Below are 72,089 nucleotides of genomic sequence, written 5' to 3' on the forward strand. Positions count from 1 at the left end.
TGTCTAAGTCCACTGCTGTCCTACGGCTGAAGCTTCAAACTATGAAGATAAGTCATTATATTTTACCTTTAAACTTATATCATCAAGTATATTTTGTTCATTATTATTATACCACTCAACTAATGTCATGATATTGCTGGAATCTTATTAGCTCATTAGCACTATAAGGCTAGAGCCACAAACTATGAACCTCATCAACATTATACGACTAGAGCCACAAATCACATGAAGAACAAAGTGATGCTACACGGCTGGAGTCAGAAATATAAAAGATAAGTCAATGTTTTCTCCATCTTTAAAATTACATCATTGAGTATATGTTAACTCATTATCATTTTACCATTATCTCACCATTTAATAAACATGGTCTCACTAATAATAAACATACATATTAATAAATTGATATACCACCAATGGACATATATTACTTGGACATAAATCATTGTTGGACTTGTATCATTTGGACATATACCACCAATGGACATATATTACTTGGACATAAACCATTGTTGAACTTGTATCATTTGGACATATACCACCAATGGACATATATTACATGAACCGTGAACCGCAACTAGACATGGACTATTGGACTTATCTCTTTGTTGGACATTTGACACCTAATTAATTATTTTCTAATATTGGACATCACTCAATATACATAATAATAACGTATCAACTCACCATTTAATCAAAGTTATCATGCTAAGCATATTATTTATTTATTTCAACCATTATCATGATTCTAAGACTTTGGGTTTTATCTATTTTGTAGGCTTAAAAATACACCGGTAGCCATTGGTCTATGCGGCCCAATGTCGAGTTCCGGGTTGACCTCCCCAAAACAAATACGGGCCTAGCAAAGCCACAGCTCCAAAGGCACGTGGCTACGCGCACAAAAAACACCCCCGACAAGGTCAAATCACACAAAAATCTTAATTCGATAAATCTTGTTGCACACAATTTTAACGATTTCACAATTTTACTGTTTGTGTGCAATAAGCGATGTGCAACTATTACACTCCATCATTACCCACCGCGCCACTAGTGACAAATGATACGGACGCTCATTTTTCTTGTCAATATGCCCTTCGTTCAGGTCTAGATAAAGTCATTTTGTATAATTGTATTGTTGGTAACTGGGTTTAAATGCTTACAAAATTGTTTTGCAAGATGTGACATTGTATCTGTATCAGACTAATCTGTATATATTTCTGGTTTTGGCTTCCAAATGAAGATTGGCTAAGTCAGGGTCCATTTGGTAATGTTGTTCTAGTAACGTTGTTTGTATTTTTTGGAGATACGTGTGGGTGAAAAGTGTGTGAAAATGCGTGTAATATTGTTTAAATACTGAAAACTATTATTTAAACAACGATAACAATCTCTCATGACTTGTGTTTGGGTGCTTCATGGAAGAACATAGGCTATATAAGTGGCTCTACAAAATGATGAACCATGAAAATTAAAGCTCGCACATGCCAGGGGTGTCATGGACCCTTTTTTTAAGTTGAAAAATTCTTAAAAATATAATTTTTTTTATTTCCTGATTAAAAAAAAATATTAATTATATTTACTTAAAATCTCCAAATCATAATTCAAATGGTTATATATATATATATATATATATATAAAATCTCCAAATCATAATTCAAATGGTTATATATATATATATATATATATGTGGGGCCCAATAATTTATGAGTCAGGCCCACTTGCTCATGGGGAGTCCAAAGCCCAATCCGAAAAAGGTTATGGCCCGAGCTCAAAAATATAAGGCAAGAAATGGTCCGGGAATGCAGCCGAGGACAGTTTAGTCCTCGGCAGACCCAAAGCTCCATTGAGAAGAGGGGTAAAAAAGAGGTATAGGAACAAATTTGTAAGGAGATCTAAAATATCTTGGGAAAGTTACCCTTACTACCCTTCCCAGATAAGACTCTGCACCTAACAGAGCCGTATTCTTCAACTTTATCAACCATCCCCAACAATTCTGGGATTAGACTGATGGGACAAATATCAGTCTTGTAAAGGTTGACCCTACACGTGGACGAAGGACAACGAACGCAGGCTAGTATAAAAGAAAAAGTAAGCAAATCGGGAAAAGGAGGAGGGCCTCCCATCCCACCTCCAGAAAAAAGGAGTCCATGGGTGAAAACACCTGAACAACACATGCACATCACAGAAAAAACCCACTGTTGGGTAACCGGGGTAAGACCTTAATGATCCTCGGATCAAGTCCGAGGAGTCCAACCCCATAGGATGCGACGCCGTAGGGCTTAAATGTTCAAACCCAACTCCTTTTTCTATATGAGTTCCTCTAAAATCAAGACCGGAACATCGCCCCGTGACCAAAGGCAAGCTTTTCAAAGCCCACTCTCTACAAATCATATTGTGAGGGATCTTTCATGTGCGAGCCCAGCATCATTATTGGGCCGCGAAAGAACCGTGTCCCTACAATATATATCTATAAATAAATTTTTTTATGTATAATTTCCATAAGAATATCTAAGGTTTCTTATATTCATTTATTTGGAATTACAATCCCATTAGTGATTTATATATAGTTATTCTAACAATTCATTTATTTTTCTTGGTCCTCATAAAAATAATTAGTTTATTAAATTAATTAAAGATATCTACTAATATTTTTGTCAATCAAGTTTATTGAAGTATAATACAAAATAATTTTTTTATCTGGATAGATTTAAGTTATATTTGGTGTGTAACTGTTAAACAATGTTACACTACTCAATGTTTTCTTATAAGAAGTGAATTTTAACAAATGTACCATTTGATTATATTTTTTTCCTATACAAGCAAAGTTTCAAGATAATTAAAGATCAATAACTATTTCATTTATAAAATGTATCAAATTTAAGTTTTTGTATTTAAAAAATATGCATAATAGATGAGTTTATGGATCAATTAATATTAAAAAAATTCAAATGACATAAAATTTGGTAAAACAGATGGTTGAATTTTCAATATATTAATCATATAAAAAATTATTATATGGTATAATTTTATTGCCTAGTTTGTTTTTGTTTTTGACGAGACCTTGGGTATAGCTGGATTCTATCATTTTTTATCATTCATTTAACCATAAAGTAACTATAATAATAAAGTTCCTATCTGTCCATAATTAAAAAAAAAAAAAAAAATGGTCTAATAGATACTCCGTATTAGTATTATAAACATTAAACACACGTCCTTGGCTCGTCGGTACAGACGTGGTTCAAGACCTCCCTCCTAATCATTCGTGATATATATAAAACAAAATTTATTGGCAACTTAAATAAACAAATTCACCAACTGCCATAATAAACCAAAAGCCAAATACTTGTCCCAAAGAATGATTCTTTGAAGTTCGAACCCTCTGTGTGTGTGTGTGTTTTTTTTCCGCTGAAACTCTCTGTCTCTGTTTGGATGCCAAGATTCATAAGAAAATAAACGAGGCTATTATTCAGTACAGCCAAAAATATAAGATAACAGATTGAAAGATCAAAGATGTCTAGTAGTGGGGCATTAGAGGATGCCAAGGTTCCCTTACTGGATAATTTGGCTTCTACCGTCCGATCAAGTGATGGACAGGATGTTGATGATCAAGACGAATATCTTGCTAGGAGGTTTTGGATTGAATCAAAGAAGCTGTGGCACATAGTGGGTCCTTCAATCTTCAGTCGTATGGCTTCCTACTGCATGTTTGTCATCACCCAAGCCTCTGCTGGTCACTTGGGTGACCTTGAACTCGCTGGAATCTCCATTGCCACTAATGTCATCGTTGGCTTCGACTTTGGCCTCTTGGTATGTATTGCTCACTTGAGTTTTTGGTTTCGTTTTTAGTATATATTGCACTTTAAGCTTTCATATATAGTTAGAATTATGTTTAAATGGATAAATTCACAAATTTCAGTCAAATTTTTGGGAGAATAAGTAGTTTTAACATGTATCAGAGCAGAGCAGAGCAGGACATTTTGAATTCGATAGTTTAATGTTACTTATGTGACAGTTTTTTTTAATGGTTGTTTTTCACTTTTTTGTGCATCAGCTGGGAATGGCAAGTGCCCTAGAGACATTATGTGGGCAAGCGTTTGGGGCCAAAAAGTATTACATGTTAGGTGTATATATGCAGCGTTCATGGATCGTTTTGTTCGTGTGTTGTGTCCTGCTTTTGCCTCTCTATCTATGTGCTTCTCCGTTTTTGAAGCTATTAGGACAGCCTCCAGAAGTGGCGGAGCTATCGGGGCTGGTGGCTTTGTGGATGATACCACTTCATTTTAGCTTTGCATTTCAGTTCCCTCTGCAGAGGTTCTTGCAGAGCCAGATGAAGACTGGGGTGATTGCTTGGGTGTCTCTGCTTGCACTAGTGGTGCATGTGATTGTGAGTTGGCTGTTTGTGTATAAACTTAAGCTCGGTGTGGTTGGTACTGCCGCTACTTTGAACTTTTCTTGGTGGGTTTTGGTGTTTGGGCTTCTCGCTTATACTGTCTGTGGTGGATGCCCCCTTACATGGACTGGTTTCTCCGTTGAAGCATTTTCTGGTCTCTGGGAGTTTGTCAAACTCTCTGTTGCTTCTGGTGTCATGCTTTGGTACCTCCCTCTCTCTCTCTCTCTCTCTCTCTCTCTCTCTCTCTCTCTCTCTCTCTCTCTCTCTCTCTCTCTCTGTGTGAAAACTAGGCATTCAATGATTTGCTTATGCAATCATATGGTTTTTTCATTTTTCCTTTTTGCTTGTTTTGCTTTTTTCTACTTTTTCTTTTTTACCCGAGCGTTAGTTTCTTCTTTTTGGGCAAGGGTCTTGAGCTCATGTGGACGGTTAGGATTTAGGATAGAACCACATGTTCATAATGTAACTGGGACATGATAAAATCTCATAATACTTTTATAACACTTTTATTTTTAATTAAAATGGGTCTAAATTTAATGTTTTATAATTTTATTTTTATCTATAAAAAAAAATACACCTTTTAACTGTTGTGACATTCTATCATGTGCTTTTTGTTCTTTTGGCTGAATAACTAAAGATTATTTCTTTGTAATTCAAATTTGCAGCTTAGAGAATTGGTATTACAGAATACTTTTACTGATGACTGGGAATCTGAAGAATGCTGAGATTGCAGTGGATGCTTTGTCCATATGGTAATTTTTATCTGTTACATGGCAAGAGACTACGTCTGTGTCTGATGATTGATGAAGAATTTTAGTCTGCAATTATTTTAAAAATAAGTTACCTTCCACTTTCTTCAAGCAAAAAAAAAAAAAAACTTTCACTTTTAGAAGGCTATATCAAATTTTATTAATGTCTTGAGTAATGAGTGATCAGTTTTTTTTTTAATATATAAATATATATATATATATATATATATATATATATATATATATAACCAAACCCTCTATTATTGAATAATCATTTGCCAATTTGTGGACTAATGCAATTTGTCTCGTTTGGCAATTGGCAGTATGACCATAAATGGGTGGGAGATGATGATTCCTCTAGCATTTTTTGCTGCAACCGGGTATGGCTTTTTTTTTAGGGTTTGTTTGGGATCCACTTATTTTGTTGAAATTGAAAACTTTTTACTGAAAATACTATAAATAAAAAATAAAAATTAATTGAAATAATACAGTAGAATTCATGAATAATACGAAAAAGTGCAGTAGGGTCATGAATAGTAGCAAAAATAAATTAAATAGTAAAATATACTGATTTTTTAATTTAGAGCCAAACTCACACTTAATATGCCTGACCATTCATCTTTAGCCGTATGCTGAAATTGCATTTTGTGGGCTCAAAACATTAAATTGGTAGAGGGGCTAGGTGACTGTCTGGAATATCTTTCTTTTTTTTCTTTTTTTTTTTGGGTTAAAACTGTCTGGAATATCAATTTGAGTCATGGAATGGTTACATTATTGTGACTTGTGACTTGTGATGGGTCAAGATGGAGTAGTTTTTTGCAATTTTCATTTAAATGAATTGACAATGATAAGCTAGCTGAAATTTTAGCATCCACCAAAAAAAAAAAAAAAAAAAAAAAACCACATGAGAGGCCATGATGTTCAATAAAATTCCAATTGGGTTTAGTGACAAACATATGCCATAGGATTTGTTTAGCTAACATGGGTCATGCCATATAGATAGAGACAATGATAGTGAAGCCATTAAGCAACAAAATAACAAAACAAAAAAGCTGTGAAGTCCTTGTAATAGTTTTAATTAATAATGTATTCTTTGTTGTCGTTGAGAGCCTAAAGTTGTGACTTGTGACTAGTATTAGGATTGAATTTCGAGGGGTTCATATTGACAGCCAATTAATATTCCACCACATGATCCAATCCAATCTAATCTTTACTTTCTAAGATTTTATAATCCCTGTTGTTTTGTTTCTATGCAGAAAATAATTCTTTTATGTCATTGCTTTATAGAAATAATAATATAATTACAATTATTACAAAACATGCATCTAACATGTCAAAGTTACGTCTGGTTTTCACTTTCATCCCTACAAAGACAAGCTTGCTGGAAGAGTGTCATCATCTTATATACGTCTCATTCAGTTCTGAACAATTGGCTAACAAAATTTCCTTTGTTCAAAAAAAAAATAAATAAATAAAGAATTTGGGTACCAACAAAGAGACGAGCACAGAGATACATGAATGACGTGCTAAGATGGGTACTTGAGGAATAGAGCTTGAGAATATCTTATCATCAATAAAGAGTAATGATTAGGAGTGGACAGTATAAGTTTAATTAAACAATATTTTTAAAATAAAAAATTTAGTTAAGTGATCCAAATAATTATACTTTAACACCATTTGACATATACCACATCTAAAAATACGAAATATAAAAGTAATAAAACTCAATACAAAACCACTCTGAGAGCTAATACCCTAGAAAATTCATTGTAGAGGAATAGTTACAATAATCTACTTTTAATAACCTTGTATAACTAGACTCTTTGTTGTAATATCCGCAAACATTTCACTTGTAATAAACTTATAAGAAAAGATCTTTGTGGTTTCAAGAATAATTTAGAGTTCCAGGTGTATAAGAACATAGATTTATTTATTTATTTTTGTGTATTTGTTTTGATTTGGAGCTAGTGGAAGTGTATCACCCAAATAATAAATTAAACCTATTACACAAGAAACCAATAATTAATGTGGTTGGGCTAACTCCAAGTCTATATCTACAAGCAACACCAACCAAAATTTACTATCAATAATAGGAATTGCAATCACACATAAAGTCTCACATAAAATTCTGAAATATAAACTGACCCAAAACTCCAATACACCAAAATATGCCCCACACTAAGACACTAGACAATAATTATAGTAATTGACACACCTCCTTATTTTCTTTTCTTTTAAATGTGAGACTACCACTTTTAGTAGGAGTAATACACCTCCGTTTTATTCTTCTAACCGCTGCAGGATTCCAAAATCAATAAGGTAATATCTAAACTTCTCTTATCATGGGATGGAGTCAACAAATCTTCTCCTCCAACTATGAGTTCGATAGTACCTTTGTAGGTACTCTCTTTGCATACTCATTATGGGTAGGGGTGCTCCACCTCTCTCTCTCTCTCTTAAAAAAAAATTGAGTGCAAGCAATACTTGAACTTCACAATCAAACTTGGCTTCACAAGCATATCAATCACACTCTCTTTGGGTAGCTATTGATCTAGGCTCACCCCTAATACAATTTTATTGATACTACCCAATTTGTTATGTTTTGACACTATGATTTGCCAAAACATCTATGAACCCTAAAATTTGTTTAGGTGGCACCAAAGTAAACAAAATCCATTTGGGATAGCTTAAAATTTATTGATTTATTTAACGTAAAAATTAAAGTAAGTAATAGTATAGACGACTTTATATATATGTAAAAAAAGGTTTTAAAAAATTATATATAATCTAGCTTAAAAAATAAGTCAACTCATAAGCTTAAATAAACTTGCGTAAAGCAAAAACAAAAAACAAAAAACAAAAAAATTGAACCATTGCATGCATATGAGTCTATTGTTGTATTATGTGAGTGTTTGGATTCATGTTTGCACATCTGCGTTTTCACTTTTCAGCGTTCTTTTTTTTTTTTTTTTTTTTTTAGTCACAGTTGTTGACTTTTCTCCCGTGTACAGTGCACATCATAGGTCCCGTGTACTGTTCACGGGTCTCACAAACTTCAATTTTCAACAACTTTTTCATTAAAAATGGGTTCTACAACACTATTCACACATTTAAAAATTATTTTGCTACCGTGTTCTCAGTTTTCAGCAAAATAAGTTGTATCCAAATGAACCCTATATATAGGGTAAACTTGTTACACCCGAACTGTTTTACACTTTAAACACCCCAAAAGCAATTGAAACTATGACTTGAAGTTACAATTTGTTTGTTATAAACACTACTCATTATATATTGGTTTGGAATTTTCTAAATGGGGCATACAGTTTGCCTTTTTTTATTGTGATACATGAGCTTGTGACTTGTGAGGCATGCATGATGCATCCCTCCAATGACAACAATGTGCATATGTAGCCAGGGTATGTAACCAGGCCAGCTTTGAATTACAATGAAAACTTGTTATTATATATGGTACTATGCTAAGTTTAATTAAAACTAAGGCTGTGTTTGTTTTGGGTGAAAATCACTTCCGTAAATGCTTTTCTGTAAATGCGGGTGTTTGGTTGGTCCGAAAAATAGAATTTTCCGGAAATCAATTTCATTTGACTGAAAAAAATATGCTTTGACCACGAAAATTCATTTCCGTTCCTATTTTCACTTCAAATGGTTTCCGGAGAGAGAGAGAGAGAGAGAGAGAGAGAGAGAGAGAGAGAGAGAGAGAGAGGAAGAAGAGGGCGAACCTCGAGCTCTAGTCCAATCCGACGATCGCCGGTGAACCCCGAGCTCCAATTCGACGATCACACGCACTAGTCGCACCGGTCTCATCAATCGCAGCACCGCACCTCTCGATCTTGTGAGCTCCAGTCCGACGATCGCCCGCACCACATCACACCGGTCTCGTCGATCGCAGCACCACGCCGATCGCACTGCGCCGCTCAATCTCACCTTCGACCCACCGATCTTCAACCCACCGATCTCTCTCTCTGTGTGATTTTGATTTCTGTGTGATTTTGATTTTTGTTGTTGTTGTGGTGGTGTGGTGGTGGTGTTTTGGTGGTTGTGGCTTTTGATTGCTGGAGTTTGCTGCCGTGGGTTGAATTGCCATGTGAAAAATTTGTAGGAAAATAGCATTTTTAGAATAGAACCAAACACATGAAAATATTTTCTACAACAATTTTCATAATGCAATCAAACACTTGAAAATATTTTCCTTTCCGGAAAATAGCATTTTCAGAAAATATTTATTTTCCAGAAAATATTTATTTTCCAGAAAATATTTTACAGGAACCCAACACAACCTAAAATACTCTGAATTCCATTTGTATAACATGCAACAGATGCGTGTGTGTATATATACTTGACATGAAAGAATTTCAGTTCATGAATAGGAAGAGAGAAAATCCCAATTATATTAAAGCCTTCTGGTGATAATACAGAGTGAGGGTCTCAAATGAACTTGGAGCTGGCAATGGGAAAGGAGCTAAATTTGCTACATTAGTATCGGTGGTGACATCAATTGTAATTGGCCTCTTCTTCTGGTTATTGATAATGTTTTTCCACAATGAGCTTGCCTTGATATTCTCTTCAAGTAAACCTGTACTGGAAGAAGTGAACAAGCTTTCGATCCTCTTAGCCTTCACAATTCTTCTCAACAGTGTTCAACCAGTTCTCTCTGGTAATGATTCCTTCATAGATTTTCCCCTCATTATTTACAATGGGTATAAATAGGGGGGAAAAAAAGAAGCTACATATTTTGAATTTTATATAGTTAACTTAATTTAATTTTACTATATATATTTTTTTAATTTTTTTTATCAGGCGTGGCTGTGGGATCTGGATGGCAAGCATATGTTGCATACATAAACTTAGGTTGCTACTATCTGGTTGGGGTGCCGCTTGGATTTTTCATTGGATGGGTCCTCCACCAAGGAGTTATGGTACGTATTGTTATTTCAATTGAGTCAAGGCAAGCAAGCCAAAAACACTTTGTAATGACTATATGCTATCCAATTGCTGATCTCATTGTGCATCTCATGCCCACATAAAACTCAAGCTCGTCTAGAATGAATTTCACATTAAAACTAGGAGGCAAAAGTTGAAAACAAGATAATTTGAAATTGATCAGATTAACCTGCAGGTTGGTATGTACTTAGACTAATTACGAAGAAAGTGTGTGAAGAATATGCTAAACTGAGATAAAATATTTTGGAAGAAATTAATTAGGTATCCTGCAGCAACTCTAACTAGAATCATGTTAGGAAAGGTGAGAAAAAATTTTCCCCTAGTTCAGAGCCATTATTTGCACAGTATTCTTAAGTTGTTTCTAAGATGCTTTAGATTCTCTTGGATTCTTGTGAAATGTGACTGCAAGAAATGCATTCACCAAGTTAAAATGTTTTCATGTACTTCTGCACCAGAAATTTTTTTTTTAGCTTCATATTAAAAGATTATAATTCATAAGATAGACGTTGAAGCTAACCTTACCTGATATTTCGATAAAACTATCTTCGATGCATAAACCTTACAAAGTGAATTCTGCAATGATATATCATTGAAGTTATGCAACCAAATACATTAATTAAGCAAAGTCCAGGTGGGTGGTCTAGTGGTCGGGCCCTGGGCCCACAAGACTCTGGTCTTGGGTTCGAGTCCTCTTGATAATCCCCACAAGTGAGGGTAGCCACTGAACTAGATTGATTCATACTAGATAAACTGCACTGAAATTCTTCTGATTTCCATAACATGTATCCATTAAGCCATTAACAACATTGCCTTCTGACATGAAAATAAACTCAATCAGGGAATTTGGGCTGGAATGATTTTTGGTGGAACAGCTGTTCAAACCTTGATATTGGCCATCATTACCATGCGATGTGACTGGGAAAAAGAGGTAAAATCCTTTTGTATTAATTCTGTTTTCTATACATAATGACTTATCATTTTATTTCTTGTGTTTTGAAATTGCAGGCTGAGAAAGCAAACGTGAACCTAAGGAAGTGGGCAGCTGACACAAAGCAAGAACATTAATATGGTTTGAGAAAAGAAAAACATACCGGGAGTCGGTAACTATATATAGCTATTACCTCGACGCCAAAGAAGAGTTGAACCCAATAATTTGTTTCTGTCCTAGTTGATCCCAATTCGACATTAGAAGTATATTAATTTTTACCCAATAACTGAATATGTTAGTGGAATAATGTGGCTGGTATACAGTTCGATTGCTTCCACGGTCTTTTGAATTTCATTGGCGTTGAAAAGCAGCCTTTATAATTAGCTCCATTACTCAATGAAATTACAAGAGCTCTTAATTATTCTTCAGTAGAAACAGAAAAGAAAAAGAAAAAAGAAGAATAAGAAACTATCTATTAGTTGACATTGGTAAAGGTTTTTAGATTACCAGCACTAATTCCTAACAGGTTCATCATTTGATTGCCAAGAAGAACAAATTTTCACTGCCTCTGATTTAGCAATCAAATGTAGAAATAAATCGAAAAGTATTAATCCAAATATCCATCTCCATGGTAGTATTTTTTCACGTCTCCACCAATTTGCTTTCAGGGTTGCTCTGAAACCTCCCGAGTTACAGGGTTTTATTAGGTTGTGGTCTGAAACCATTTGTTATGATTCGAGCAAAGTGCTAGTTACGTATACAGCAATTCTCAAAAGGACTAATCAGGTTACAATAATTACTTTTTGTAATTGTTCTGATAGCCTATATTTACCTAAAAACCACTAGATGTACAACCCAATATACGCTAGTGCAACACCTACACTAACGCAATTTAATTTAACCCAAACAATGTGAGGTATCTCGAGTGGATCGTCACTTACTCTTGGCAAGAAATATTCAAATCTGTGAAGTTCCTGGAATCATATTCTGCTTCTTTTTAATGGAATAACCATTCAACATGATGAACAAACATGACTTGTGCTTTCTGAAAATTCTACTTGTTTGAGCATATTTTAATATTTTGTACAAAGTGATTACAGATGGATCGATGCCTTGTGTTGATTAATTGAGGCCTTGGATGGATTATTTGACTTTGTTTAAAAGGAAATGTGGTTCAGTATTGCCTCAATTAAGAAGACTTTTTATACTTAAAGTAGGAAATGCAAGTAACAATGAACTACAAAATGCAAGCAAATTAAGTTATCAAGTATCAGTACTAATTTCTAGGTAAGAACAAATGTCATTGGATTCCAAGTAACTAAGTCATTCATGATGACACTAAATTTGATTGCAAACAGAGCAGTTTGACCCATGTATAAGTGAAAAAATGTTACACGGGTCGAACTGTTACATGTGAAAGCGTAAAGGCATTTGATTGCATTTTTACACCTTTCAAATGTTACTTTAGTTGTTATCGAGTCTTATTTTATATTTTGAGTCATTTTCCTATTCAGTTTAGAAGTTATGAAGTATTTTTTTTTTTTTTTTTTTTGTTCATTATTAGTAATTATAGTCATTTAGGAATAAGTTATTTAGAGTCCTAATCCTTCAAGGAAAGGATTTAACAATAGCCTATATAAAGGCATTATTGTAGTCAATGATATTGATAGTAAGATTGATTCTAATAAAATTCCAGAAGCTTATTTTAAGCTTGAAAGATTGCTTAGGAGGTGTGATTGTATAGGGTTTTTATTTATCTTATTTCTTGTTCGGGTTTTTATTTATCTTATTTCTTGTTCTATCCTCTGTTTTAACCCCAAACAGCCATCAATATTTAATATTTCTTACTTAAAACCCTTTAAACATCAACTTTATTCAAGAACTCATTAAGAATTTTTTTTTAGTGTTGAATTCTTAAAGATCCTACATCAAATTTGGTATCAAAGCAGGTTTTGTAGAAGTGGAGTGGCTTGGCAAGACAATAGGATGCTTACTGAAGAGAAATTCTTCAACGACACTTTCCAGATTCTGTTCTTAAGCATTTGTTTACCCTTGAGCAAGATGACATGCGTCTGATTGATTATGAAACGAAATATAAGAATTTATTCATTATGTCTAGATTTGCAGAAAACGAATGTATGACTATTGCTAGATTTAGGAGTGGGCTAAGGTATGAAATTAAGATGGAGATTTCTCATTGTTACTTGGAAATTCTTGCGATGCTATAGATACATGCTCTAGATACGGCTATTCATTTTGAGATGATTGTAACATTTATTGAAAAAATCTACAATTTTCAAGCCTTAAGCATAATGTTGAATTGCCAAGACTGCATGCACAAGGGACTGTACACAGGACTAGCCGGTAGAAACTCTAAAACAAAGTGAAAGTGCCACAAAAGGAAGTTGTATGCCAATAGGTCAGAATGGTTTGCTAAGAAGGTAGAACAACTAGATGAGCAAATAGTATACCTTAGGCTTGACTCTTGACTCTTGAGGTGCATTAAATATATACAATAAAGTACTCTCATATTTGCATAATTAACCTTATTTTTATGTTAATGAAAATAAATAAAAGACAAGGAAAAAAAGAAGAAGAAACCATCCTCAAAGTTTCAGTGCAACCATGTGGAATTACAAAGTGGGCTAATTGTCCAGCCAAATTAAGGAGTAATTTTAGTGTCACATGAATTGTCACAACTATCTTATGTATTAGACTATGATTGACTGTTTGTCACTTTTATATGGATTCATCACTTTTTCTCCACCACTCATAGTTTGCCACATGGATAGTCTAATACAAGTTATGTCATTTTATGTGTTCTTAGGGTTTTTCCAACTTAAAAGCCACACGTGAAAGCCAGGAAAAGAAAGAAAAAATAAATAAATAAAAGAAACTAGGGAAGTTTCATGGGATAAGAGATCTACAGGCTTGAGGGTTCTAATTTGATGGGTCTATCCGTTAATCCAACGAAATTGATAAGAGTTTTTATTGGGCCACATTTGTTCTGGGTTTTGTGAAGTAAGGGCTTATGGTCAGCTTGTTGCGTGAATATAAGGAGCAAAATGAAGTAATAGAAATGGAGGTATGTTTGGTAACTGTTTTTCCTTTATCTTTTGTTTTCAAAAATAATTTTTTATTTTTGAAATTAAAAAACTTGTTTGACAACTTAAAATGGACAGAAAACAAAAATTATTCTCAAAACTTAATTTGTGAAGGAAACTGAAAACATACAGAAGACTGTTTTCAATTTCTAGTTTTCAAAAGTCAAAGAAAACATGCATTTGATTTAATAAATCTGTCTCATTTAATGAGTTAGCATTAGAGTTCAAATCATAATAACAACATATTTTAGTTTTTTTTCTTCAAAAAACTATTTTTTTAATTTCAACTAACTAAACATGTTTTTGATTTCAAAAATACAAGAAAATTGTTTTTTCTTTATATTCCCAAAAACAAGTTTTTAAATTAGAAAATAAAAACTATTACCAAATATAACCTTATCTTTTACACACACACACACACACACAAAAAAAAAAAAAAAAGGAGGCTAATCCAACTTGCATTTTTAGGACAATGTTGCGGTACTTCTCTTATATAAGCCTTAGGTTTAGTTAAGAAGATAATAGAAAAATTCGGGAGGGTAGGAGGCTGCGGCCAGGGCTGGAACGCAGTGCCGCATGTGGCTTCTTTTATGACTTTTCTCTCAATAATTGCATTGTGACTTCTCTGTTTTAGTCTAATTTAATTTAATTTTATTATTTAGTTTAATGTTTGATATTTTTTTTTTGTGTTCTATTTTAATTAATATGAGCATCTAAATTTTCAATTAAAGTTGAGGATGAAATATTGTTAAAGATTTGATTTTTTTTTTTCTTCCATAGTAGTTATTCTTTAATAATTTAATTGTTATTTCTTCATATCAATTGACTAGGATAGGAATCTTAATATGAGTTCAATTATGTTTTTCTCATAATTTAGTATTTATCTTAATTGATTGAATGATTAGTTTATTATTTCTTGATTTTAAAATTGTATATTTTTTGTGATTTGTTTGTCAATAGATACAATTAATGATTTGATTTTAAAATTGGTTATCTCTTGTTATTTGTTTCTCAACATATCCAATTGATGATTTTATTTTACATTTAGAAAGTAAAGAAGAGCATACTTTACTTTTTAAAATAGTGATTTTAATGAGAATATCTTCCATTATAATAAGATTGATTTATAGATTATTATGCAATAGTTAAGGAAAAATTAATGATCATGAATATATATACTAATATAAATTAACAAGGCAAATCCCCTTCGACAGAATGATTTTTTCATTGTCATCATTGTTTCAAGTGACAAAAAGAAGAAAGCACCTAAAAGCTTTAATCCCATGTCAAGGATGCTACTCAAGTGGCCGAGATTTATACTAATTTTATATTTCAAAACTCGAGGTTGATATGGACAAGAAAGAAATCAAGGAAAAACAATATATATTTGTTATCTAGTTTTGATGTCGACTTTTTTTAACACCTTTCAAAGGTTATTTTAGTTATTATGGGAATGACTTGTGTCCAGTGGACTGGCCACTGGACATATTGTAACGCGGACATGTGTGACAAGAAAGAAATTAAGGAAAAACAATATATATTTGTTGTCTAGTTTTGATGTCGACTTTTTTTAACACCTTTCAAAGGTTACTTTTGTTATTATGGGAATGACTTGTGTCTAGTGGCCAGTTGCCACTGGACACATTAGGATACAGACATGGACACGAACACATGTCTGATAATGGACACATGTCTACATCACAACACGTCCAGTGGCACTGGCCACTGGACACAAGCTCCCCCCAGTTATTATTAAGTTTTTTAGGTTAGAAACTTGTTGGATCAATTTAACTTAAATTTTACAAGAATTAGGGCAATTTGGTAATTTCAAAAATATTTGGAATGCGCTATTCTTGGCTGTACCGAACTGGCATGATGAGTCTTATTATATGGTTTAGAAGTTAGTAATTCTTTTTATTAGAATCAATCTCACTATGAATATTACTAATTTTAGGAAATTATCATCCTAATCAATTTATCAAAAAACTCTATTTTCGTTTTCACTTGACATCTCATTTGACTTTGTAATCTTTCATGTCCAAAAAAAATCAATAGAATTCAATAAAATAAGGGGGTGTAAATCAAATACTCAATAAAATGAAGCATATTAAACACATAATTCAAAATGTGCATTTTTGTAACTGGGTTGATAAATCCTAAAACTCATTATATAACATTTTATCTCATACCCAACAGGTATTTTACTTAGGATCTGAAAATAAATTTTCTTTAGCAACATGTCATAAATATAGCTATATTAGATTGCGGTGATAACTCCACAAGTATAAGTGCTTGTGGGGTGTGAGGGGCAAAGGTTCGGGTTTAAATCTCCAGGAGGGAGCTTCACACATATATACATTTAAATTAGGTCATAATCGAATTTCTATCTTGTATCCAAAAAAAAAAAAAAAAAAAAAAAAAAAAAAAAAAAAAAAGATCCACTAAATAATTTTCATATATTAATTTCACAAAAATAATGAATTTGAGTGGGGCTTTTATAAAATTTTTATAATCTATTTGTAATCTATATGTTATTCAAAATTACTAAACTATGCATTCCTAGTCCCAATGCATTTCTACCTATCTTTTAGAGATTCACATTAGCGGTGCTAAAAAGTTTAACTTTTAACAACTTAAAAAACTACTTTATTTATTTTGACACTTTACTTTACAATACACTCTTCATCAAATACTCTATTTTTTGCCACTTCATTTAAATATTCTTTCTTTATTCTTTCTTTATTATTTCTTTTACCACTTAAGTCTCTCCCACTCTAACTTTCATTTAAATAATTTTTTTTTTTTTTTTGTTTACCATCTAACTACAATAAATTGTCACCGTATCTAGGTGTTAATTTTTTTTTTAGATTTGACACCCTTATGTAGTGGGTTTTTTTAGTGTAATGTGAATGCTCTTAGACTTGGTTTAAAAAAAAGAAAAAAATTATTTGTTTATTTGTTGAAAGTTGGTTAAAATATAGTTTTATTTAAAATTTGTGAGGCTTGAAAATCAATATATAAGCAAATAAACTATTAAAAAAATTAAAAAAAAAATCTTATGACAAACAAATAGTAATTGTAAGGACCAAATAAACTGGCGGCCTAAGCCCACTTAGAACAGTGAGTTGTACAGTCCAACCTTGGCTCAAATCAATAAATTTATAAGAGAGGGAAACAAACAACAAGAGGGGCCTCTGCCCGAGGATGAAAATAAGGAAGAAAGGGCTAATGTTATAGAATAGATGAGCAAATGCCTCCTTACAAGCCTACCCGAGGAGGCCAATGTTATACAGAAAATTGTACTGTTCACTCTTGAAAGCTCGAAAATATGTTAAAAACACAAGAGCTGTTTAGACCCCAATTAAAATTACGGCTAGATTACTTTTACTCTAACTTATCTAAGTGCGAAAATAAGAGTAAATGAAGCGCAATCAACCGATACTACTCTAGTGCATAAACATGAACAACAAACAATAAAAGTAAAGTACAAAAGTAAGGAAAGAGAGATGCAAACACAAGATAACACAGCGATGTGTTATCGAAAAGGAAATCGAAGAATTCGGCGAAAAACCTCTCCGCCGCTCTCCAAGCGGTAAATTGATCTACTAGACAATAAGTTGGAATACACGAATAGCAAGAGACCCTCCAAGCCTAATCTACCCAATGTACCTAAGACCTTCAAGCTCCTACTCCAACAAGACTTCACAGAACCGTGTCTTGTCTAACTTTCCGGATCCCACAATACGCCCGATTGCATCTGCCAAGCCTCATCGGCTTCTTTTGGCAATTCCCCAAAACTTCCCAAACTCCAAAATACTCTCTACACTCTGAATAGGTGTAGGTTGTGTTTGGATACAAATCTCCTCTCAAGGTATGACAATGGGAGAGGGAAGGAGAAGAGACAAGAATGATTTTTCTCTAAGGATGAGTAGCTCTCTCTCTAAAAGATGAGTGTGTGTGTGTTGTAGAAAACCTATCTAGGGTTTTTCTCTCTGAATGGCCTCCTCTACATTTGTGGGTAATGAGGGTATATATAGTATGGGCGAAGGGTAAGGAAGTCACACATAAAAATCCTCCAGGCAGAATATTTCGCGACTACCTTACGAGATGGCCTTACCCGCGAGACACTCGCGAAAATGACAGCCTAGCACGACTCTTCAGCTTCCAGTCATGTACTCCTCACATGCCCTTCCAATCATGTACTTCTCACGAACTTCTTGTGAGTTAGTCGCGAAATGCACTGATCTTCAATTAAGCTTGAGTCTTCACCAACTTAATACTAAACCCAATATAATAAAATCCCACAAAATCCAAGGAAATAAATTAAAGCAATTACAATACTTTTTGTCATGGAATAAAGTCAACGTAAAACATAGTTGTAGATCACAACTTTACAACTCTCTTCTCTCAATGTTCTTCTTGTTTCTTTTTTATTTCTTGATCCTTGTGTCTGGCCCTCCTCTTTCTCTGAAAACACTATCTTTATATACTCCTCCCTCCTTCACATCTTGACCTTTCATCTTTACCAAACTAATCTCTCCTCATGACACTTGTCTCTTTTTACATCTGAAGAAGATGGTAGAAGGAGTTTGCTTAGCTATGATTTATACTGTTCAGGTCACTTCCTCATCAATACAGCTGATAAAGTTGTTGCCCACCATTTAATGCGGAGGCAACATGCTATTCCAAAGTGGAAACTTCCCCTATTTTCACTAATTCTCTCTCTTCAAACCATTCTTCCCACCTGAAACCCCTCAAAGTCCTTTGTCTCATCCCCTCCTCTCCTTGGGCGAATTTCCTCTTCGGGCACATGATATCCCCACATTAGTACTGCATCTCTTCAACTCCGTCCTCGATCCTCAGGCATCCACAGTAACAGGTGGAATCTATAGGTGATTTTCTTGATCAAAGATTGCTTGCTAAATTTAGAAATTTTAGGTCCCATTTAGAAATCAGGAACCAATTACTTGAATCCAACTTATTCTCAATTGTAGATTCCAATTAGCTCAACTGGTAATATTTATCATCGAATAAGAGATCTGGTATTTGATCATTACCTATACTAGGGTTGTCCAGATTGATCCGGTAACCCGACTCACCCGAAAAACCGACCGGAACCGACCCAAATCCGACCAACCCAACTGCTCCGGCGGGTCGGCGGCGAATCTTCACCACCAGAAACCGATTCCGGCGGATCGGTTTCGGTTTTCCTCCCCTAAAACCCGAAAAACTCGAACCGACCGAAAGATTTCCAGTTCCGGCCAAAATTTCCAGATCCCGACAAGAATTTCCAGTTTCCGGCAAGAATTTTCCAGAATCCGGCGAAGAAACCCAGATTCCGACGACATTTCCCTTCGATCCAGTGAGATTTTGACTGGATCTTGAGAAATCTCATCAAATCCAGTTAGATTTTCGCCGGATCTAAGGGAAATATCGTCGGAATCTGGAAAACTATCGCCGAAATATGGGTTTCTTTGCCGGATCTGTGTTTGTTTCACCGTTTTCTCGCCGTCTTCTCAAATCTACGACTCCGACTGACTCGCCCGCCATCCGTTCATAATCTGAACTGCCTGACCTGATTACTCAGCGGGTCGGCGGCGGGTGCTTTTTTTCCCCACCCGATTCCGACGGGTCGGTTCCAAGTTGGGCACAAACCCAACCCAGACCGACCCGTGGACAGCCCTAACCTATACCAAAACTAATTGGTGTCTTATTTTGATGATAAAGAACAATTATCAGAAACAGATGCCATAAGTTGAAACTATCTTTAAAATAAAAACTCATTTTTACTGTTCTATTTTCCTTTTTGGTGTTGGATGTAAATGATGGATTACCTTATGCATTCTCATTATCCTCCTCATGAAAATATAATCTTTATTTCACTTGAAATTTAAAATTATGTGGTATTGGACACACTTTTAAATTTGCAATATTTAATCTAAACCATGAAAAATATTGATTTTGTTATAAGTCTTATAACTCAACTAGCACTTCTTAATATTTTCAATGAAAATGTTCAGAATTCAAACTTGTCACTCTCAACTATTAGATTATCAAAATAAGAATAATTTTTTAGATAAAAGTTAATAATTTGCATCTATTATAATTTAGAAATATATGTATATTTATTTTTCAAACAAATAAAAATGATAAACTTTAGAGATAAGTAGTAACTGTAATTTCTTTTTTAAACATAATGGGAAAAAAATCCTAAATTTTAGGAGTTCTATTTTTTGAATTCAAAATAAAATTTGTTATTTGACATTTATGACTCTATTTGTAAATGAAGCTACCCTTCATTAATAAAAATATTTTTGAACCATATAAAAGTCTAGTTGAAAGAAGAAGATCCTCTTATATATAGTATAGATAACAAAAAGGAGACTAAAAAAACCCTTAAATTACGAACTACCAAGTGAGAAATTATTTACTATACCAAGAAGACTACCTCAGCCAATAATATCACATCATGTGTTTAAATTATTAACTCAGACTCTAGTCACAAATATCTATCAAAAATCTCTAGCTGTGCTATCTCAAGGGATTGGGACAAAAGGTTGGGAGTGTCCCACACCTTTTTTTTTTTTTTTTTTTTTTTTTTTTTTTTTTTTTTTACAAGAGTAGAAACCTAATTTAAGTTTATATGTGTGTGAAGCTCCCTCCTGAAAACTTGAATCCCAGCCCTTACCCCCATACCTTACAAGCACTTATATTTGTGGAGTAACCATCGCATTAAAAGTGTCAGGTGATAAATGCAGGAACGGACCCAGGTACAAGGCAAAGGGGGCCCGAGCCCCCCCTGGGCCCAAAAAAAAAAATTTTTAGCAAGTAAAATTTTTCCAAAATAAAAAAATAGGGGCTTGGGCCCCCCTGACATTTTTGCTCCGGCTCCCCTTCCCCTAGCCCATCATCCAGCATGAACCCCCCTTCCCCTAGCCCATCATCCGACCAACTCAGAGCAGAGCCCATAAGGCCATAACCCATGTCAATCCACAAAAAAAAAAAAAAAAAAAAAAAGGAGAAAAAATCTCAGCCTCAGCAGTCCAAAACCAACGGAGAAAGCAAAAACCAAAGCAAAAACCAAAGGAAAAAAAAGAAAAAAAAAAAAAGAAAGGAAAGTTTGGAGACCCAGAGGCGAGAGCCACGAGCGAGAGTGCGAGACGGAGAGAGACAGAGAGGCAGCGGTGTCGCCCAGTCGCCGTGACCGCCGTGACGGAGAGAGACAGAGAGCGAGACGAGAGCGAGAGAGTCCCTGAGTGCGAACCCAGCTGCTTCGAGCGAGACCCACGTCGGCCGCCGCCGGCGAAAGCCAGACCCACGCCGCCACGTGAGACGAGATCCACTTGCTGCTGCCGCCGCTGGTTGCCGTTTCCCGATCTGCCCAGCCCAGCTTCGAGCCTTCACAGAATCACAGTTCACAGAATCAGGTATTTACTCTTTAACTCTTATCTTTTCCTTCAAATTTCAAAACCTTGTGAATCTGTGATCTGAGATTCTGAGAATCAAAGAAACTGTGCAGCTGTGCTTGTGGTGTTTGAGTGTTTCTTGTTTGTGTTTTTAGTTTTTACTGATAACTGATTTGGTGATTTGGTGCTTGTGTTGTGCTGCGGCTGAACTGAACTGTGTGTGTGTTTTTTTTTTTTTTGGGTTTTTGGCTTTGTGACTGTGTTTGTGGCTCTTGCTGCCTTGCATTATGCCTTGCATTATATAGATAAAAGAAATAGAATGATAGATAGAGTCAGATGCTTTGTTGACTGGTAGTTGGAGTGTTGGACATTAGTTGGACATAATAATAGGGAATAGGGAAAAGTGGTGTGGAGTTGCTGTTTGGGCAAAGACAAGCGACAGGGGAGAAAACAAAAAAACAAAAAAAAAAGGGTAAAGTTAAGAAAAGTTTTTGTTAATAGTGCTTGACTGTCTGTAGTGGGATTCATTAGATATTTGGATTAGTGGGTCAGAATTAGGAAGATGAAGACAAGAAACAATACAAAGATACAAAAAACATAAAAGATATAAATAAAGGAAGAGACAACACAGAGACATAAATAAAGGCAGTTTAAACACAAAGATATTAAAGGCAGACAAAAGACAAAAAGAAAAAAAATAAATCATATAATATAAGAAATTATCACACAAATTTAAAAAAAATAACGGTAATTCTTATATAATTTTTATTTTATTTGTAGATCATGAAAAAATCAACTACAATGCTTGATTTTTTCAAAAGAAAAGGTTCAACTTCAAATTCTTCTGAAGTCAACGTGGAATTGCCAACAACTAATGTTGCTATTCCAATTCCGGAAAATGCGGATGTTCCAATTCCGGAAAATGCGGATGTTCCAATCTCTCAATCACAATTTCAAAGAATTGACCTTGATTCTTTGGATTATGATCCCGGAACACGCAAACAAATATGGGAATATCATGTTAATCAACGTGATGAAATTCGACGGGCTTACATTAAAAAAGGTCCGCACCAACCTCCTCTAGAGACATTCAAAAAAAGTGGAAAGCAGAATCGTAGTTTTCAAGCTTCTTGGTATAGAAATAATTCAAAATGGCTTGAATATTCTCCTACAACAGATGCAGCTTATTGTCTACCCTGCTTTGTCTTTCATAATCCAAATGTGGTTGTGGGACAAAATGCATTTATTGTTGGTGGATTTAGAAATTGGAAAAAGGTTGGGGGCAAAGATTGTTCTTTTCAAGTTCATATAGGAAAAGATCCTAACTCAGCTCATAGAGTTGCTGAGCAAATGTGTAAGGATTTGATGAACCAATCGCAGCATTTGCAAAGAGTAGTTGATCATTTCACTACTGAACAAATTGCAAATAATCGGTTGCAATTGAAGGCCACAATTTTTATTGTGCGATATCTTGCCTTTCAAGCTATAGCTTTTAGAGGTCGAGATGAAAGTTTTAGTTCATTAAATCGTGGGAACTTTCATGAATCATTGGGTATTGTGACTTTTTGGAATGAGAAGGTTGCTGAAATAATAGAAAAAGCTCCAAAAAATGCAACCTACACATCACCTAGGATTCAAAAGGAAATTCTACATGTTTTCTCAACTAAAGTGAAGAAGGCCATTCGGGAAGAAATTGGTGATGCAAAGTTTTGCATAATGGTTGATGAAGCTCGTGATGAGTCCATGAAAGAGCAAATGGCTGTGGTGTTTAGATATGTTGATGCAGAAGGCTTTGTGAAAGAACGCTTTTTTGGGCTTATTCATGTTGTTGACACTGCAGCTTTGACTCTAAAAAAGGGGATATATTCTTTGTTATCTCAATATTGCTTAGATATACAAAATATTCGAGGGCAAGGATATGATGGAGCAAGCAACATGCGAGGTATGTGGAATGGATTACAAGCTTTGATTTTGAATGATTGCCCATATGCTTACTATATCCATTGTTTTGCACATCGCTTACAATTGGCATTAGTAAAAGCATCAAAACAAGTTGTTCCCATTAGTCATTTTTTTCTTACATTGCTTTTTCTTATCAAAATTGTTAGTGCTTCATGCAAGCGCAATGAGCAATTGAAAGTTGCCAATGCTAATGAAATAGCACGTTTGATTGATCTTGAAGAGCTTGAGGCTGGAAGTGGACTTAATCAAATTGGCACTTTACAACGACCTGGAGAAACACGTTGGAGTTCACATTTTAGATCAGTTTCTAGCTTATTAAGGATGTTTAGTTCAACTGTTGAAGTTTTACAAAATATAATTGATGGTGCAATTGATGGAGAAAATCGGGCAGAAGGAGAGTCAGCTTATGAAGGTTTAACTTCATTTGAATTTGTTTTCATCTTGCATCTTGAGAAGGAAACTATGGAGATCACTGATAAACTTTGTCAAGCTTTGCAAAGCCAATCTCAAGACATTTTAAATGCTATGCATTTAGTTTCATCTACTAAAGCACTTATCCAAAAATTTAGAGATGATGGATGGGATGACTTACTCACCACTGTGATATCATTTTGTGAGAAGCATCGCATTGATGTCCTGGATATGAATGCTCGTTATGTTGCGAGGCGAGGTCGAGCTCGTAATCAACCAGATAACGTTACAAATGAGCATCATTATCGAGTAAATATTTTTTATGCTACAATAGATTCTCAACTATAGGAACTAAATTATCGGTTTAATGAAGATGCAATGGAGTTGCTTAGGCTTAGCTCAGCTTTAGAACCTCGAGAGGCATTAAAATCTTTCAGAATTAGTGATCTTTGTTTGTTGGTAAAGAATTTCTATCCACAAGATTTCACAGATTATGACAAACAAGTGTTGGAGAAGGAGCTTTATCATTTTGAGCATAATGTACTCCAAGATCCAGAGTTCAAAAAATTGAAAAGTTTATCTGAGTTGTCTCAATGGTTAGTGAGAACTGGAAATTCAGAACACTACAAACTTGTTTATAGAATGGTGATACTTGTGCTTACTCTTCCAGTTTCTACTGCTACTACAGAGCGAGCATTTTCAGCTATGAAACTTGTCAAAACTGAACTTCGAAATAAAATGGAAGATGACTTTTTGAATGACTCTTTGATGTTATACATTGAAAAGGATATAGCTTCGACATTTAGTTTGGATTCAATAGTAGATGATTTTGAAGATTTGAAAGAGCGTCGAGTTCCCTTTTCATAGATGATTGTATAAAGAAACAATAGTGTTTCGCATCTTTTGTTTTTGTTAGGAGATTGTATCTTAATATATTAAGAAACAATAGTGTTTCGCATCTTTTGTTTTTGTTAGTAGATTGTATCTTAATATACTAAGAAACAATGATATTTGGGTATTTGTCTTGGTTGATAATTTATTAATATTATATGGATGCGTATTTGAAAAAAAAAATTTTGCTTATCTCTAGCCCCCAGCTTAAAATCCTGCGTTCGTCCCTGGATAAATGCATTATAAAACTAATAAGATCTAATATGTTCATGACATTAATTGATGGTGGTACAAAATATTTATTTGTTATGATTTCATCTACTACTTAAAAAATATATAAGACATGCACATGCATCCCGTGGTGGCACATCCACACCTGGGGTCTTGTCGGAGTTTTTTGGCATTGGTGAGTATGCATTGTACCATTATTTCTTTTTAGGATCAGAATATTTTATTTGAAATGGATGGTTGCATGGTTTATTAATTAGCAGAGGAAAAAGTTAATAAATGTCCTAAATACATTGTTTTAGAATTATTTTTAAAAATATTTTTTGAAAAAATGATACAACAATTTTTTATATTTTTTTATAAGGTAATGTCAACACTTTCTTAATATAATTTATTGATAATTCCTTTAAAACACCTGTTAACATGACCTTGCACAATTAACATGATCTTATTATTTATACTGAATAATTAGTATATAGGATTACTTGATTCGATGACAAAAAAAAGCTCCCCAAGTGATGATGGGAATATGTGCGAAATTCCTAGACCTATGAGATACAAAAAAAAAAAAAAAAAAAAAAAAAAACACGCCAAAGAAGAATAATCACACATAAGGCAATATTTACATGGTTCGGCAAGTTGCCTACGTCCACAGAATTGCAGAAATTTTACTATTCTTAGGAAAAAAATATAAAGTACGATAGTATAGTTTTTCTCTCTAAAATGCGACATCAAAAAACCTTAATCTCTCATTAAAAACTGTAACAATATTATTTTAGATTGGATCATAATTTGGATCAAACATCATTAGTCTTTACAAAGTCTTTACTTGTCATTGTACATTCAAAACAAAAAAATAAGTCCAGTTAAAAAAATACTAAAGGTAACCAAACCTTATGAAGAGAAACCCAACAGGAAAAACCTCTCCGGGGCCTTGCACAATAAACCGATTCCAATATGAATTGCGATACAAAACAATTTACAAAACCTCAATTCTTGTATCCAAACTCCCAACTTTTGCTATCAATAGACTAACAGTCTTTTATCTTCAATAACTTCTGGCATGCAAGTCAATCACCATCCGTAAATTTGATCTTTTGGAAACTTTAAGGCCACTTGAAGATTTCTTGGAAGTCTCTGGTTTCCAAATTCCTGCACCAATCCACAACGTACATTCAAGGTATGATAAGGTGTTTGGATTGATTCTTCTCTCAAATGCATGCAAGTTTGGAGAGGGTTAAGGTGTTTGAGACTATAAGGATTGCTCTGTAGGATATTGGACCTATTGGTAGTCTTAGCTTTTGTTCATATGAAATTAGGGTCTTATTCTTGTTCAGCCACAATTGAGAGTTGGTTGGCTACAAGAGTGATCAAGAAGATCAAATAAGGAAAACTTTGGACAATCTCGCTCGACTGAGTTTCAGGCGAATTTTAGGTGAAGCTCTCTATGTAATTGATATTCAAATCCTGATGATCTTTCTTGAAATCTCACCTGATACGTACAATGAACTTTGTTCAACCGAGATTCCAAATGCAGCAGAAATTTTTCTTAAGCTCTTCAACCTCAATGACTTGATAATATTACAAATGAAATGAAATGACTTGATAATATTACAAATGAAATGAATTGAATGCATGGAAATTTGCAAATACAATTGAAACTTTTGACACTTAATTTGCCAGTAATAATAATCAACCTAATACATGGCATCTTTATTCAATAAAAAAATAGTAGAAAAGAAGAGAACATCACACAAACACCTAGGATTTACATGGTTCAACAAAAGCTTACATTCATAGGTATTAGGTGATGAATTCAGTATAGCAAATAGAAATTACAAAAGTGTTTACACACTCAGAGGATAACTCACAAATAAATAAATAAACAAATCTCTGTGTGTGTGTGTGTGTGTGTGTGTGTGTGAAGCTCTCACACACTAATTCAAAGTCTCTTCCCATGTAGAGGACCTTTAGGAAAAGCCACCAATTCCTTTTGGCATTATTTATTTATAAAACTTCAATATTCATTCTTTTATGAACATGGAATATCTTTCTTTCTAGTAGATAAGAAGTAATTTTCTTGTTTATCAAGAAATAGACTTTCCTTTTTCACCAAGAAAAACTCAAGCCAAGTTAAATTAGAAATTTAAGACAATTTCTAACAAATTTTACAGATTAACGTTTAACCCAAAAGCTTAACCTCTATGAGTTTAGGGTTCAATTATGTTATGTTATGTTAACTACTAACTTTTGTAGCTTTTATCTAACATGAGATTTCAACACTTAACTAGCCACACCACTCTCATTAATATTCCAACATAATCTATAGGCATCTTAGGCTTTGTTTATTTCATTGTAAAATGTTTTCAGATGTAAGATGTTTTGTCGAATTCTTGAAAATGCCCTGATAAATTTTTTTTTTTTTTTTGCAAGGTTTGTTTAGTTGTAAAATAAAACTCAAAAAATTTTGACAACCAAAACTCAAATTCTCAAATTTCAATCAAAATACAACCACGAAGCAAGCAGAAATTCTCCAACACAAACTCAAATTAGTTGCCAAAAAAAAAAAAAAAGAGTAACCTAAATCTTTGCATCACAACATAGCTCCTTCAAGTGGCGGAAACCCAGATCAATGCCCTCAGCCACCATCAACACCTCTTAGTGGTGTAACATCGCCTCCCATGCACAATTTCGAGATTCCCCAACTATGAATCGAAGCTTCCCAATCACCATTAGCTTTGCCGACCACTACAAATCTAGGCTCATGAGCAAGAAAGAGAAAAAAATAAAGGAGGGTTGAAAAAGAGTTTTAGAGAGAGAGAGAGAGAGTGAATAAGAAAGAGAAAGCAACATTCATCCGTGTTTTTCAGAAAAGAATTTTTAATTTTATTTTAGAATGGAACCATTAACAGTAGATATGAGCTTGTTTTAAACTTTGGGGATTGATTTTCAATTTAGGGGGTCAAATATGAATTTCTTGTAACCAAAATTTTCAATTTTAATCTATTAACATATACAATTATACACTATTAAATATTTCTAAAATTCCAGGAGTTGGACCCCATGGTACCGTTCCGTCTATGTGAGACTGTGAGAGATGAGAGCTGATTTATTAAATGATCTATTAGACAACAAAAGCACTAAAATCTAAATCCAGGAGTTGGACCCCATGGTACTATTCCGTCTACGTGAGACTGTGAGAGATGAGAGCTGATTTATTAAATGATCTATTAGACGACAAAAGGACCTAAAATCTGAATCTAATGTCATTTCTTTTCTTTCTTTCTTTCTTTTTTTTTGGTTTAAAGGAAATATAAATAAAACTAGACAGCCAAAATGGCTAAGTTGGTGACAACATGACTACAAAAGCTTTCCCCATTTTTGTCTGCACTCATTAAGGCATCAATCTCATCAGATGGGGGGGAATCAAAATTTACAAGTTCTTCCTGCAAATTACAACCTTTCCTAGCAACTGCATCAACACATTTATTTGCTTCTCGAAATACATGCTTCACTGTGGTGTGGGGAATCTTGTCTAGCAACAATTTGCAATCAAACAACAAGGATGAGTATGCTGCATTAGGGGAGTTTTTGGAATTAATTAAGTCTAAAACAACTTTCGCATCAAGTTCCACTTCTAGAATTTGCACACCAAGTTGTACGGCCATTTGTAGACCATCTCTGAGGGCCCAAAATTTGGCTATAATGCTTGTACTTGACCCAATACTCCTTGCAAACCCCTTGACCCACTATCCTGCACTGCCACTTAAGACTCCACCACCTCCAGCCCTCCCTGGATTACCACACGAAGCCCCATTTGTGTTCAACTTAAACCAGTTAGAGGGAGGCTTTTCCCAGTGCACCGTGATGACAACCATAGTCCTCTGTTTGTTGATTTTCCCCACACAATAATAGTATTCCATTGCCTGGCTTATACATGGTCTGTGTAGCTTGAGGTTAAGGGGGGTATTCTCAAAAGCCTCCTTATTTCTATGCTTCCACAATTCCCATATAGCAAAAGGAAATACATATCTCCATGGGACCGAGGAGTGGTGCATTGCTTTACTCAAACAGTTGACCCGAAGCCACTCATTAACATCATCAGTGGCTTGAAATGAAGGAACAACCATAGGGGGAATATCGACTTTATACCATAAGTCACGGGCATAAATACATTCCCTTAATAGGTGCCCAATCATTTCAGGCATTTTCTTGCATAACGGACAATTGTTTTCCTCAATGATACCCCTTGAGAATAAAGTATTTTTCATCGAGACACTCTTGTGCATGCACAGCCAAAGGAAATTAATGATTTTTGGCAAAATATCTAGCTTCCAAATCCATACTCCTTGGAAAGAAGGGCTTAGGGCATGAGAGTTATTAGCTAGAGCATAGGCTGACCTCGTAGAAAATTCCCCATCCTTTAAGAGTTTCCATAGAATTGAATCTTCCCTTCTCCCAATTTGATTCTGCGGGATCGCTTTAATTTTATCTTTAACATCTTGAGGCAGTTCAAAGGATAGGATTTCCCATCTCCACCCCTGCCCTTGACCGAAGAGTAAGTCAAACAGAAGCAGATCACTCTCGTGTTGAGTTAGTGGCCTTGCAATCAAATCTCCAAGCGACTCATCTCTAATCCAGCAATCTGACCAAGCCTTAATTTTCCTTCCATCTCCCACACTCCAACCAAAACCATTTTCGAAGGTTTGAAATCTAGCCTTTATAGCTTTCCAATTGGAAGAAGCTGGAAGTTTATCAGGATCTCTAGATCTTCTCCTATCCAAGGAGCAATATTTGTTCATGATGACTTTGGCCCAAAGTGCTTCCTTTTCCTGATTCATTCTCCAATTTAGCTTGGCAAGGAGTGCAACATTCTTTGCCCTTGCTACTTGAATCCCAAGGCCACCCTCTTCCTTTGGTTGGATGATTTTATTCCACCCAACTAGATGCAACTTTTTCTTTTCCCTAATTGAACCCCAAAGGAAGTCCCGGTTAATTTTATCCAGATTCTCACATAAGTGTATTGGTAATGCCTCTCCTTGCATCACATAGTTCAGTATTGCAGACATAACCGATTTCACTAGGACAAACCTCCTAGCAAAGGACAGAAACTTTGCTTTCCAACCTGCAAGTTTGTTCATCACCCTCTTCGCAATAAAATTCAATCAATTCCTTGCTGCCCCTCTGTGATTAATAGGAAACCCAAGGTATTTTCCAATATTTTTCGTAGCTTGGATTCCCAATTTAGTGCAGATCTCCTCTTTGACTCCCTCTTGGACATTTGGTGAAAAATAAATCCTCAATTTCTCAAGGCTCACCTTCTGTCCCGATTCCTCACAAAATCTGTTCAAAACTTCTAAATTAGCCTCACAAGCTTGCTCCTCCACCTTTGCAAACAAAATTAAGTTGTCTGTAAAAAACAAATGGGAAATACCTATGTTCTCCCAGGAGGCTTTTAAAGGTTTCCATTCTCCAACCACACACTTTTGTTCTATTAAATGCCCAAGGAACTCCATGCACAAGATAAACAAATATGGGGACATCGGGTCCCCTTGCCTAATCCCTCTTGTAGGGGTAAAAGGGTCTAAGGCACCTCCGTTGAACAAAATTGAGATCCTAGTGGATGTAACACAACTCATAATCACCTTGATTATATTTTGGGGAAAGTGGTAGGTTTGAAGAACTTTATAAATGAAGCTCCACTCTAAACGATCATAGGATTTCTCCAAGTCTACTTTGATGGCCATGTAGCCTTCCTTGCCTTTCTTTCTATCTAAGGCAATGAAGAGTTCTTGGGCAATCAAAACGTTGTCAATACCCTTCCTTCCAGGCACAAATGCAGTTCAAACAGGGGCAATCAACTTGCCAATAAAGGGTCTAATCCTGTTAACTATAATCTTGGATATAACCTTATAGACCGAGTTACACAGACTTATAGACCAAGCTTTTCTCACCACCCTAGAAAAATCTGGGTGTAACAGCCACATGCTTTGAAAGCAAAACAATCTGTTTGCCCTATCAGGATTGGGCTTGCATAACTCAATTAGAACCGGGTGCTGATCTGAATATGTTCTAGGTAAATGGGTTATAACTGCTTCTGGATAGAGTACTCTCCATAGCAGGTTAACAAAACATCGGTCTATCCTTTCCAAAATCAAATCCACAAGCTGCCTCTTATTGGTCCAAGTATATTTGGGCCCAGCAAACCCCAAATCCACAAAACTACAAAAGTCTAGAACAGCTTTGAACTCCAAAGCCCTATTAATATTGACTTGGTTACCCCCAAATTTGCCCTCACCACAAAAGACTTCATTAAAATCACCTATCATAAGCCAAGGCAGTGTGTGCAAGTGCCTAACTTCCTCAATATTAGGCCACAAAATATGCCTTTCAGCAATACGAGGACTTGCATAAATAGCTCAAAATAATCAAGAAAGGTTCGAAGCACATACCTTTACAGTGGCATGAATCTCCTACTCCTCTTTGTTCCACAGGATCCATAATCCACTAGCATACCCAATTGTATTAGTAGTGATAAAACCATCAAAGTGCAATCCACTTATGATTCCCTCAGCTCTAACTCCTACTCTAGTCTTCGCAATTACCATGATCGAAGGGCGGTGATTCACAGCCATTTCAAAAATCCGCCTCTTAAAATCCAGGTTCAGAGCAACTCTGCAATTCCACATCAGGATATTTATCTAGACAAATTAACCAATAGATACTTCAATTTGACTAGGGTTCATTGTGGCTGCTTCCACCATACTCCATCCTATCCTCCTCAATAGGTCCTTGGAATACTTCCATTTCGATTTCCAAACCATCATATACTTCAGAATTCCCATTACATCTTCTCTGCAATAGATTAGCATGTCACATCTCTTCACAGGAGCTAGAATCTGCATTAGCTTTAGCATTGGGTAATTCCCCATGTGGGTTGTCACCATTCCCCTGAAATCCACCAACTTCCTTTCTTGGATTATCCACTCGAATTCGTCGAAGTGGAGCACAACAGATGGCCTTCTTTACTTGCTCAATTCCTCCACCTCCTCCCAAGACAGAATCGGCATGTCTGTGATAAAATTCCACCAAGGGTTAGGAGTCTAACCCCACGCAGGATGGTCTAGTGGTAGAAATCCCGTTCTGATGCTTATAGGAGTGATAGGAAATATTTGCTTCCACGCCTTCCCTAATACCTCTTCGCACTACCCCAAAGTGTCCATCGATGTTGCCCTGATCTGAAGAATGATCTCGTCGGTCACTTTTACAGGTTTTCCTTGATACTAAATCGCCCACCCAGGCCAAGGCAGAGAGCTCCTTCCCTGAAAATTGGCCTCCATGCTCACTAGTTTAAGGAAGAATGGGAGATGGAGTTTTCGAGTTTGTTGTGGGGTGTTTTCGTTTAAGAGATTTTGCACTCTTAATTCCTAGATTTCTTTTACTTTTGGTTTTGGAGCCCGATGCGAAATTACTTCTCATGCCCTCACTCTGGGATTGCAATATCTCCATGCCACTTCTCGAGACTTTTTGGCGTGAATCCATAAGACACTGCTCCTCAACGGCTACTCTTTGATCAAACACATCAAGTCTCACACATGAGTGGCCCGGTTTGCTATAAGGCAAATCTGCTTTTGGGGATTTCTCTATCACATCAGCCTTCTTTTCTTCTCTATTAACCCCCTGAAAGACTATTTTACCCTTGGAGCTAACATCATTCTCTTGACTTTCTTTAAAAGCTGACTTGGCTCGTCCATTTCGGACTAAGTTCTCTCTCCTTGTTACTAACATCCAAGGACCATAGTTTGGGTTCGAAGATTGCTCCTCTACTTTCTCATGCTTTCGGCTTTCTAATGGACTACTATTGTTCCTTTCCTACTGCTTTATCTAATAACAGCAATTTTCTTGCTTTTGCCCCAGTCATCCACAACAAAAACATAATGAGGAAATTCCCTCATACATCACTTGTTGGACCATCCTCCCTATACGAATCGACTTGATTAAAGGTTTATCAAAATCTACCTGAATGCAAAGTCTTGCGTAGCTTCCCCTTGAACCAATGGCCTTGTAAGAATCTATTCTGAGAATAGGCCCTATAGCACTATCAATTTCCTTCAACACTTCCAAATCATAAAACTCTCTTGGAAGCTCCGAAAATCTCACCCAAACTGCAACTGAAGTTAGGTTGTCTCCAGAAGCTCTAAAATAAGGCTCCCAAGGCTTAATGGCCAAAAAATGCTCTCCAACAAACCAAGGACTCCTTTAAGAACTTTATCATAATCATTAGAACTATAGAACTTAATCAGAAAATAGTCTTTTCCTAGATTAACACAATCAATCTTAGCAGTGGGTCTCCATAAGGCATTGATATTGAAAGTGAGATAGCTGAATCCCAAAGTTCTACCAAACATTTTTACTATCAAAGCCTTAGCCCATGGTGCTCTAATAGGAGCCTTAGTTTCTTTGGATAACTTTATCTCTGCCATACCTTCAACCAGTGGTTCAACTTCCATATCAAACTCTTCTCCATCATCTCATACATTATCAAGCTTGAAAGCCTACTCATAAGCACCTGGGATATCACCAATCAGACTATCTTTGTAACTGACTAGGGCTCAGGGAGGGGAAAACTGTCTTGCTCCTGAACTTTCCTTAAACTTCTTCACACTACGTCCCAACTCATCTTCTTCCTCACTTGATCTTGGTGGTTTGCGACAGTATTCAGCTTCCATGTTCTCTCTAGGCTAATGTTGTTCCTAATGTCATTTCATATCAATAACGAACAACCTAGTCCCACTGTGATTGAATAAAACTAATAAATTGAAAGAAAAAAAAAATATATATATATATATATATATAAATATATATAAGTTTTTTTTTTAGAATCAATTATAAAAGATTAAAGGGTCATTTGTTATGTGATTTTAAGCAACATTTTTCAGTTTTTAAATAATATTACACGTACTTTTATACATTTTTTCACTCACACGTATTTTCAAAAAATACAAACAACATTACTAGTACAATATCACCAAATTATCCCAAAAAATAAAAAAAATAAAAAAAATATTTAGAAGGGAAAGTAGCCTTGGCCCTATAAAAGCTGATTCACACTTTTACACCAAATCAGCCAACTAGGCTCTAATTATTGCTGCAAGTCGCCGTTTACTTTACCCCACGCCAGTCCAGTGTCCACCATACCACCAAGTCCAAGAGGTCTCCTCAATCAGCGCAAAATATGACTTTTACAAAAAGGATAAATGGGAAATGAAAATTTGTGGTCATTTTTATTTATTTATTTATTTTTATTATTATTTTTTTTTAGAGAGTGGTCAATTTTCTTAATACACAAACAAAATACAGCTGGAGAAAAAAAAAAATCAGTATCATACACCAAGAAAAACATAACCACACCTATAGATATCCAACTAAGAGTGAGTGTGAAAGTAATTTTAACTTAAAAGCTTGTTTAGTAAAAGTTGGTTAAAACATAATTATGTTTAAAAAAACAAAAGTGAAAATTTAAAATATTTTATATAAACTTGATATATATATCAAGTTGGCTTATTGGGGTCATGGCCCCATTGAAAATTTAAAATTTGGACAAACTATTTCTATTTGTTGGCTAATTTCATAACAAATTTGAATGTTTTTAAAAAACAAAAAAATAAAAAATAAAATAAACCCTATGAGTACTCATGTAATTTTGTGGGTTTTTAATTGGATTGGGTTGGTGAGGTGAAGTGGACATCGGTAGAAATTGAAGTTGGTTGATGCAGAAAATTTTGCTCCTACGAACTTCATGATGAGAGGTGAACTAAGAGATGAGACCAGAATTTGAATTATCAGTTGAATAGAAGGTTCGCTCCTCCCTTGTACGATTCTTCGCTCGTACAAACTTGATGGAACCTGAGACAATTTTGCTATTTTTTCTCGGCTATTCCAAATCTCACACTCACTATTCAAGATCCCATTTCCCACGAATTTACTCACCCAATTCCCATATAAAGAATTAGAGAGAACCCATAAACAAACCTTAGAGAGTTTAAACCCTCATCAATCTCTTCACCCTCTTCTTCTTTAATTGCCAAATTTATGAGAAGAGATTGAAACCATCACACCCATTACTACCTTCAAAGTTTTAGCGTTAATTGGAGCATGGGAACAATTGGAGCAAGCCCAAACTTGCCTAGGAAACTTGGAGATTGCAATTGGAGGCTCAATTAATTGTGGATTCAGAGGCTAGTGAGAAGATAGGATTGAGGAATTAGTTGCTTGTAGGAGCCAAATGCTCGAGTACATATATAGTAACTACATAACTTGGAGGGTTTTATAAGTAATATGTATTGCAACTATTCTCAGTAGTGCATTGTTTGGTGCTATAATGCCCCAAAGGGTTTTTTTCGTCCAGTTCTTAGATTTTCTTTTTTGTAAGTACTTTGGTTTTTAGTGTTCTTGTGGGTGGTTGATTCTATGTGATTGTGATTGATTTTATGTTTATCCATGCATGCTTATGTCTATTGGCTAGTCACTTAAACAATTGGGCTTAATTCCATTAGTTAGCTTAAAATTGACTAAGCTGTAAAATCAGGTAAAGTTTGGGGTCTAAATTGTTTGCATTGGATTAGTGAAGTTTCTCATATAAGTTGATAGAGAGAGAGAACAAATAATATATATATATATATATATGGTTTGAAACTTCGAATCACAAATATGGAACATCACAAATAAAATAATGTTATTAGTACTCCTAGTCCTAGGCACTCACATGAACGCCGATTCGGATGTCTAAATCTTTGTTTCATAATACATGTGCTTTCATAGCTAAACAATCATGTTAATTATAGAGATAGGTCCTTTTCTTTGTAATCACGTAACTGCAACGTGCTCGGCCAAGATAAGTGACTTATTATAGAGCAAATATGGTATAGGGGAGGTGGGCATCCATCTTGTGTGACGCAGCGACCGAGTGTTAAGGTTATTGAAATTCAGAGAGAAATCAATGATGAAAATGCGGAACAAAGTAAAAGTGGTTCTCTTCCCATGAGCTTTGATTGTCTTTATCGTATTGTCAGTGTGTTTAATAGCAAAAATTCTAGAAACACAAATATTACTGAAATTTTTGTCGTAATTGTTCACATGGCAGATTATAAGCTGTATAAATAATAGGTGCATGTGAAAGTGATAAGTTATTCACAATCTATCACATATGATAGTTGTAACAAAATTTGTAATGTTTAATATTATCCAAATGGTGCCCCCAATCACTAATTAGCGAAAGTAAAATTAATATTGTATATAAAGCATTTAACCGTACTCCAGTTTCATCTATGACTAATACTCCTCCACCAATCACAACTTACTACATGAACGAGTTGTCGCATAAATTATGTCACAAGTTGTGGCATCAGCATAGCTCTTCATCTATTCTAAAATTCACAGTATAAATAGTATTTTCATGTGATATCTCCTCAACAAAACAAGTGGCTCTGTACTTCTATCCTTTCGGCTCTCTCAAATCACAGGTCACAAAAGAGTCCCGAATAAAAAATTTAGAATGCCAAATAGCAGTGCTATTGAGGAATCAAAGGTTCCCTTACTAGATGATCTATGTTCAACCATTCAATCAAATAACAACGAAGATGGTCATGATTGTCATGACCTTGTGCAGAGGGTTTGGTTTGAATCCAAGAAACTATGGCACATAGTTGGCCCTGCAATCTTCTTCCGTGCCACCAACTTCTCCATGATATTAATCACCCAAATCTTTGCTGGCCATTTGGGTGATCTTGAGCTAGCTGCTATCTCACTTGCTTATAATGTCATCATTGGCTTCGACTTTGGTCTTTTGGTAGTTCATCTTTTCTCCCTCTAACCTATCCTTTTGTGTTATGAAATCTCTCTCAAGATTTCTCTCTTTCTCTCTTTTTTATTTTTTATTTTATTTTTTATATTCTGTATTTATTTTCATATTTATTTTATTTCAGTTGGGAATGGCAAGTGCACTAGAAACTCTATGTGGTCAAGCTTTTGGAGCCCAAAAGCATTACATGTTAGGTGTATACTTACAACGTTCATGGATTATTTTGTTTCTTTGCTGCGTTCTAATACTGCCTTTGTTCCTATACACCTCTCCAATCTTGAAGTTCATGGGACAACCTTCAAATGTTGCTGATTTAACTGGGGTAGTGGCCATGTGGGTTATACCACTTCACTTTTGCTTGGGGTTTCTTTTTCCCTTGCAGAGATTCTTGCAATGCCAGCTTAAGACTGGGGTTATTGCATGGGTGTCTTTGGTAGTGCTTGTGGTGCATGTGATTATAAGTTGGTTGTTTGTGTATGTGTTCAAACTTGGAGTGATTGGTACTGCTGCAACTTTGAGTTTTTCTTGGTGGCTCTTAGGGTTGGGGTTGTTGTTTTACACACTATTTGGTGGGTGCCCTTTGACTTGGAATGGTTTCTCAATTGAAGCATTTTCAGGTCTCTGGGAGTTCACTAAGCTCTCTGCTGCTTCTGGGGTCATGATTTGGTATACTCTCTTCCTCACCAATACATCCTACTAATTTACATCGCTAGCTCCTTTAATAACCTAACGGCCTTTCAATTAATTGATCATGAATTATTATTATTAATGAATTTCCCTTCTTCTTCTTCTTCTCCTTTCTCTTTTTCTTTAACAGCTTGGAGAACTGGTACTACAGAATATTGATATTGATCACTGGAAGCCTTAATAATGCAGAGATTGATCTGGATGCTTTATCCATCTGGTCTGCAACTGTATATTGCATTTGATACTATTATTGGGCACAGTGAACATGTACATTATGCACACTTAAAATGCATTCTTTTACAAACCAAAAAAATGCATTCTGTTGTAATATTTTCATAATAATTTTATAATAAATGGAAGAAGCGCCAAACTTTAGCAGAACAATGATTTCAGAAGTGTGCTCCTATTAAAACCAATATCATATTATAGACGTATCGTTGCTCTTTTGTGAAATGTCGGTAGCCGACATGGAAAGGATCGACTAGATTCTTTGCTTTGTAATTTCCCCAAAAAAAAAATATATATATATATATATATATTTCGTATTGAATTCGGCTCAAACTTTTGTGGAAGAATTCACATGCATGTCAAATCATCCCAACTCTTTATTTATCTTTGACTTCTTTTTTATTTTCTCTCAATTGGCAGCATGTCCATTAGTAGCTGGCAGATGATGATTCCACTCTCTTTCTTTGCTGGAGCTGGGTAATTTTCATTTTTAATTATCATTATTGACTTTAACTTTTTTTTAGCACTTCCAGTTTCGCATTATTATTATTATTATTATTATTATTATTTAGATCTGTTTGATATTTGTTTATTTTGTTGAAATTAAAATTTTTTTGTTGAAAGTACTATAGTTAAAGGTAAAATTTAGTTGAAATAGTATAGTAAGACCTATAAATAGTATCAAAAAATGCAATAGGACCTATAAATAATAACAAAAATAAATTAATTAATAAAATAAACTGACAAAATTAAGCATGCTAAACGCACACTTAGTGCATGATTTTGGTTGGCTAACGTCCTCAACTTTTTAATCTTCTCGGAAACTGCATTCGTATCCACTCATGTAAAATAAATAAATAAATATAGATATAAAAAGAAGTTAAACATAATCTAAAGGAATTAGTTTAGAAAATATTTTAATAATTTTTAATTAAAAAATGATTTTCTTGACAAATCTTTATATATATATATATATATATTTTATGAAAGTGGATATTAAAACTTCTCTAAAATGGTTTATTTATAAATGACCTAAGGGTTCCGTTATTAATCGGATCCATATATTTTATATATATATATATATATATATATATATTTATATATATTTATATATATAAAATTATATATCTCAATAGTGTAACAAAGTATATATACTCAATCATATAGTTTCAAAAAGTAAAAAATTCAATAATCTATAGTGCAACTAATTTTTAATAAAAGCCAATGTTATAAGTTTTGTTTTGTTTCAGTATGTAAATTGGAACGTTAATACCCTTTATTCCACCTAGAATCAAATTTTGGTCTATTTCAAGCATTCTGACAATTTTGGCCAAAATGCAAATTTCACTTGGAATGAGTTTCAACCTTTTTTTTCCATTCTTGAACAAAGTTTTGAGTTTCACTAATTCTGTTCTACCTCACGACATCAAATATAATAAAAAAATCCACAACAATGAACATTGAGAGAGAGAGAGAGAGAGAGAGAGGATAAACTTTGATATTTCTTTAAGCCTAAGGTAGATTACTCATGAATTCTTCAATCTTCACATATTTGTAGCTCTGAGAGAGAGAGAGAGAGAGAGAGAGATAGTGTTATAAGTAAAAAGTTTAAAACACAGAGAGAAGAACATGGAAACCAATTACATGTATTTGGGTAGATGAGAGAGAGAGAGAGAGAGAAAAAGGTGGTATTACATATATCTGATACATGTATCTACTCTCACATATTGGATAGACTCTATAATGGTGAGACCCACTCTTGTCTAAGAAGATTTTTTTTAGAGATAATTACAACACTTGTAGACCTCTAAGTACTTTGTGTATGGGAAGTGTCAATTCAGTTATAAAACCTTTAGCTTGTATAAGAAGATAAATACATACATTAGATACTTATGTTTATGTTTATTTTTATTTTTATTTTTTAGAGAAAATGGATTAGGTGGGGTTGGTGAAATCTTAAATGGGTAAAAGAGAGCCACGTTTTTTCTTCCTTTGTAGCAACTAGGGTCTAGATCAACCTCAAATCTAGCAAGAGCTAACAGTGAAAGAAAAAAAAACAGTACTTATATATATATAAATATATATATATATATATATATATATATATTGTTAAAAAAGAGGGGGAAAAAATACTACACGTTATTAATTGACAAAAAGTTTTAAGGATACCGGGAAAAAAACCCCACCATTTCACATAAATTGCATCACATGGTGGTCCCAACTGAGGTTTTTTTTTTTTTTTTTTTTTTTTTTTTTTTTTTTTTTTTTGCTTTGAGTTGAAGGTTTAATCATTAATGTGAAACGGCGTGAAATGTTCGGTTCTTTATGTTAGGCTTAATCATAAATTGCATCACTACTTTAAAATTATTTGATTTAATTTCTTACACCTTGTTTTTTAGTAGCTTAATTTGCTACACCGTTTTTTTTTATTAGTTTAATTTTTTTTACAACCTAAAACTATAGGATTTAAAATGTAATTTTTCCTACATATTTTTAACAACTTAATTATTCAGCTAATACGTAATAGTAGTGCTAGTAATAACCCAATTATCTCTACGACTCTCTAATTGGGCTGCAAGGGGTTGATTTAAAAGGGAATTTTAGCCCAAGCTTTGAAGACAGCAGCGGTGAGATATGGGTTTGTAGCTCTTTTGTGGTTGGATGATTGGAATCATGGTATGGCCCACAGTGTAATTTTGAGTAAGGTGATAAATGAACTAAGCCGTTCATAAACAATTCGGACTCGGCTTTATTAAAAACTTGTTCATATTTGTTTGTTTATAAATAAGCCAAGCTTGATCTTTAGTTTTAGGCTTGTTTGATAAACAAACCGAGCCCAAGCAAAACAAATTGTTTGTGAACAAGTTCCTAAACAATAAGGCTTGATACAAAACATGCCAAACTTAGGCTCGTTTATAACTTGATATATATTTATTAAATAAATTCATTATTATGACATTACACATGCATATCTTAATAATAACATAGTCCACATGAGACCACTTACTACAAACCATTAATTTTTCTTTTTTCCTCTAATTTTTTTTAACACTCCATCTAAACTGACCATGAAATACTTTTAGACTTAAGTTACATATTTTTTTAATTACTCAAACTATAGAAAATGAATGATGAATGGATAGATTTAATTATATAAAGCTATAATTTGAACAATTTCTAATCATGGGTGGTATTAGAAGCATGATAAAATGGGTATATATATATTTTTTAAATTGTTTACTTGATTTTTGGTGATACAAGCAATTGATAATGAAATTTATTTGGTTCCCAAGTTAAAAAGCTTGACTTGAGCTCGAGTTTAAACTTGATATTAAGTTTGAACTTGGCTTGACTAATTAATCAAGCCAAGCCAAGCCGAGCTCAAGTTTTTTGGCATTCTCCAGAGCTTGAGTTCAAACATTTTTTTTAGACTTGTCTCAAGGTTGAGCCAAGCTTGAACATTTGATTTTTATTGATAAGCCAAACTCAAACACACACTACTCGGCAAAGCTTGGCTCATTTGCAACCCTAATTTTGAGTGGCCAAAATTCATTAAGCAAAGACTCAACAAAAGTCAAAATAAGAGCACTAACATTAGTGGTGCTATCTTAAATGTCATTTTAACACACAAAATCTTTCTTTATCTATTTTATCACACCATTTTACAATATACCCTACATTACATATTTTATTTTAACATTTCAACAAATTAAAATAATATAAAAATCCAATAAAAAATCATTTAATTTCTTTAAACCCAAAATTTTTACATGCGCATGAGAGAGACATGGGCCCATTGGAGTGAATAAAAATTTTTGCAACATGCTACAGTGCGATTCCATTAATGGAACAGCATTGTAGCATGTCTCAAAAAAATTTGAGATTTGAAACATCTCAATCTCATGAAGCATAGAATTTGGTGTTTGGTGTGCCTAATGCCAAAATTTTGGCATTTGGTACACCTAATGCCAGTGCTCTAAGAGCACTTGTATTAGTGCTTGTATGATAGAAAAATGTATCACATTTTATCCAATTAAGTCCAAAATCATCCACATCAGTCTATATAAAATTGTATAAATTTAAAATACATAATTACTATAGTAATCATGTAAATTTATACTAGCACTATTCATTTTGTATTTTTTTATTATTATTTTTCTTTACATATATTGAGAATGAAGGAAGATAGTAGATGATGGTTATTGTGTGAAGAAAGATAAATAATTTCTTTTAAAAAAATCTAATATTTTAATGAAATGTAGTATAAGATAGATACTATAATGTAAGGTATTTTGAAATATGTGTATTTGAAGTAGAAAAAGTAAATTCTTATGCTAAAATAGACCGAAAATTTTACACGAGAAATTGCGAATGCTCTAAGGACTATATTGCTATATTAGTGACATTAATTAAAAATAAATATAAATAAATAAGTGCCATAGAGCTATCAGGCATACCTGTGTATTATTATGCTACTGAATTATATCTCAAAATAATAGTCCCTCCTTAATAACTAAGCGCCTCACATTTAATTCTTTTCTAAATTATCTACATTCTTTTCGTTTTATAATTGTTACTGTAAGGACACGATTTAGTACCGAACCAAAACAGTATCGGGTTCGTACGTAAAGGGCCCAGACAATATGATTTTTAGAACGTGGGTGTAAAGAACTAGGCTAACTGTAATCTATCCTCCAAAGACTCAATTTCATGAACGTTCAAGGTTTTTCAGTTGATACTCTGGATATTCCTCCTTAGTGACTAGTACCAATCCTTCTTTCTCTTCTCCCTTTTCTCTCTCTACTTTCCGTCTCTTGTTCTTTTTCTCTCTTTTTTTCTGTCTCGATCCCCCCCTTTTCATATTCTTCTTTTAGTTTATATATCTCCCTTTGCGCTCCATCCTCGCCGCACACGTGTAGGTTGGGTTCGGAGGATTTCTTTCTGTCCCATCTGGCACCTCCTGGAACTTCCTATAGGCAGCTGTAAGGCTGCTTCCCCACTGTTCAGGTATCACCTCCACATTAATGTGGCCAGAGAGTTGGTTGAGAGGTCATTAATGCGGAGGTAGCTGTAGCTTCAGATATTTGTTTGCCTTATCTCTTTCATCTTTAGTCGGCTACTCTACCCTTTGAGATGACTGAATTCTGAGATCTGATCGCAACGAGACCACGTCCTGATCGTCCTCGGACGTGATCGTCCTCGGACGCGTTCTGCCGAGGACCATGGTGTCCTCAGACGGGTATATGGCCTCCGATGGGCCACTGGCCCAACAATCCTGAACCCATTCTGAATCCTATGGGCCTATTAATCGAACGATCCCCACAGTTACATATATATTTTTCTTTATAAAAGTAAGTATAATTTGTTTATTTTTCCTCCTAAATGTGGGTGCCTAAAGCTATTTGAGCACTTGATTATTCTCTTGGGTGGGTGAGTGTAGTTCTCCTATTCCACACACTAGGTAATTATATGGAAAAATCTCTTGTGAGGACCCCAAAACATTGGCTACAAATTTTGAAACCAAAATTTCATAGATCTCATAAGGCATTTTGGGTTTCTTTGTTGTCTATGTCAATTGTATTTAGGGATGGGAAAAATTCCCTTTCTCACTTGATCCGCCCTATCCTATGCTGGTTTTTCTTGACTTGAAGAGGTCTTGGAATGGGGACGGATTTTGTTCACCCTACCCCAAAAGCATACTTAAATTTTTTATTTATTTACTATATATTGAAATTATTTACATATGAACTTTATTTTCTTATACATATTCTATTATCAAAAACATTTGCTTTCTCTATCTCATTGCTCTCTTATGATAGCCCATCTTACTTTATTTTTATTTCTACGCACCTTGTTCATGTTAAAGCTATCTTATTAAGATTGACCAAAAATGCCTATGATTTGTCTCATCCCTGACCTAGAAAAGGATCATTGATCTCCTTATGACATAGTTTTATTATTTTCATGGTTTAAATTAAAGTTTTACAAATTTAAAAGTGTACAAATTACCACGTAATTTTAAACTTTTAAATGATGTGACAACATCTACACGTACTATTAGATTCAAAATATAAAATCTTTACTATGTGAAATGGATGAAATGTAGAAGATCTTGTTCCTTACTCTATCATGTGCCAATTTTCTCCATGCTAAAGTGGAAACGAAGTGAGGATAGAAAACCCCGATCTGACCTGGCTCACTTTGTTGCTATCCATTTGTGTGTGTATATGATTGGATTTTTTTTTTTTTTAATGTAAAAATAAATTTTAATATTGGAAAGTTCAAATATTGAGATAAGTGAGAGCTTATTTATTACTTTTGCATTTTCAAGCAAACAATTATTTTCCTCCCCTTTTGGGCAATCATGTATAATTCTTATTTGTCTCTTATAGGAAATCATGCATTATTAGAAATTAAAAAAAAATAAAAATAAAAATTTACTTTTGGTGATGCTTGTGAATAACCCAGAGTGAGGGTAGCAAATGAGCTTGGAGCAGGGAATGGAGAAGGAGCGAAGTTTGCTACAATGGTGTCAGTAATAACATCTACTGTGATCGGCTTCGTATTTTGGTTAGTGATAATGATTTTCAACGACAAAATTGTTCTCTTATTCACCTCTAGCGAACCTGTCCTGGAAGTGGTGGACAAGCTCAAAGTCCTCTTAGCATTCACCATTCTCCTTAATAGCGTTCAGCCAGTTCTCTCTGGTACACTTTTTTTTTCTCGCTTTCTTGGTCAATATATGGATTCTAATCATTAATAAGTCTTCCACAAATTTGGTTGGCATTTCACATAGAGATTTTAAGAACACGAAGGCTACATTTTCTTGTAGGAGTGGCTGTGGGGTCAGGATGGCAATCATATGTGGCATACATAAATCTGGGTTGCTATTACTTGATAGGCCTACCACTTGGATATCTCTTTGGATGGGGATTCCACCAAGGAGTTACGGTACGTGCTGTCTCTTTCTATTAAACTTGAGACCTTAACTGAGTGAAACAGTACCTTAGTACTTTATACATGCATTTTATCACATTTATTTATAGTAGGGGATTAATTTTGTTATGACTACTGTATATATTTTGATATGCTTGTGCAATTTGAAACTTGTAATTGGTTGCTTCGTCTACCTTGAGATTTAGGAGGAAAAGTAATTGTTTAGTTGAATGAAATTTTAATTCATTCATTAAAATATCACTCACATCATAACTTCTTGTTTTGGTAAAGAAGTTGTGGGGGTCAAAAACAATCAACACGTGAATAGTGATGAGAGTGGATGATCGGCGCAACTAATTTCTAAAAGAAGGGCGAAATTCCACAATGGGAGGATTAAGCAGTAAGTAAAGACCAAAATGATCTAAATCAAACTTTCAATATATGAAGGAACAATGTTCCTGTGGTATATAGGAAGGATTGAGAAATATTCTGAAATCAACTCTCCAGCACTTTCTCTCTGTTTTGTTCTTGCCTAGACTTTCTCTCTTCAATTTTCAAAACCCCTTCCTCTATTGCCTCCTCCCTCCTTTTATAGCCATTTCTCCTCATCCTCCAGTTGTCTAGTTCCCAGCTGGACTTGAAGGATACTTGTCCTATCATCCCTTTATTTTGCCACATAGTGATCATGAAGAAGGACTTTTAGGGGTGTTTTTACTATTCAAGCCAGTCATTTAGCATTGAATGTAGCTGACATTAAGTAAGGGGTTCCATTAATGCGGAGGTGACTATTTTATTGAATTATTCATTTTCTCATTCATGTCCTTCAAGGTATATTTGGAGAGTAGGAGATCTCACTTGACGGATGGAGACACTACTCGAGGTTTTTCCTTGCTACCTTGTGGAGAGGGCTCTCTTTGCTACCTCGGTTATCAGCCTCAGAAAGGGTAGTCATCTGGGATCTCCATGGTTGCAGGCCTGGATGGCTTCCTTCCATTTGGGCTATCTTATTTATAATCATACATCGGGCCGAGCCCACCCTTCAAATTGACTTCTCGAGCTTTTGTTTCACGGACTGACTTTTCGTTCACCCCCCCCCCCTCCACAGAAGTGTAATGATAATATATATATATATATATATATATATATATACATATGGAATTTTTTTTCTTTCCTTTATTCTCCTCTCAATAATTAAAAAAATGGATGACAAATTCTTTTGGCTTTCAATTTGGAACATGAACACTACCCATCATTTCATTTCTTTTCCTTTTTTCTCCTCTCATTAATTGCATTTCTTTTCTTTAAATCTCACAGACACAAGGTGAACATAATTTAGGTCTTGCTAAGATGTTTCAGAACTAATATTATGTTATGGGCTGTTTTTATTACACACAAATTATCAAAATTGTAACTTCAAATTACAGTTTCAATTGTTTTTGAGCTGTGTGTAAAACTATTTAAAACAGTTTATGTGAAACAAGTATTTCCCTTGTGTTATTTTTGTTAACAAGTACATGCTCCTAAGTCATATCCTTTTTCGGGAATTCAATGTAAAGGTCACAAACTGTTATGTTATCTATAGGGTACTGAATATACTCTCTGCCCAACAACCAATGGAATTGCTACTATAGTACTATGTGGGGATCTTGCAATCAAATGCCAAGACATGTAGGAGTTTGTAGGATAAGGGAAAAAAATTGTCTCATTTTCTCATCTCTCTTATCCATACATAAACTTCTTCTTTTTTAATGTATTTAATATCGGGGTAGTGTTCACAAATCAGTTTTATGTACATAGCAAGTTCATTTTCCTGCCCAATTCGCTCTTGATTCTTTACTGTCTCCTGCGTTGATATGTGTATGTACAAACTACAAAGTACAATGTACTTTTAGAAAAGTGTCACATGTAATAAGAAATTCTCGCCTATATATTAACAACTAACAACTCCGATATATCATATATGAATGCTTAGTATGGGATCTACGTTTAACTTATTCTGACACTGCATATGATAATAAACACAATAGGGTATACGGGCTGGAATGATATTTGGTGGAGCCGGGGTCCAAACTCTCATATTGGCCGTGATTATCTACCGGTGCGACTGGAAGAAGGAGGTAACAGCTAGCCCTTGAGCCCTTGCTGGGTTATTTATGCTCTCTTTTTTTGGATAAATATTATGTATACTTTCTCAAAGATACACGCTCAAAATTTCCTATCTTGATCATTTGAGGGTGGAACATGCAGGTTGAGAAAGTAAACATGTGTGCAGAGAAGTGGGAAGCCTTGGGAAGGAATTAAATTAAAAAAAGCACTGCAACCAATAGGAATAATGGAGTTGTATTATCAATTATATGTATATTTTTGGTCTTTGATTATCACTCAAAGATAACATTACGGCCAGGTTAAGGTATGCGGTTTTCCCAATCAAAATGAGAATTATTGGTTAAAATCTCACGTATGAGGCCTCACTTATTAAAATGGAGCTTAAGCCTACTTAGGACAAATGTTATGAGTATTAGTTAAATAATTAAATTTTTCATATCCCAATAACTTAAACTTTTGAAAGAATCGGTAATTTTACAAAAGCAATTCCAAGATCTTTAAGAGAGGTTTAAGTGGCCAAGGATATCTAGTCTTGTGATTGACAGCTCAACTTGCAATATCAATAGCTAATAAGGAGAGAGAATTGGTTCAATCAATTGCAAACAAGAGCTAGGAGCTCGAATACATTTTCATTTACATCGGTTTGAGGGTTTATAAGAGTAATGTATTGCAACTGTTCTAATTAGTGAATCGGTCGGTGTTGTAAGCCCTGAACAGTTTTTTGGCTGGTTTGGGTTTTTCTCTCATTTAAGCCAAATCTAAGCCGTAGCCAGAGCTAAGTTGGCTTTGACACTCAATTGCCACTTATGGATCTCAAATGATTGAGTGGTTGTTTCTCAGCCACTGATAGTGTTCTACTGCTTCTTCCCCCACTTGACAGGGTTGGATTGCGTGACAGATTGGCCTTTAAGCAAATTTGACATGACCTATACTCAATCAGGCCTAAATGAAACTTTGTGTTACGTACAGAGTAAGGTTACTTAATTAAGAGAGTGATTGCAAGAAAAGGCAAAAAGCTTTTTGTTTTTACTTTCTGATCTTTGTCTTAGCCCTTGTCACAAATTTAATATAGAAACTAGCCGCGGACCTGCGCGTTGCGCATGATAATTATTTTTATAGTGGTTTTATTAATTTTTTTTTATACAATTTAAACTAATTCAATAAAGAGTAATGCATTTTGTAATTATATTTTTATTTATTTTAAGAATAATCATAAATGTAATATAGGAACAATCATAAATCATAAATTTAATAATTTTTGTTGTACTAAAATGAAAAAAATACAATTTTTCTCAGAAATTCAAAAGGCAAGCTAACGAAAATATTTATTTATTTTTATAAAAGTTATAACATTTTGTGAATCATTAAAAAAAATATAAAATGTGGAAATTATTCTTTTAGTTTTAAGCAAACTTTCTCAAACTTATTTTTTCTTCCTACAATCCAAAACATTGAAAAAAGTAACTAAAAAAATTAATAAAACTTAACTATGATTAATTGGACCAATTAGGAAAACAATTTGTTGTTTATAATCTACTAAGGTTATTTTCTTTGCAAAAATTGTAATTTCATCCACCCAAAACATATTATCAAATAAACAATTATTAGCAAAACCTAAGAATTAAATTTCTATATATGCATTGTTATAAAATAATGATAATAATAATTAAAGTAAAATTGCGAAAGATAAAATTTGTCTCTCATCCAATAATTTTTGTTTAGCCAACCTTTGCTTTTCTCTAAATAAATGGCATTATAAAGTACTTCTAATACAATTATTAAGATTACTTTGTTCACCACAAAGGATTAAAAAATAAACAAAAATGATTAAAGTCTCATAGTTTAACATCTAAATTGAATACTATAAAAATCATACTATCAAATTACAATAACTACCAAATTAAATTATCCAAATCATGCTATGTAGTAGAATAATATTATATTTTTATATATTATATTTAATCCTTTATAATGTAATAGGATAACATTTAACAATCAAAGAGAGAGAGAGAAAAAAAAAACCACAACAATTAAAAAAAAAAAAACTGAATCGCAATAACCTAAAGTAGATTAAAGAATATATAAAATTATCAACCTAAAGTGAAGATGCAAGAAAAATAAAAAATAAAAATCCACCCAAAAATTGAGAGAGAGAGAGAGAGAGAGAGAGAGAGAGAGAGAGAGAGAACCTTCTTTTAGTAAGGGAAAACTATGCATAGAATGAAAGAGACAATGACAAATTTATAGGAAGAGGGTGTGAATAAGAAGAGACAAAAATATAAGAAGATGAAGGGAAATATGAAGAATGATATTAATGTAGAAGGTAGTGGGGAGATGAGAAGGTGAGGGAATGAGAAAGGTTGGAGAAGTAGTGGGGAGATGAAAAGGTAAGGGATGGAGAAAGGTTGGAGAAGTGTAAATATGAAATAAAAAAATATTAAAAATAATTATAAGAAAATGGAAAGAAAAAAGATAATGACGTGAATGCTGATGTGGCTCAACATGAGCGCAACAGCATTAAACGCTACGTTTCAGCTTTTAGTAATAAATATAGATTATCAAAAACTAGTCTGTTTGGACACAATTTATTTTTTTGAAAATTAAAAATTGAAAATATTGTAACAAAATAATTTTTAAATATGTAAATAATACCTTGAAATCCATTTTTAATTTTTTTTAAATAAAATAATTGTGGGTTCTATAAACAGTATATAAATAATATGTAAATAGTGTGTGAGTCGTATATAAACAGTACACTTTGTCCCTTAAAACTGAAACGCCAAAAAAAAAAAAAAAAAAAGTGTGAAACGCCAAAAACACAGACGTGAAAGAAAAATGCTGAACCCAAACGCTCCCTAAAAATATCTTATAAATGCTACACAGATAAGCTACTGAGAAATAAAAACCTTTCGGCCACTTGGATGCCGTCGTGGCTGTCCGTACATTCAAAATAAATACAACGTTGTCGGCCACTGCCCACTGGGTCCCCAGGATTTATTGGTTCATGAATAGCCCGACGAAGATGGCCAATAGGGAGAACTCACTGACTAAGAAAGTTAACCTATTTCTTTCCCGGCTGTCTCTCTAACAAACCATATTATTATATAAAACTAGGCAGGGGCCGCATAATATTATCATCATACGAAGGTACATTTATTTATTTATGCTTGCTCAAAGGAATATTTGTTTTAATCAAAACATAAAAAGTAGGTATATTTTAGCATGCCAAAAAAGGTAACCCTACAGCAACAGGATATTTTAGTAAGAAGATTAAAGAAAAGATCTCCCCAAAAGAAAAAAAAGTTGTTTGGAGTGTGAACAAGTGATGGGTGGGTAGTTAGCTTACTCAAACTATACTTTCTTATCAAAATTTAGGGTAAAAATGTGTGGAATATGTGTTCTAACAATCAGATTGGTTTTAGAACCCAAGACTTATGATCTGTTTAGATTGAAGAAGAGAGAAGGGAAGTAAAGTAGAGTAGAATTAATTAAAAATAAGTTAATTTTATGTTAAATCTACTCTACTCCCCTTCTTCTTTCCCTCCATCCAAACAGGCTATTAAATCTTGATTTCAAGTCCTCTTACTCACCATTACTGAATGTGCTGGTGCTCATTTTCCTTTGTATTGCTCTTAGAGAGTAGGGATTTTTATCCTCTTCCTTCTTGGGCATTTTTAATTTTACCAAAAAAAAAAAAAAAGTAAAATTAATCAGATCGATCGGTATAACCATTTACAAATACACCATATGAGCAACGTTTCTATTTCGTATTTTTCATTCTACCAAGTGTGATCTGAGTATTTCCACACAAATCAATTTGTATGAAATATGAACAAGAATTTCATATCGACGAAAAACAAAACAAACAATCATGCTAAAAAAGCAAGCCCAAAAGTCAAAAAACCAAAACACGACATTAATTTTATATTAGTCATGCTTATATCATGGATACGATTCCATCAACTCTCTAGAATAAGAAAATGAACCCTGTCTGGACCTTCTTGAAGGAAACCCGACCGAGTCCCCTGAAATCAGAACACGTTCACCAAACCGAGCTGACTCGCTCACCTTCTCTCTTCTCACCCAATTGACCAGCTTTCCCTCATCTTTGTACACCATGTCTGGCCCAACTCGATCCTTAACCTCGCTTATCAAACCCCAAAAGCTCTCCATCAGAGACTTTTTTCCAGTTGACAACACCGACAGTCTCTCTTTACAATCCTCTAACCTTTTCAGAGAGCAAACCAACTCGACCGAGTCACCAAAACTCAGATCACTCAGCCTCTCTTTAAACTCGCTGACTCGTACCGAAACCTCGTTTACTGCTGACAGATAATCCTCACCAACAAAACCCATAACCTTATCCACCAATTCATTCTTACCTTCTACATCTAAATAATCTGGTCTTTTACAAATCTCTTCCATCAAACCCACCAAAGCAATAATCTCTTTAAGCAAATCCTTATTCATAAACGATGAAATTTTTTCTTCCTGATTATCTTTCTCCATAGTGTTTGAAGAAGAAGCAAGAAAGAAACCCAAAACCCTAGAAACAAACAAGAGAGTTTCTACATATTTTGCGTACCATCTGACCCATGAAGAGAGCTCCCAAGATATGGGACTGGAATTGTCTCGAAAGTTGGAGAGTTTGAGGTAGTTTCTTCCACCATTAGAAGGGTATACAGAGAGCTGATCTTGGAGGATGAAGCTACCGTATTTGACGATGTGATGGACGGTGATGAGGCACTTGAGAGCCACGGAGGAGTTACCGGTGCTCTGTAACCGGTCCATGATGGCTTCTATTGCGTTGGAAGCGGTGGCGCGTGAGCTGTGACCATAGGAGAGGATGGTGGCGATGTTTTTATCATTAGGAGGGTTGAAAGGGTCGTGGTTGGTGGCGCGTAGGAGAGCTAGTTGGAGAGAGAGGTTGCTGGGCTTTGAGAGTAGGGTTGCTTTGCTTTGGGAAGCCTTATCTTTGATTAGGCCTATGATATCTCTCAGCTTTGTTGTGTGTCCCATTGAGAGAGAGAGAGAGAGAGAGAGAGAGAGAGAGAGAGGTTTGTTTATTGGTGGGGTTGATCATGAAAATTGGGTGCTGGATATAATTTATATGTACAGTGGTGTGTGCTTTTGTTGTTGTAGGTGCTTTTCATTCTTCCTTGTGGTTGAAAAATATGATGCGGGAAAGTTTCAATCAGGCCATTCTTATCTTTGGAATATAAATCCTCTCGAATATAAATCCCTGCACTACTTGTTTGTATTACTTTATGTTTACCAATTATAATTTATTATGTATAATTTTTTTTTTCATTTTAAACTTTAATTATTTTACAAAGAAAATAAAATAAATAAATCATAAATTGTGATTGGTAGAATATAAAGTGATACACAATAAATAATAAAGAAAATTTCTATAGTTGTTATCTTGGCAGTAAAGTTTTATCACTACATATCAAGATAGTCAAATTTACAAAAAAGGCATGGGTCATCTTTCTTTTTCAAGGAAATTCTAAGTAAGTATTGCCTCGTATTAGACTACGGGCTTCCCTTTAATATATCCTAGTCAAATCCTTAGGATGCACTGAAACCATAGTTATTAAATCTAGATCGGATATTGACCCGGTTTATGAGCTGGGTCACTGGATCATTGATTCAATCAATGGGTCAATGATCAAACCGTATGGTCAAATAAATTGATTTTAAAAATTATATATATATATATATATATATAAAAGAATTTTTTTTTAAAGACTTAAACTTAAAGCAATAAACAAATAAAGCCCAAAAAATATAAACAAAAGAAGAGAAAAAAAAAGTTTTAAGTAATAAATTATATAGCGTATATTTATATACTCATACCTGCGTGTTAATTGGCTTCATGAAATTGAAAAGTACATTTATTTATTAAATTTTTCTCTTATTTAAACTACCATATTATCACATATTAAACAAAAAAAAAAAAAAGTCAATGAAATTGACCTACTAATATAATTTTACACAATTCACAAACCCAGCTGGGTTATTAAAATCCAACCGGGTCACACGGTTTACTTAGAACCCGCCAGGTTTCACCAGTTTTGACTAGATCTTATATGTACAGTGATGTGTGCTTTTGTTGTTGTAGGTGCTTTTCATTCTTCCTTGTGGATGAAAAATATGATGCGGGAAAGTTTCAATCAGGCCATTCTTATCTTTGGAATATATATCCTCTCGAATATAAAATTATAAATCCTTGCACTATTTGTTTGTATTACTTTATGTTTTACCAATTATATTATGTATAATTTTTTTTTTCATTTTAAACTTTAATTATTTTATAAAGAAAATAAAATCAATAAATGATAAATTGTGATTGGTAGAATATAAAGTGATACACAAAAAATAATAAAGAAAATTTGTATAATTGTTATCTTGGTAGTAAAGTTTTATCACTACATATAAAGATAGTCAAATTTACAAAAAAAAAAAAAAAAAAAAAAAAAAAGGCATGGGTCATCTTTCTTTTTCAAGGAAATTCTAAGTAAGTATTGCCTCGTATTAGACTACAGGCTTCCCTTTAATATACCCTAGTCAAATCCTTAGGATGCATTGAAACCATAGTTATTAAATTTGGACCGGACGTTGGCCCGATGTATGAGCCGGGTCATTGGGTCACTGATTCAATCAGCGGGTCAACAATTGAACTGCGTGGTCAAATATTTTGATTTTAAAAATTAAATATATATATATATATATAAACAAAAGAAGAAACTTTTTTTTACAGACTTAAACTTAAAGAAATAAACAAATAAAGCCCAAAAAATATAAACAAAAGAAGAGAAAAGAAAAAGTTTTAAATAATAAATTATATAGCATATATTGATATAATCATACCTACGTGCTAATTGGCTTCGTGTAATTGAAAAGTGCATTTTTTTATTAAATTTTTCTCTTATTTAAACTACTATATTATCACATATTAAACAAAAAAAAAAAAAAAGTCAATGAAATTGACCTACTAATATAATTTTACACAATTCACAAACCCAGCTGGGTTATTAAAACCCAGTCGAATCACACGGTTTACTTAGAACCCGCTAGGTTTCACCAGTTTTGACTGGATCTTAGGCACATCTGATCCAATTGATAATTCAAACCGGTCTATGTGCCAGGTCACCGAATTGCCGGGCCGGGTTAGGTTTAAAAACACTAACTGAAACATTTAATAACTTTTTTTTAATTTTGTTTTTTTTTTTAATATGAAATTTTATCATTATTGTTACCACTAACAGATATTTAATTATTTATCATGATTGTATTTAAATATATGCAAGTATGTAATTATATATTTTAGTTTTAGGTGTTTGTTATGATTATGTTTGTACGTGAAATAATATATTATTATCCAACTATTTAAAGAAAATATGAAATATTAAAATTCTAAATATAAGTAGGTTTTAATTATTTAGCTCAACTAGTAAAGTTTTTTGTTCTCAAATAAGAGAACTGGAGTTCGACTAACTTGACTACACCATAATATTATGCCATATAAATGATTGAGCCTTACAATTTTACACGTCATTATTCTAATATATATTTTTGAATTGAGTTTAAATTATATTCTATATGTAAACTTTCCAAACAATCTTAAAACACCATATATTCTTTAAATAATAAAATATAAATATATAATTCTATATATAAATACAAATTGAAAATAACAATGATCAAATTGATTATTACCAAAATATAAGAACTTGTGGGGCCCGAAATCTGAGGTCCCAGCCCACTTTGTATTAGAAGCCCAAGCCCAGGCCGAGGAGCCTTATTGCTAAGGACGCGCAATAAAAGCTTCTCGAAGGTCCAAGGATGTGGCCGAGGAAGACTTTACGCCCAATGTCTTACAGAAAGGCCTGAAGAAAAGGACAAATTCAGTACAAGATAAGCACAAGGGGGAAGGCTGCCAACGCCTTAATGTGGAGCCCAGCGCCTGACAAACCCACACTCATATCCTGCTATCCAGCCTTCCCCAACCACTCTGACGTGAGGATTGATAAGACAAGTAACCACCCTAAACAATGAGAAACGGACACGTGGGTGAAGAGTGGGAAGGAAATACTAGTATAAAAGGGAAGCTCGTCGCATTGGCAAGCGGGCGGTCAGGAACCAGAGAGAAGGGGGAGAACGAACTCATAAAAAGGAGGATGGTGAGGACGAGACGCTCATCGGACCAATTCCGAGGAGATAGATCTTCACACCCCATTCGTGTAAGGCTTAGCCACTCAGGCCAAACCCATCTTTGGATGGGCTTCCATGAAAATCCTGACAAAATCGTTGCCCAATGACCAAGGTCTAGCCTTTTCCAAACCCACTCTCTACAAATCATATTGTTTGGACCCTTTACATGCAAGCCCAATGTCATCCTTGGGTCGTAAAAATCGTGTTCCTACAATTGGCGCCGTTTGTGGGAAAGGCTTGCGCATTGGCGCAGGTGGCGGTGGAGTCAACTCTCTAGCAAGCAAAGGTTCGCGGAGTTTCCTCCATCTCCGGCGACATGCAGTTGTTGCCTTGACATAAATTTCCGCCAGGGGCTACGCTTTGCAGTGCCAACGGCGCGGACAGCTCCAGGGGCTTCTGACCTCAAGCCGGCTCTCCCCGCCCTGGTCTAGGGGCTCACGTTCGAAAAATAAACAAGTAAAAGAAATCTTACAAGTTTTGGACAGAACCAAGGCCTTGCATGGTCCTCGGACTCAAGCCTATGGGGAAACCAAGTACCTAAAAGAAAAATTTTACAAGTTTTGGACAGAACCAAGGTCTTGTATGGTCCTCGGACTCAAGCCTATGGGGAAACCAAGTACATAAAAGAAAAATCTTACAAGTTTTGGACAGAACCAAGGCCTTGCATGGTCCTCGGACTCAAGCCTATGGGGAAACCAAGTACCTAAAAGAAAATTCTTACAAGTTTTGGACAGAACCAAGGCCTTGCATGGTCCTCGGACTCAAGCCTATGGGGAAACCAAGTACATAAAAGAAAAATCTTACAAGTTTTGGACAGAACCAAGGCCTTGCATGGTCCTCGGACTCAAGCCTATGGGGAAACCAAGTACCTAAAAGAAAAATCTTACAAGTTTTGGACAGAACCAAGGCCTTGCATGGTCCTCGGACTCAAGCCTATGGGGAAACCAAGTACCTAAAAGAAAAATCTTACAAGTTTTGGACAGAACCAAGGCCTTGCATGGTCCTCGGACTCAAGCCTATGGGGAAACCAAGTACATAAAAGAAAAATCTTACAAGTTTTGGACAGAACCAAGGCCTTGCATGGTCCTCGGACTCAAGCCTATGGGGAAACCAAGTACATAAAAGAAAAATCTTACAAGTTTTGGACAGAACCAAGGCCTTGCATGGTCCTCGGACTCAAGCCTATGGGGAAACCAAGTACCTAAAAGAAAAATCTTACAAGTTTTGGACAGAACCAAGGCCTTGCATGGTCCTCGGACTCAAGCCTATGGGGAAACCAAGTACATAAAAGAAAAATCTTACAAGTTTTGGACAGAACCAAGGCCTTGCATGGTCCTCGGACTCAAGCCTATGGGGAAACCAAGTACATAAAAGAAAAATCTTACAAGTTTTGGACAGAACCAAGGCCTTGCATGGTCCTCGGACTCAAGCCTATGGGGAAACCAAGTACATAAAAGAAAAATCTTACAAGTTTTGGACAGAACCAAGGCCTTGCATGGTCCTCGGACTCAAGCCTATGGGGAAACCAAGTACAACTTACAAGTTTTGGACAGAACCAAGGCCTTGCATGGTCCTCGGACTCAAGCCTATGAGGAAACCAAGTACATAAAAGAAAATCTTACAAGTTTTGGACAGAACCAAGGCCTTGCATGGTCCTCGGACTCAAGCCTATGGGGAAACCAAGTACCTAAAAGAAATCTTACAAGTTTTGAACAGAACCAAGGCTTTGCATGGTCCTCGGACTCAAGCTTATGGGGAAACCAAGTACCTAAAAGAAATCTTACAAGTTTTGGACAGAACCAAGGCCTTGCATGGTCCTCGGACTCAAGCCTATGGGGAAACCAAGTACCTAAAAGAAAAATCTTACAAGTTTTGGACAGAACCAAGGCCTTGCATGGTCCTCGGACTCAAGCCTATGGGGAAACCAAGTACATAAAAGAAAAATCTTACAAGTTTTGGACAGAACCAAGACCTTGCATGGTCCTCGGACTCAAGCCTATGAGGAAACCAAGTACCTAAAAGAAAAATCTTACAAGTTTTGGACAGAACCAAGGCCTTGCATGGTCCTCGGACTCAAGCCTATGGGGAAACCAAGTACATAAAAGAAAAATCTTACAAGTTTTGGACAGAACCAAGGCCTTGCATGGTCCTCGGACTCAAGCCTATGAGGAAACCAAGTACATAAAAGAAAAATCTTACAAGTTTTGGACAGAACCAAGGCCTTGCATGGTCCTCGGACTCAAGCCTATGGGGAAACCAAGTACCTAAAAGAAAAACCACAAATTTCGGACAGAACCAAGGCTTTGCATGGTCCTCGGACTCAAGCCTATGAGGAAACCAAGTACATAAAAGAAAAGACTATGTTATTTGAACATTAAATTCCATCCGAGGAGAACTCCCCGTTAACAGTTGGGTTAATCCCTAAACTGCACGGATCCCCCAGTCTACCCTCGGATCCCCAACACCAAAGGGATTGATGTAATATAGTGCAATATATTACCCGAAAACACAATCGAAGTCCCTCGCTATTCGGCTATCCTCTCGAACGAATTATTCAAAGTTCATCGATCTCGGTCATTTGTTTTGCATGCATCGCTCAGTGCTCGGTCGTTATTCCGGTTAGCTTCCAAAGTTTAATTTACTGATAATTGCCATTGTGATACTTGATAACATCAATAAGTTTAAAGACGAGCATGTATTTAATGTTCATGCACTAAGTAGTTGTTGCAGAAAAGAAAAAGTATCTAGAAAGAAATAAACTTATCTTTTATTAAGACAAAGAAGTAGTACAGTGTACAATGGAAAGCTGAAATAAGCTTATACTAAAGCTAACTACATGAGTAAAAAGAAAAAATACAAGAGAATGAAGATAAAGCCGAAGAAGAAGTGCGGATGAGAGGTTGGCTGCTGTTCCAAGATGTTGTTTAAGGAAATCATTCCTTAACACTTTTACATGCCCATAACTCAGGCAGCCAAAGAACCCAACGTGGGGCCTGCACCGTCGAAGAAGAGGTGCAGAGATGCCGAGCTTCAGACTAGCGCCGCTGAAGAAAAGGTGCCGGGAACCCAACTTGAGGCCTGCACCGTTGAAGAAAAGGTGCAGGGAGCCGGAAGTTGAGGAGCCCCCGCGAAAATTTGCCTGCTACAAGGCAGACGGCGATGATGGCGGAAATTCTTTCTTCTGACATACCAAAAATCTGGCATGACCAGAACTTGCTTCGGATTTTGACTAAAAGAGGGAAGAATACCATCTTCCCCCTGTCAAAACGGAGGACTGGCTTCAATCTGTGCCATCCTTGTCCATACCATACCACCTTGAGGATTCGGTGCCTCTGAAGCGTGCGGAGACCTTTCATCCCTATCCACGCCTCGAACATCTTGCTTTGAGGCAGAGTGCCACTAGAAATGAAGATCACGAATATGAAAGAAGAAATATGATCCTGAAGAAAACAAGAGAGTTCATGTGCAGATGGAGTGACCCCCTGCCCTATTTATACACAGAAGTAAACCGGTGGCATTTAATGCATGCAAATTTCCAAGGGATGCTACGAACGAAGCAGACTTGGCTCAATTTCCAACTTCATCCTCAGCCGTAGGATCTGAAGATCCTCGTGAAGGCACGCCTCGAGTGCCAAAATGTCAGAAGACCCTGTGTGAGCGAAAAATAAAGGAATGGCCCTTATCTTGACACGCCTCCCATGTAAATGAAAAAATACAAATAATAGTGGAGTACTGAATTTAGGCGAGCCATAATGTGGGCCCAACGTCACCAAAACCCTCCTTCCCAGCTAAAAAGCCAGACAGCAGGATTTTGAGGGGTTATTGTGGGGCCCGAAATCTGAGGTCCCAGCCCACTTTGTATTAGAAGCCCAAGCCCAGGCCGAGGAGCCTTATTGCTAAGGACGCACAATAAAAGCTTCTCGAAGGTCCAAGGATGTGGCCGAGGACGACTTTACGCCCAACGTCTTACAGAAAGGCCTGAAGAAAAGGACAAATTCAGTACAAGATAAGCACAAGGGGGAAGGCTGCCAACGCCTTAATGTGGAGCCCAGTGCCTGACAAACCCACACTCATATCCTGCTATCCAGCCTTCCCCAACCACTCTGACGTGAGGATTGATAAGACAAGTAACCACCCTGAACAATGAGAAACGGACACGTGGGTGAAGAGTGGGAAGGAAATACTAGTATAAAAGGAAAGCTCGTCGCATTGACAAGCGGGCGGCCAGGAACCAGAGAGAAGGGGGAGAACGAACTCATAAAAAGGAGGATGGTGAGGACGAGACGCTCCTCGGACCAATTCCGAGGAGATAGATCTTCACACCCCATCCGTGTAAGGCTTAGCCACTCAGGCCAAACCCATCTTTGGATGGGCTTCCATGAAAATCCTGACAAAATCGTTGCCCAATGACCAAGGTCTAGCCTTTTCCAAACCCACTCTCTACAAATCATATTGTTTGGACCCTTTACACGCAAGCCCAATGTCATCCTTGAGTCGTATAAATCGTGTCCCTACATTTATATTATATTTATATTGTACACACAAACAGCCACACATATAATAATTCACACAAAAAACATTATAACAAAAAGTAATGCACACAATTAATATTAGACACACTCACACACATAATATAAATTTATAAAAAATAGTGATACTTACAATTCACAAACACTTACAATTTATTCTTAGAGTTGGAAATACTTATAATAAAAATGTGCAAAATTTAAATCAAGGTATGCAAAAATACTTTTAAGAAAAAATTATAGTATTAAACTAACAAAAAAAATATATTTTATATATATAATTTTTTTTTTTTTTTGAAGTCAGGGGGTTCATTTGAACCACTAAGAATAATGTAGCGCCGCTCCTACTAACGCGTAAATACGAATTGCCACCCTAAGTTACAAGCTTCCTTGTCAACCATTGTGACTGTGATTGGATCACATTCATGATTCACATGCATGATGCATGCCTTTCCTAGAAGTGGGTACGATTGATTTGTGCAACTGTGTTGGTTGAGAATCCCACTTTCAAATGATCAGAAATGTCGTAGTTAGTTACCAAAAAGCCATACATACTAGTCTTTAAAAATACATGGTTTAGTCTACACGAAAGTCTTTTTGGTCTTGGCAAATCCAGAAGTCTTTTGGTCAAGCCTCATTTTTTTTTTCTTCTCTTACCGCGTTTACACACTCTCATTCTTCAGCTAGTACCAACTCAAAAGCAACATCATGACCTCAAAAAAAAAAAAAAAAAAAAATTTCATATCGTAAGATTAGGATATCAAAGCCCAAATAATTTCTTTATAATTGTCTACGTACGGGGTAGCCTTTTTTCTTTCAGATTTCTCTAGAAGAAATGGGCCTCTTATTAAGCTAAATTAGTATGCAACCTATGCACTTAAAAATAATCACAATTGCATATATATATATATATATATATATATAGGACCGGAGAATTTGTGATCCCGGCCCACTTTCCATTAGGGCTCAAGGCCCACGCTGAGGAGAGGTGTTGCCAAGGACATGCAACGAATGTCCGAATGGCTTAGAGATATAGTCGAGGACGATCCTGTCCTCGGCGTCCCAAAACCTAGAAGGAAGGAATGACACGCCATCAAAGGTAGCCACTAGAGCGCTCCCAGAAGAAAGGGCGAGTACATTGTAGGAGCAATTCAAGGAAAACTGTTACCTCCGCATTGAATGCGCCAACAAACGTCCTGACCGCCTTAATAGGAAAAGGACCCCTGAACAGTGTGGCGACAAAGAACAAGGGAAAGGTTGTCATTACTGCAATTAAGTACTCTGCGCCTGACAGAGCCATGCTCTTCAGCTTTTACAACCACCCCCAACCACTTTGGGTATGGGCTGATAAGACAAGTATCCGCCTTATAAAGCTGAACCTACACGTAGACGTTCGAGGGAGGGGGAAAACTAGTATAAAGGGAAAATGATGTATCGTCTCTAGAGGAGGAAAAACCTAGCACAAAAGGGGTAATAAGAATATTAAACTCCTCGGACGAGGGCCAAGAACTAGAGCCACCCAGGCCATGCCGAGGAGAACGTCTTCTTGGATACGTTCAGTTCACCCTTGTGCGATCATCTTGAACACCAGTACTAACGACTGTCCGTTCACCAAGACTTAGCCTTTTAGCCCACTCTCTACAAATTTATCGTTTGGGCCTTTAACGTTCGAACCCAATATCAATTTGGTGTTTGGGTCTTTAACGTTCGAACCCAATACCAATTTGAGATCGATACAAATTGAGTCCCTACAATTGGCGTCATCTATGGGAAGGCTTGTGCGTTGGCGCAGGCTGCAGTTAGTCATGGTGGGATCAAGCCCCTATCAACAAGGGTCTCTCAAAAGAAATAGTTTTGGCGGTGGTGCAAGTTATGCGAAAGCCTCTCCATCATTTCCAGCAGCACGCGGTTGTTGCCTTAACTCAGTTCCCACTCAGGGCTACACTTCGAAGCGCCAGTGGCACGGGTAGTTCTAGGGGCTTCTAACATAAAGTTTATGCTACACACATATGCCGAGGGGCTAATCCTCGCAGTACATGAAAGTATAAGTTTTGGACAGAATCAAGGTCTTGCATAGTCCTCGGACTCAAACCTATGGGGAAACCAACTACTTCAAAAAATATAAGTTTTGGACAGAACCAAGGTCTTACATGGTCCTCAGACTCAAACCTATGGGGAAACCAACTACTTTAAGAGAATATAAGTTTTGGACGGAACCAAGGTCTTACATGGTCCTCGGACTCAAACTTATGGGGAAACCAACTATTTTAAGAAAATATAAGTTTTGGACGGAACCAATGTCTTGCATGGTCCTCGAACTCAAACTTATGAGGAAACCAACTACTTTAAGAAAATATAAGTTTTGGACAGAACCAAGGTCTTGCATGGTCCTCGGACTCAAACCTATAGGGAAACCAACTATTTTAAGAAAATATAAGTTTTGGACAGAACCAAGGTCTTGCATGGTCGTCGGACTCAAACCTATGGGGAAACCAACTACTTCAAAAAGAAAGTGTTAGACAGAAACAAGGTCTTGCATGGTCCTCGGACTCAAACCTATGGGGAAACCGACTACTTCAAAAGGAAAGTGCTAGACAGAACCAAAGTCTTGCATGGTCCTCGGACCCAAACCTACGGGAAACTAACTACATCAAGAAAGGCTTAAGTCCTAGACAGAATGGAAATCTCGCACGGTCCTCAGACCACCAGCTCTAAGGAAACTAACACAACTGAGTGTTTAAACCCGGTACAGTCATAACTTGGTCCTCAGACCGGATGCCCAAAACAAGTTAAGGCTATGAATATTGTCTGAAACGTGGCAAAGCATCCTAGTGCCAGGCAACCCCCTCGAATGGTTCATCTTAGGTTACACGTCCTCAGGTGATCATCCCCTATGCAATACAGAACATTCAGCTATTATCTCGATTAGTCTCATATGGTTAACCTACTTAAAGTCAACATTGTTGTGCCCGTCAATTTTAATAAGTTCAAAGTGATAACTCTTTGTTAACAAGGGCATCGGCCCTAAGTATTATTCGAAAGAAAAGGATATCAGCACATCCATTCACAAAATAATTATTGCAGAAAAGAAAGAGCATGCAAAATGGAATAAAGTCATCTTTTATTAGACAAAGAAGTAATACAACATACAAAAAAGGGGCTTAGACAAGCCTATACTAGAAGCTAACTACAGAAACAAAAAAACAAAAAAAAAAAAAAAAAAAAAAAAAAAAAAAAAAGGGATACATGGGAACGATAGATCCTTCAATTTTTGCTTTAGCAACGATTAAGCGAGTCTGGATGGCCCCAGTGATGGAAGAGAAGAAGAAGCGGAGTCATCTGGTCCACAACCTTACTCTAGCGGCGACTGAGCGAGTATGGGTGGCACCAGTAATGGAAGAGAAGAAGAAGCAGAGGCACCTAGATGGCACCAATGATGGAAGAGAGGAAGAAGTGGGGATACCAAATCCCCATACCAGCTCTAACCGCAATCGAGCAAGTACCATATTAGCAGCAATCGAGCGAGAACGGATGGTATCGACGATGAGAAATCTCAGTGCTATCGCACCAAAAATCTGATGAGACCTCCACCTGTTTCGGATTTTGGCTGAAGGAAGAAGAGGCTCCTTTCTTCCCTTATCGAGGGGAAGAAATGTCTTGAGTCTTTGTCTCCCTTGCCCTAACCGGGCCATTTTGGATCTCGAAGATACCCAAGGCTTCTAAAAAGGGTGTGGTCCCTTCACCTTCATCCTGGCCTTGACTATATCACCCCCTAAGGCTCAATCACACTGGTAGTGGGGACTTTTGGTACAATTGAAGGGTTAGGAATTTGAAAAGCTTAAAAGGTTTGCATATAAAGGAAATGACCTACCGCCGTGCTTCTTATATAGGGGGTAAGGCTGGTGGCATTTAATCTGTGCAAATCTCCAAGAAAAACTACAAACGAGATAAGTCCCGCTCAATTCCCAAAGCAGTCTTCAGTCGTTGGATTTGCGTCACCTCATAAAGAGACCTTATTAAAGGTGCGCCTCGTGTACCGAAACGGTAGGAACGCGGCGTGGGTAAACTAAAAGAATGTCTCACAACCAAGAGCGTGTCCCAGGCAAACGAAAAGGCTCTGGCATTGATGAAGGACAAGACTTGGCAAGCCATGACATAGGCCCGACGCCACCAAAACCCTCCTCTTCATTCAAGGAACCGGACAGCAGGATTTTGAGGGGCTATTGTGAGACCAGAGAATTTTTTATCCCGGCCCACTTTCCATTAGGGCCCAAGGCCCACGCAGAGGAGAAGTGTTGCCGAGAACATGTAACAAAAGTCCAAATGGCTTAAAGATATAGCCGAGGACGATCCTATCCTCGGCGTCCCAAAACCTAGAAGGAAGGAACGACATGCCATCAAAGTCGGCCACTAAAGCGCTCCTAGAAGAAAGGGCGAATACATTGTAGGAGCAGTTCAAGGAAAACTGTCACCTCTGCATTGAATGCGCCAACAAACGTCCTGGCCACCTTAATGGGGAAAGGACCCCTGAACAGTGCGGCGACAAAGAACAAGGGAAAGGCTACCATTACTGCAATTAAGTACTCTGCACCTGACAGAGCCATGCTCTTCAGCTTTTACAACCATCCCCAACCACTTTGGGTATGGGCTGATAAGACAAGTATCTGCCCTAAGAATATTAAACTCCTCGGACGAGGGCCAAGAACCAGAGCCACCCAGGCCGTGCCGAGGAGAACGTCTTCTTGGATACACTCAGTTCACCCCTGTGCGATCATCGTGAACACCATGACTAACAACTGTCCGTTCACCAAGGCCTAGCCTTTTAGCACACTCTCTACAAATTTATTGTTTGGGCCTTTAACGTTCGAATCCAATATCAATTTGGTGTTTGGGCCTTTAACGTTCGAACCTAATACCAATTTGGGATCGATAAAAATTGAGTCCCTACAATATATATATATAATTCAGCAAAATTGAACTCCAATTAAAATTTAATTTAGAATCTAATTGAATTTAAACTCTTTGATTTTTGCACCTAATAATTCACTTGACAAAAAAATTATAAAATTAAATGAGACACGTGGCACAAAATTAAATTCTAATTTAGAATTTAATTAGATTTCTCTTAGTTTTGGCTATTAATATATTCTAGTGTATAACCCGTGCATATGCATGGTACAATTAAAAAAAATTACAATTACATATATATATGGATTCAAATTATTCTCTCTCTCTCTCTCTCTCTCTCTCTCTCTCTCTCTCTCTCTCTCTCTCTCTCTCTCTCTTATTTTTTTTTAATTTCTTTTAGATATACACATGAGTTTTTTTTTTTATTGATTTTTTAATGATTTATTTATATTAGACCTTTCTTCTTTGCACCTCATTAACTCACTTAGGAAAAAAAAAATTAAAAAACCCTAATAGGACACGTGGTGCAAAATTAGACAACAATTGGAATCCAATTTAAAATATAATTGAATTTTCTCTCAACTTTACCTATTATCTATATATATATATATATATATATATAATCGAAGCTTCTGTTAGCACCACAATTTTCCACATCAGCACAACACAATATTTAAAAAATAAAAAATAGAATTAAAAAACTTTTTTTTAACCCGATACTTATCTTTAAAAATAAACAAAACTCAATAGACACAAACGCAAACTCAGCACGCAGGTTTGCTCCTCTCTTCATGCTACCCCTCATTCCTTCTCAGAGCATCCCTCTTCTCTCAGTCTGGCTCTATCTGTTCATAGCCTTTGCTGGCTCAAGTCTTGACCTCTAATTGGTATGTTTTTGTAATCCTATTTGGCTCAAGTCTTGACCTCTAATTGGTACGTTTTTGTAATCCTATTTGGTTAGTCTTGACCTCTAATTTGTTTCTCTCTTTTCATAGTCAAGTCAAGGTATTTTATAGATTACAAAAATTACAAAAAAGATTGCTTAGAGTTTTGGTTCTTACGAAATTACTAATTTTCTGCTCCAATTCTGTTTTAGGCCCTTTTGTTCTGTTAGGGTTTTCGGCAATTTAATTTTGATTCGTACTACAATATTCAAATAAAGTTCTTAGAAAACGATCCTTATTATCTGAATCAGATCAGGTGCTGTGTTTATAGCTTTTAAATTGCATCTTTAATAGCTCTGGAATCTTACTGTGTTAGTCTTGACCTCTAATTGGTATGTTTTTGTAATCCTATTTGGCTCAAGTCTTGACCTCTAATTGGTACGTTTTTGTAATCCTATTTGGTTAGTCTTGACCTCTAATTTGTTTCTCTCTTTTCATAGTCAAGTCAAGGTATTTTATAGATTACGAAAATTACAAAAAAGATTGCTTAGAGTTTTGGATCTTACGGAATTACTAATTTTCTGCTCCAATTTTGTTTTAGGCCCTTTTTTTCTATTAGGGTTTTCAGCAATTTAATTTTGATTCGTACTACAATATTCAAATAAAGTTCTCAGAAAACTATCCTTATTATCTGAATCAGATCAGGTGCTGTGTTTATAACTTTTAAATTGCATCTTTAATAGCTCTGGAATCTTACTGTGTTAGTCTTGACTGTTTCACTTAACTTGAATTGTGTATTGCGTTGCTTTAAATACAAATTTTGTATTTGTAGAACCAAATTTGTATTGGGTTTTTGTTTTTAAATGGTTTATCAAATTCTGTTTGCAACTAAACTGTGTATTGTTGTTTTTTGGTTTTACAATTTTTGATATATTTTGAGATTCCCCCCTTCTAACTCTTCTGCTTTCTAGAATTTTTTTTTTTTGGGAGAAACTTCTACTTTCTAGAATGGTAGACAACAATGATGATAAAATGTGTATAGTGAAGAAGTTTTTTGAAAACTATAATGGAAAAGGGACAATTGCAATATATTGGAAACATGATCTAACAGCACTACCTAGCAAGCTGGGATACTAAAAGATGTTAATCTACCCTCAAATTACATGGCAGATATATACAACATCATCTGAATGTGTAGAATTTGTCTTATAAAAAAGGAGTCAGAACCACAATCTAAAAAATTTCATAGCAAACATCAACTGCCAATTAAAACAGCTGATAAATATTCAATACGATCTTAAACATATAGGCATTTTTCTAAACTATGTGTCAGACTTACAATCTGCAGATTCTCTTAACCACTTTTTAAACTTGAGTTACCTCTGAAACTTTGATATATTTTTTTACTTAAGTTTTCAAAACTTCCAACTTTTTTATTAAGGTGAAACTGTGGAAACTTCAAAGTTGAACCATACAGCCTGCAGAGCTGTCTGATAGTAAATATGCTTCTTTTGGGGGTTAATAAAAGAGCTTTCCTGTTAGCTGCATTGTTTAGACAAGAAACTAATAGGCCTAGGCAAGCCTGATAAGAACTGGGAAAATAGTTCTTTACAATCAGTTATGATGGTTGTGTGTTAAGGGATGTGTCAATGAGTGTAAAGGTTAGAATTTTTGATATATTCATTAGGTTTTGTAGAGATAGTTGACCTTCAAGTGAGGGATGGACTCACTAAGAAGCTGGAATAACCTACTGTAGATGGGTGGGATACTGGGATGTCATTTCAAATTCTGAGGCATTTTGATTTTTCTTCCAGTTACTTTATTGCTTTTTTTCCTGGCTTTGAGAGACCCCATTCCTTCCCTTTCCATTACTCAAATGTCATTATCTTTAGCATCTATATCTAGCACAGCAAAGTTGGATTATTTACCTCTATATTGTACATGTCCACAAGATACTATGCCCTCTGATGTAGACCTCTCTCTGTTACTGTGATGATTCCTTTGAAACTTCAATATTCAATAGTGTGCAAATAATGGGCCTAAATGGAATGGCCTTTTTACCACAAATATAAGTTTGTATATAGATAATTGTACTTTTTTTTTTCTAATGAATCCCGTGCATTGCAGGAGAGTATAACTTATCGTCAACAAGTGGAACAAGAGTTTATATTGATTTGGACATTCTTGAGACTGCTAAATTCAGAGATCAGTAAGTGCTTTGTTTTGGATTCACATTTTTAATTTATTTACAGTCTCTACAATACTGCTTAAAGCATCAATGCAAGCCGTATTGTGAAAACTGATGCATGGCACCATGTTTGGTGGGTAATAGGTCTGCAACCACAAATGGACACATCTGATTGAAATAGTAGGTTTACTCATAGGATTACACTTTCTCAAACATAGTCAGCAAGCAAAAAAATTATAAAGTCCCCACCAAACTAAATGATTGGTTTAATAATTTTTTCCCCACATCAAGTAAAGAATATAAATGATTGATAATATATTTTTGATCACTAATTTTAGTTTTGGATTAAAATTATAGATCTATGTGTTAGCCCAAACATCATGAGAAACTTTATATTATAAGGTGTTAGTTCTGGACTTTGTGATAGATCTATGTATTGTAAAAAGAGGTGACTCTCATAGTTGATCCTCCCATGATACATACATATATTGCCTTTATCACGCAATTCATGTTTATGTGCAAAGCTCATGTTTCATGTTTTCTTACAATATCCCCTTATGCTTTATCTATCCAACTAAGAAATCCTATGATCTCTGAACCTTTACTTCAGAAACTCAGAGCAAACATATTCCCATAACCTTTAACTTTCTTCTTTCTTTAGTTACCTATTGTAATGTTTCCCTTTAACTTTTTTTTTTTTTTTAAATATAGATATTTAAAAAGCGACAAAATTACCTTTTTGAAAGGTCACAATACTATACCATGTCTATAATACTATGTCTAATATCTTTATGTAATATAACAGGCTTGTGGAAAATAACCAACCAATAGTACAAATGCCAAAGCAATTTAAACCACAAGTGACAATTCAAGAAGAGATGAACATCAACAAAAGTAACACAAGCAACCAAATGACTTTGTGGTGTATGTGTCATTTGGGAGTGGTGCGACAGTGTCACACAAACAAATGACTGAGCTATTTGTGTCATTTTTTAAATCTAGAAAAATGTAAATTTTGTTATTATTTGATGGCTGTTACAATTCTAATACGGAGTATCACCTAATTTGGAGGTTCATCTTAATTTTTATTTATTTTTAATTAAAAAAATTGCTAGTATTTTCGTGCATCGTACGAGTTAGCGACTAGTTATATATATAGATATAGATTACTTGACTTCACTTCACTTAATGAAATAGGCTTCATGGTCTATGGGCTTCCCTTCAAAGATAACGTTACACAATCCATATTAATTTTCTCATCTTATAAATGGGATTTACGACCTATTTAAGCATCTTCTACACAAATTGGGCTCATAGCCCATACTCTCTCTGTACATATGGGCTCATAGCCCAGTTTGTCTCTCTCTTTCCGGGTTGGGTCCCACAACTCAAAGCTTTTTTTTATTCAACTAATTATGTAGCTCAATTGGTCCAATGGAAATATCAGTTTAAATCTCTACTCGAACTATAAAATATATATATATATATAAGGAGTAATAATTTTGAATAAAATCCTAGACAGGAGTTGCCCTCCAAACTAGTCAGTAAAGAAACATGGCACTTAACAGAATTTGCTACCTGATGCTCTAATTCAATAGTGAAGTATTTTCTGCTTTCCCTCCACCTTGAAAAGAAAAGCAATTCTAGAGAGAATATCTGGAATCCAAAGAAAGGAATTTGTAGTATTGATTAATTAAAATAGATTACAAAGGATTTAAAATATTTATGCAAACATTAAAATCTAACAAACTCTAACAAAATGACGCTAAACGCTTAACAGATTTTCTAATGGTCCAATAGGTTAGGAACACGTGTCTTCTATTCTAACTAACTCTGCCACTAACTGATACTATAAGCTGCAAGTCGTTTCAAGTCTCAATACCAAACTATAAGTCGTTCTGGTCTTCTTATTTTGTTGAACAATCTGATCTTGCTACTGATGATCTTCTATCTTTACACACTTTCTTTAGTTATTCTTTTTTTTTTTTTTTTTTTTTTTTTTTGAGAAAGACTTTCTTTAGTTATTCGAACGTTGAAGAATGGGGTTTGGAATAATAATAATAAATTTTTTTTTTAAAGTGCATCAATACAACTTTACCCCACCACAATGTAATTAAAAACTTTAATAAAAAATAACCCTTCTAATAAGCCTACCACTAACAATAAATTATGACCTTATCAAAATAAATAAATAAATAAATTATGACATAAATCATATAATTAGGCAAATTGAATTTGTCAATGTATAATTTAAAAAGATGAATTAAGAGCATCCACAGCAGTGGAGCTAAATTTTTAGCAATTTAGCTCCACCAAAAGTTACTTTATCTATTTTACCTACATACATGCTACAGCAGTGGATCTATTTTAGATTTCAACACAATAAAATTATATATTCATCATAATAAAATAATATTTCTATTACAATAAAATAATAATATTTCTACTATAATAAAATAATATATCACCACCACCACACAGCACAAACATCCTCCTCCACCACCACCACCACTACCACCAGCAGTCCATAGCAGAGAAAAAAAAAAAAAAAAACCCAAATCAAGGCTCAAGAAAACGACGCGTAGTTCGCTCCTCCGTTGTTCCCAGTTCGAGTTCGAAGACCTCTTCCAATCCCTAGTTTCTCGGTTCTCTTCCATCAATTCCTTGGAATTCATCGCTCCGGCGCTGGGTTTCGCCGGCAGTTTCGCTCTCCACCGCCACTCCAAGGATCAGCTCAGACATCGAGGCGATTCCGATGTCGAGGAGTGGATTCTCTTCACCAGTTCGACGCCGTTTATCCGGTTCGTGTTCCTGCAATGCCCTTCGGTGTCGTTCGCCAGAGGCGAGGACGTGAACGAGAGGCTGGTGAAGGAGGACAGGCATTTCGTGAGGTTGAACAAAGGAAGAATGGTGGTGAGGAGCGAGAGCGACGGCGTGGGTTGGGACGGCTGAGACGGAGAGCTGAAGAGAGATGAGAGCTGGGAGATGAGAGATTGAGAGAGATGAGAGCTGGAGAAAACTGAGAGTCCACAATGAGAGAATAAAAGAATGAAAAAAATAAAATGAGTTTTTATTATTTTAATCGGGAGTTGGATTAATTTTTTTTTTTTTTTTTTTTTTTTAGATGAGTGATAACTATGAGTAAAGTATAACGAACACAATAGTTTTTACTAGCCTACAATTTTCATTCACAATCAAACCGGAGACGTAGCCGGCAAATCTACGGGTCCCCCAACCTTTACATATCATTTTAAGTGAAAGGCCACAGTTAACAAAAACTGATGTTTCTAACAATATCACATGACGTAGTTATATACTTATTTGCATATATTTAAAGGTCCTAAAAAGATCATTGGGATTGCTGGAAAATTATTAAAAACTATGCAAATTTTTAATTATTACTTGAAAAAATTAAAGATTAAATTATTGCTAATAGTAAAATTATAATACATATGACTTTTTGGTCTTCAACAAATTATAGACATTTGTCAGAGGTTGTATTGTCAAACTAAAGCAGCTTGCTCTAATTTAATCAACCACTGGAAATAATTTATTGATGAAGATGATCATAAAGAATTTAACTTAACTACAAGTGGGTACGATTGATTTGTGTAACTGTGTTGGTTGAGAATCCCACTTTCAAATGATCAGAAATGTCGTTATTAGTTACCAAAAAGCCATTTAGACTAGTCTTTAACAATATATGGTTTAGTCTACACGAAAGTCTTTTGGTCTTGGCAAATCCAGAACTCACTGTTTGTGCTTCAAGGCTTCAAGCCTCTTTTTTTTTTTTTTTTTCTTCGTCTTCTCTTACCGCGTTTACACACTCTCTTTCTTCAGCTAGTACCGACTACCAACTCAAAAGCAACATCATGACCTCAAAAAAAAAAAAAAAAAAATCATATCATAAGATTAGGATATCAAAGCCCAAATAATTTCTTTATAATTGTCTACGTACGGGGTAGCCTTTTTTCTTTCGAATTTCTCCAGAAGAAATGGGCCTCTTATTAAGCTAAATTACTTGACTTCACTTAACGTGATAGGCTTTATGGTCTATGGGCTTCACTTCAAAGATAACGTTACACAATCCATATTAATTTTCTCATCTTATAATTGGTATTTATGACCTATTTAAGCATCTTCTACACAAATTGGGCTCATAGCCCATACTCTCTCTGCACATATGGGCTCATAGCCCAGGTGTCTCTCTCTTTCCGGGTTGGGTCCCACAACTCAAAGCTTTTTTTTATTCAACGAATTATGTAGCTCAATTGGTCCAATGGAAATATCAGTTTAAGAGTATGTTTGAATACCGCTTATTTTGTTGAAAATTGAAAACTGAAAATACTGTAACAAAATAATTTTTAAATATGTGAATAATGTTGTGTCCCATTTTTAATAAAAGTTTTATTAAAAAAAATATTTGTAAGTCCCGTGAACAGTACATGAGACCCACTAGAAAAGCAAAAAAACGCTAGTGCATGATCTCAAAAAAAAAAAAAAAAAAGTAAAATGCTGAAATGCAAA

General features: G+C 35.3%; 4 protein-coding genes across 4 annotated transcripts; 3 read left to right on the plus strand and 1 right to left on the minus strand.

Annotated features, from left to right (window-relative positions):
* The first annotated feature begins 3,228 nt into the window (after window positions 1–3,228).
* LOC115995374 (protein DETOXIFICATION 27-like) lies at window positions 3,229–11,403 on the plus strand. Its single transcript, XM_031119924.1, has 8 exons — window positions 3,229–3,801; window positions 4,046–4,587; window positions 5,050–5,136; window positions 5,457–5,513; window positions 9,567–9,805; window positions 9,949–10,067; window positions 10,931–11,020; window positions 11,098–11,403. The coding sequence occupies exons 1-8, from the start codon at window positions 3,505–3,507 to the stop codon at window positions 11,155–11,157; spliced, it is 1,491 nt and encodes a 496-aa protein (XP_030975784.1). The 5' UTR covers window positions 3,229–3,504; the 3' UTR covers window positions 11,158–11,403.
* A 2,696-nt stretch (window positions 11,404–14,099) lies between these two features.
* Window positions 14,100–28,130, plus strand: LOC115950397 (zinc finger MYM-type protein 1-like). The gene is made up of 5 exons (XM_031067601.1): window positions 14,100–14,105; window positions 21,686–21,746; window positions 22,357–23,904; window positions 24,277–24,722; window positions 28,074–28,130. The coding sequence occupies exons 1-5, from the start codon at window positions 14,100–14,102 to the stop codon at window positions 28,128–28,130; spliced, it is 2,118 nt and encodes a 705-aa protein (XP_030923461.1).
* An 8,446-nt stretch (window positions 28,131–36,576) lies between these two features.
* LOC115950398 (protein DETOXIFICATION 27-like) lies at window positions 36,577–47,034 on the plus strand. The gene is made up of 8 exons (XM_031067603.1): window positions 36,577–36,870; window positions 37,007–37,548; window positions 37,700–37,786; window positions 38,218–38,274; window positions 44,266–44,504; window positions 44,630–44,748; window positions 46,761–46,850; window positions 46,981–47,034. The coding sequence occupies exons 1-8, from the start codon at window positions 36,577–36,579 to the stop codon at window positions 47,032–47,034; spliced, it is 1,482 nt and encodes a 493-aa protein (XP_030923463.1).
* A 3,553-nt stretch (window positions 47,035–50,587) lies between these two features.
* LOC115994958 (putative clathrin assembly protein At4g40080) lies at window positions 50,588–52,041 on the minus strand. Its single transcript, XM_031119315.1, has one exon. The coding sequence runs from the start codon at window positions 51,856–51,858 to the stop codon at window positions 50,782–50,784; it is 1,077 nt and encodes a 358-aa protein (XP_030975175.1). The 5' UTR covers window positions 51,859–52,041; the 3' UTR covers window positions 50,588–50,781.
* Window positions 52,042–72,089: the final 20,048 nt, after the last annotated feature.

The sequence above is a fragment of the Quercus lobata genome, chromosome 6 (genome assembly GCF_001633185.2).
Source record: "Quercus lobata isolate SW786 chromosome 6, ValleyOak3.0 Primary Assembly, whole genome shotgun sequence".
NCBI classification, from domain to species: Eukaryota; Viridiplantae; Streptophyta; class Magnoliopsida; order Fagales; family Fagaceae; genus Quercus; species Quercus lobata.

Coding starts and splice junctions, on each gene's coding strand:
- LOC115995374 (XM_031119924.1), top strand. CDS start 3,505: ATGTCTAGTAGTGGGGCATTAGAGGATGCCAAGGTTCCCTTACTGGAT. Junction 10,068..10,930: donor TCCTCCACCAAGGAGTTATG/GTACGTATTGTT, acceptor AAACTCAATCAG/GGAATTTGGGCTGGAATGAT. Junction 11,021..11,097: donor GATGTGACTGGGAAAAAGAG/GTAAAATCCTTT, acceptor TTGAAATTGCAG/GCTGAGAAAGCAAACGTGAA.
- LOC115994958 (XM_031119315.1), bottom strand. CDS start 51,858: ATGGGACACACAACAAAGCTGAGAGATATCATAGGCCTAATCAAAGAT.
- LOC115950397 (XM_031067601.1), top strand. Junction 21,747..22,356: donor TGCTGCGGCTGAACTGAACT/GTGTGTGTGTTT, acceptor TCAAAAGAAAAG/GTTCAACTTCAAATTCTTCT. Junction 24,723..28,073: donor CATTTAGTTTGGATTCAATA/GTAGATGATTTT, acceptor CTAAAATTCCAG/GAGTTGGACCCCATGGTACC.
- LOC115950398 (XM_031067603.1), top strand. CDS start 36,577: ATGCCAAATAGCAGTGCTATTGAGGAATCAAAGGTTCCCTTACTAGAT. Junction 36,871..37,006: donor GCTTCGACTTTGGTCTTTTG/GTAGTTCATCTT, acceptor ATTTTATTTCAG/TTGGGAATGGCAAGTGCACT. Junction 37,787..38,217: donor CTGGATGCTTTATCCATCTG/GTCTGCAACTGT, acceptor CTCAATTGGCAG/CATGTCCATTAGTAGCTGGC.